The sequence below is a fragment of the Ovis canadensis genome, chromosome 15 (genome assembly GCF_042477335.2).
Source record: "Ovis canadensis isolate MfBH-ARS-UI-01 breed Bighorn chromosome 15, ARS-UI_OviCan_v2, whole genome shotgun sequence".
NCBI lineage: Eukaryota > Metazoa > Chordata > Mammalia > Artiodactyla > Bovidae > Ovis > Ovis canadensis.
Genome location: NC_091259.1, coordinates 65493845 through 65565933, shown reverse-complemented (window position 1 = coordinate 65565933; position 72089 = coordinate 65493845).

Here is a 72089-nt window from a genome sequence, read left to right as displayed (position 1 = left end):
ACTGGGTAGGTAGTCATTCCCTTCTCCAGGGGATCTTCCACACCCAGCTATCGAACCCAGGTCTCCTGCATTGCAGGCAGATTCTTTACCATCTGAGCCATCAGGGAAGCTCTCTAAGATCTTGGGTTGCCATTTCCTTCTCCAATGTATGAAAGTGGAAAGTGAAAGTGAAGTCGCTCAGTCGTGTCCGACTCCTAGAGACCCCATGGACTGCAGCCTACCAGGCTCCTCTGTCCAAGGGATTCTCCAGGCAAGAGTACTGGAGTGGGTTGCCATTGCCTTCTCCGTCTAAGATCTTAAAGGGTCCCAATTGATATGATGAGTATAAATCATCTACTGTGTGAAGTGGGGAGTGAGTTGGTTGATTGAGCTCTCGTATTACTTGGATTCTGGCTGCCTAAGACGAACCTGATGGGTCACACTCCGTAATTTTAATCTGAAGTAGAAGGAACAGCTAGGAACACAATTATTGCTGAACTCAAGTCACAGGCAGTGCCTCCTTTGAATGCCTGAGGATGACATTCAAAAATCCTGTCATTACTTGCGAAGTGACCTCTTACATAGCTGGGAACCTTGTTTCAATAAGCACAATTATATTAGCACAGTGCATTCCCCAAAGCACGTTACTTGAAACACTGGTTCTTTAGAATTTTAATAGATGTTGCATGAAAAACAATCTTATGTTCCATGTCTGGGAAATTTTGTATTAAACAAAAGTAAGCAGGTTCCATTAATCCGAGGACTTCACAGCACCTTTCACATGCTAATTCATGTTGTAAAGCCCCAAGAACATTCCTCAAACATCCTTGATCCCAAACCTGTCTTGTGGAGTTTATGGGACCTCCGGAAACACTAACTTGGTAGGATTTAGAATCAAACAGACATGGAAGAGTCAAGTTCCAGCACCATGTCTTGTTACCTGTCATAGTAATTTGTAAGGCAAATTAATTCATTTCTCTGAGTTTCTGTTCTCTCATCTATGAAATGAGGACGATATACATACCTCCTGATTTGTTACATGGATAAACTGTATTTGGGAAAGAAAAGTGACGTGTATATGCGGTATACGTATAGGATGAAGATAAAAATTAAAGTTGATATTTCTAGCCAGTGTACTCTGATGCACTGATTCTCCCAACTGTACACATCTGTGCTGTGCTAGGCTAGTAAAGTAATGCTCAAAATTCTCCAAGCCAGGATTCAGCAATACGTTAACTGTGAACTCCCTGATGTTCAAGCTGGTTTCAGAAAAGGCAGAAGAACCAGAGATCAAATTGCCAGCACTTGCTGGATCATCGAAAAAGCAAGACAGTTCCAGAAAAACATCTACTTCTGCTTTATTGACTATGCCAAAGCCTTTGACTGTATGGGTCACAATAAACTGTGGAAAATTCTGAAAGAGATGGGAATACCAGACCACCTGACCTGCCTCTTGAGAAACCTATATGCAGGTCTGGAAGCAACAGTTAGAACTGGACATGGAACAACAGACTGGTTCCACATAGGAAAAGGAGTACGTCAAGGCTGTATATTGTGACCTTGCTTATTTAACTTCCATGCAGAGTACATCATGAGAAACGCTGGGCTGGAAGAAGCACAAGCTGGAATCAAGATTGCCAGGAGAAATATTAATCACCTCAGATATGCAGATGACACCACCCTTATGGCAGAAAGTGAAGAGGAACTAAAAAGACTCTTGATGAAAGTGAAAGAGGAAAGTGAAAAATTTGGCTTAAAGCTCAACATTCAGAAAATTAAGATCATGGCATATGGTCCCATCACTTCATGGGAAATAGATGGGGAAATAGAGGAAACAGTGTCAGACTTTATTTTTCTGGGCTCTAAAATCACAGCAGATGGTGATTGCAGCCATGAAATTAAAAGACGCTTACTCCTTGGAAGGGAAGTTATGACCAACCTAGACAGCATATTAAAAAGCAGAGACATTACTTTGCCAACAAATGTCCATCTAGTCAAGGCTATGGTTTTTTCCAGTGGTCATGTATGGATGTGAGAGTTGAACTATAAAGAAAGCTGAGCACCAAAGAATTGATGCTTTTGAACTGTGGTGTTGGAGAAGACTCTTGAGAGTCCCTTGGACTACAAGGAGATCCAACCAGTCCATCCTAAGGAAATCAGTCCTGGGTGTTCATTGAAGGGACAGATGTTGAAGCTGAAACTCCAATATTTTGGCCACCTGATGAGAAGAGCTAACTCATTTGAAAAGACCCTGATGTTGGGAGGGATTAGGGGCAGGAGGAGAAGGGGATGACAGAGGATGAGATGGTTGGATGGCATCACCGACTCAATGGACATGAGTTTGGGTAAGCTCCGGGAGTTGGTGATGGACAGGGAGGTCTGGCGAGCTGCAGTTCACGGGGTCACAAAGAGTTGGACACGACTGAGCGACTGAACTGAACTGAACTGAGTCTAGCCACTACTTGTGGCTATTAAGCACCTGAAATGTCATTAATCTGTAAAGGAAAAACCTGCGCCAAATTCTTAAGATCCAGTACCAAAAAAGATAAAAGATTTCCATTTTTCCATTAATTACATGTTGAAGGGATATTTATATTTAATGAACTAAATAAAATCTATTATTAAATTTAATTTTACCTGTTTCATTTTACTTTTAAAAATCCTTTTTCTTTTTAAAATAAGTCCACTACTCTGCAATTTTAACTCATATAGTGGCTCATGCTTGCAGTTCATATCATAGTTCTTATGGTCCAGTGGTTGAAGGAATCTCAGAATCCTTCTACTCCCTAGCCTTGTTTGTACTGCTGGCCTCATTACTGACACCATGCAGAGCCTCTGATCACTTCCAGGCTGCCTGAGCAATTCTTTGAGGGCCTGGCAACCAGGCAGAGTTTCCAGGATGTGGACTTGGAAAGAGTTAATGAATTAGCTTAAGAAGATGAAGACATTATGCCTAATAGAGACAGATTTCAAAGTGGGGTTGGGAAAAAGCATTATTCGGTCTGAAGTCCATTATTTTGGTCTGGACTTTGATTTCATAACAACCCCACACTCTGTCAGCCTCTCACAGACAAACTCGCACTGCCAACTTAATCACCAATTAAGAGTGTCTGCCTCAACTGGGCACTTTTTCAGGCCCATTCCAGAGGTGAGTTAAACAGATCTTTGGCCTCAAGGGCTTCAAATAGGTATTTGCCTTGAGACAAAGAGTCCCAGGATCCAATAATGTCAACCTATCCAAGAGGGGCAGCCTTAAAGGTGTAATGAATACCTGAATATCTTTCCTGGGCAGTGAACATAGTGGGTGATATGGGAAGAGACCCTGGCTCTTCTATGTCTGTTCAAAGTCACGTCTTTACACAGACATGATGTTTCTATGTGAACATAACTGACTTCCCTTCAGGTACATTAGAATATAGCTCCATGTTTCCAATAAGGATACACATGTGATTTTTCTTTGTGTTACCATCTGATACAGAACCTTGAACTTGAATGCTCAATTACATGTGTAAGGAAGTAACAGAAAGAGGGAAGGCAGGCAAGAAAGAAGGAGGGAAGCAAAAAGAGAGAGGAAAGGAAGGAGGATCAAGAAGCACAGCCAGTTAGAAAAGTTTTCATCTGAGAGTTCTCACAGTGCCCCAGGCTCCCTTCACTCTTCAATAGGAATTAACCTGGTGGCTCAGACAGTAAAGCATCTGCCTGAAATGTGGGAGACCCCAGTTGAATCCCTGGCTTGGGAAGATACCCTGGAGAAGGAAATGGCAACCCACTTCAGTACTCTTGCCTGGAAAATTCCATGGACAGAGGAGCCTTGTAGGCTACAATCCATAGGGTCCCAAAGAGTCGGACACAACTGAGCGGCTTCAATTCACTTCACTTCTTCTTCAGGACTTAATCCTATAGTCAGGAATCTGGGTGTCTCCTCAGAGATGTCTAAGTTGGGTTTCATGGCATCAAAAATCCCTTTCTTACAGCTCCACTACACACCCTCTCCAGTTCCTCACCATCACATTACCCACTTATCGTTTCTGTTGTCACACAAATAACTGGAATTAAGTTTTTTTTGAGCCACCAGGGAAGCCCTTTTATATTTATAATTTAGCTCATTCCACAAAGATCTGAGTAAGTATACCACAGACAATGTTACCTATAATAACAGACCTATGAAAGCAGAATCAAATTTAGAGGAAGAAGGGACAGGGGAGCTTGGTGGGCTGCTGTCTCTGGGGTCGCACAGAGTCGGACACGACTGAAGTGACTTAGCAGCAGCAATAGCAGCAATGGAAAAGCAAGGCCAGGCAGAAATAAACCCAAATGCTGAATGGAGTGTCACCCTGGGTGCTGGAGGGAGGCCTTAGATTTGGATCTGAGCCCTGGAGGGCAGGTTCCAACTACAGAACTGTTTCTACGAGGCTTTTCCCTACCAGGCCTTGAGGCCTTTCAGCCTCCTCAAGCCACTTCCCTTCTGTCCCCAGGCCAGCCCCAGAGGACAGACTGGTCTCCCGTTGCTACACTGCAGTGGACCAGGAGAGGAGGAGGGGCAGGAGATGGAGCAGCAATTAAGAAATACCGATTACTGCCTTAATTGAGCTGAGGGGAAGCGGGGGACAGCCAGCAGTGCGGTTTGCGCCAACATCCTTCCAATAAGCAGTGTCTGTGTGGGGAGGAAGCCTGGGCCTTCCCCTCATCCATTCTCAGCATTCCCATCAGAAGTCCCGGAAGCACAGGCCCAGAGCTGCTGGCAGGGCCGGGCTTGTGTGAGTGAGATGGCCTTTCTCTGCTGCTCCTTCGTGCCAGGCCAGCCTCACCTTCCCCTACTGAGGCCCAGGCCCGAGCACGTCTACTCTTTCCTGTCAGGCTGGGGGGACTGGTTGGCAGTGCTCCCCAAGGACCCAGCTGCACCCCAGAGGAACCTAATTAAGACCTTCAAACACAGTGCCCTCGGAGGTGGGCACGGGTGACGGGTCACTCCCGACAGCTGACTGCAGCTGCCCCTCTGCATCCTATCATGTCTGCCCCAGCCTGGCCCTCCCGGCCCACATCCTGGTAAGAAGGATCTGACCCCCAGCCCACTGCCTGATTAGAGATGATGAGACTATTTTTTAAAACCATTCCTCCCTAATGAGCTGCCACATCCCTGTTTCCAGTCAGAGTCCACATGAGGTTGGAGCTGGGCAGGGCCTGTGTCCTTAGCAGCTGCCTCAGCCCAGAGGCCCTCTGCAGCCTCATTATCACAGTTCCCAGAACTGAGGCAGGCCTTTGTCTAGGAGCTTGTAACTTGTTAGTGGCTTGAGGCTGAGTCATTTCTCCTTTGCCTATAGAGGAATGGCCCCCAAACAAGTGTTCCTTTAGCCCTGTCTATATCAACCACTAGGTACCAGAGAAGCTACAAAGGATTTGTTTGCAAGGATCTCATAGTTGGGATGGGTAGCTGTTGTTCAGTTGCGAAGTAGTATCTGAACCTTTGCAACCCTGTAAAGTGCAGCATGCCAGGCTTCCCTGTCCTTAGATGTACGTATACCTCCAGCCATGATATAATTCATGCTCTGCTGGAAGTGCAACAATTCGCACACTCAGTCTAGAATAAGATATGTTGTTGTTATTGTTTAGCTGCTTGGTCATAACCGACTCTCTGCAGTTATATGCACTGTAGCCCATCCGGCTCCTCTGTCCATGGTATTTATTCTCCAGGCAAGAATATTAGACTGGGTTGCCATTTCCTCCTCTAGGGGATCTTCCTGACCCAGGGATCAAACCCGCATCTCCTACATCTCCTGTTTGGCAGGCAGATTCTTTACCACTGAGCCACCACAGAAGCCCATGCCTTGGTTGCTTATCTATAAAGCAAGACAGCACCTACCTCAATGGGTATGTGAGGACTGCAGAAGTTAATACAAAGAGCACTTGGACCAATGCCACTCATTTTGAAGGCTCAAGACTGGCATAATCTAGAGCAATCATGTTGAATCCTTGTCCCTGATGCAGATAAAATTGGTCCAAATCTTCCCATCCTGTTTCCCTGTAGGATTCCAAGGCCTTCCCTGGATTTCTGCAGATAGCTGCAGACTTATGTATCACTGTCACCCCTGGGTTCCTGTGTCCAGGCCCAGTGTCTCCGTTTATATAACATGGCCCTAGTGGCAACCCTGGCTCTCTTCCCGATGTCCACCCAGATGTAGACACTCTCACACCCTTCCTGGAGGCATTCCTGAGGGTGGTAGACTAAACTCAAGAGTCAGGGATCTGAGGGAGATGGAGAAACAACACAGGCTCTTCGTAGGGACCACCAGGCATCTTCTAGTCTCAAAATGCCAATGACCAGGGATATTCCCATGACCCATTTTTCCATCTCCTCTCTTCTTTGTGAAGCTCCAATCTTCCTGCCCCCTCTCGACCTTTGAGAAAACAGAACCCAAACCAAACCAAACACAAATTTTTCTTATTGTCCCCACAGAAAACCCTAAACATCTCATTCTACAAGGCCTCCTGTTATCCCTTATGATCCTAGCACTTTACAGCCCCCGTCCAAAAGCTTGTCAAGATATTTTCCCAGAGACAGATCCCTCCTTAAGATGAATTATATGCTCTTCAAACAGTACTATTTTTTCTTTTTTTGTATTTGTTAAAGTGCCACCATGTAAAGCAGGTTACTAGTCTAACTCTTCTAAAAGCACTAGAGCTCATTCATCTGACATTTTTCTGAGAATGAGTCTCCCAACCATGATAGAAGCTTTCCTTCAGATCCCAGCCTGAGGTGTCACAAGAACTTTTACTTGAGGTTGAGATTCAGACTTTTGTAGAATTGGAGTCCACCTGAGAAGTCATCTTGTATGGACACGAGAGTTGGACTGTGAAGAAAGCTGAGCACCGAAGAATTGATGCTTTTGAACTGTGGGGTTGGAGAAGACTCTTGAGAGTCCCTTGGACTGCAAGGAGATCCAACCAGTCCATTCTAAAAGAGATCAGTCCTGGGTGTTCTTTGGAAGGAATGATGCTAAAGCTGAAACTCCAGTACTTTGGCCAACTCATGCAAAGAGTTGACTCATTGGAAAAGACTCTGATGCTGGGAGGGATTGAGGGAAGGAGGAGAAGGGGACGACAGAGAATGAGATGGCTGGATGTCATCACCGATGCGGACGCGAGTCTGAGTGAACTCTGGGAGTTGGTGATGGACAGGGAGGCCTGGCGTGCTGCGATTCATGGGGTCGCAAAGAGTCGGACACGACTAAGCGACTGAACTGAACTGAGAAGTAATTCCCTAAAATCATGGCATCTGGTGCCAGCAATTCACGGCAAACAGGTGGGGGGAAAAGGGGACACAGTGAGAGACTTTATTTTCTTGGGCTCCAATATCACTGTAGATGGTGACTACTGCCATGAAATTATAAGACACTTGCTCCTTAGAAGGAAAGCTATGACAAACCTAGACAGCATATTAAAAAGCAGAGACATTACTTTGCTGACAAAGGCCCATCTAGTCTAAGCTATGGTTTTTCCAGTGTATGGATGGATGTGAGTTGGACCATAAAGAAAGCTGAGTGCTTAAGGATTGGTGCTTTCTAACTGCAATGTTGGAGAAGACCCTTGAGAGTCTCTTGGACTTCAAGGATATCCAACCAGTCCATCCTAAAGGAAATCAGTTCTGAATATTCATTAGAAGGACTGATGCTGAATCTGAAACTCCAATACTTTGGCCATCTGATGGGAAGAACTTACTCATTTGAAAAGACCCTGATCCTGGGAAAGATTGTAGGTAGGAGGAGAAGGGGATGACAGAGGATGAGATGGTTGGATGGTATCATTGACTCAATGGACATGAGTATGAGCAGACTCTGGGAGATAATGAATAACAGGGAAGCCTGTACTGCTGCTGTTCATGGGTTTGCAGAGAATCAGACATGACTTAGCAACTAAATAACAATTACCCCTCATTTAGTAACTGAAATTTCCCTGTAAAACACCCTTGAGAGTTGCCCATACTCCCTTATGGGATCCTCCAGGGTCAGGAAAATTATGGTTTTCTTATTGCTAGAAAGTTTTTCTTTTGGAGAAGGAAATGGCAACCCACTCCAGTGTTCTTGCCTGGAGAATCCCAGGGGCGGGGGAGCCTGGTGGGCTGACATCTATGGGGTTGCACAGAGTCAGACACAACTGAAGCGACTTAGCAGCAGCAGCAGCAGCATAGCCAACCTACTGCAACTTCTAACCATTGGTACCGACATCTGATGTAGCCAAATAAAATGCATTCTGTTCTACTTAACAACCTCATGTGAAGGACATCCCCAAGGTTAAGCTCTTTCAGAGCCTCATCTTCCTTCCATTCTTAGTAGTACTTGTCACAGTTTGCAATTATGTAATTCTTTAGGTACCAGTTGGGACAGAAATCCAGTACTGACTTAACCTGTGAAAGAGGATCTATTGTCCCACCTAATTGAAAAGGCATCTCTAGATCCAGCGAGCTTTTAGTGCTCTTTCTCTCTGTCTCCTAACTTTTCTACCTTATTCTTTGTTCCTTTCCCCTCTTTGCAAGCAGACTGATTTTTCCCCATGGGATGGCAACAAATGTCACTGTCTCTTCTGGTAGTATACTCCTGTACAGACCAAGATCCCTGAGAAAAGAACACAAATATCCTTGCCAGAGGCTTCCACAGCTCTGCGCATGATCACAGCCAGGCTCAAACCAACCGCTGAAGACAGGAGTCACTCAGCCAGCGCGAGGCCAGGTGCCCACTCTGGGTTCAATGGATGTACAAAGCCAGCACTTCAGGAAATGTTACGCTCCATTATGAAAAGGGTAACGGATCACGTCTCAGAAGCAGAGACCCTGGGCAAGCATTAAACACGGAGTTTTTGTGTTGACACCCAACTTCTCCCTTAATTGTATGTGCTGTCTTCGTAAGAGCTCCTCTCTGTTTTCTTCATCACTAGTCAGAGAATATAGCTCATGGTGGACACTCAAATAATTTATTGAATGAATGAATGATTGTTTCTTGTGTTTTCTCTTCTTCAGACTAAAGAACTGCCTGCCCTGTTCTTGGACTTTTCTTCAAATCAAAAGTTTTCAGCATTGCCAGAGATTACAAGCAAACTCTGGATCAGGACACATGGCTTCCAACCCAGCCCCTACAAAGAATGAGCTCTATGACTCTAGGCAAACTACACTGAGACAGTCTCCTCATGTCAAGTGGGAAAATAATCCTGACATCAGTTTTGGAGAAGATTCAATGAGATAGTAAAAGTGCTTAGTGGATTACTCCATACGAGATTTAAGGTAAAAATAGTGTAACTGCCAATATAGCTTCCCCTAGAAGTTTGTTTTCTGTTGATTCTCCAATGAATGCATGAAAATAGGTAGTTAAAGGTGTTTTACTTTGAGAGAAAATTCAGTATCTCTGGGAAGCTCCCACCTCCTCTCCCGGTTGTCGACACTGCATTTTTCAAGATCTCAGTGCTTTGGGGAATTCTCAACATTGACACAGACATCAGAAAGGAAGGGCAATGCTCACTTCTGGAAGACACAGCAGAGGAAAGGGGTAGCCCACAGAACAAAATACCATTGGCAGGAATATCATTGCATATTTACTGCTTCATTGTCTAATCTGTCACTTTAACCCTCACTCTACTGTAAATGATTCCTAATTCATATAATGAAAGAAGAAAGAGTCTACAAATCTTAAAAGTATCTGATTTCTTCTCTGACATTGAAGACAAGAACTCTGAATTACGAGAGACTCACCTTTCTATTTAAACATGCTATTGCCCTCAAAATAAAACCTAAGTGTCTAAACAACATAAAATCCTTCTTGACTTGATCCAAATATGTCATGTCACCCCTTCTCTTGTAGGATCTGGTTTCACCTTGGTGAAATACTTGTAGTTCTTCAAACTTGAACTTCTCTCTCGGTTCTTTCTGGGTTTTAATTATCTGTCTGCCAGCCCTTTACCCTCACAACTTCTTTTTCTCTAGCTCATTTCTTCCAGGAAGCAGTCCTTGGTCACCACCCCAAAGGACAGGCTAGATGCCATCCAATATACTGCCAGAGTGTCCTGTGCTTACTGTCTTATCAATGAGGGTAGAGACCTTATCTATCTTTTTCATTGCTCCATTTTCATTACAAGAAGTATATGGCACATAGTAGGTGTTCAGGTTTTTTGTTTTGTTTTAACATGAAAGAGTTCTCAACTCCTGATATTAAGAAGGCAGACATTCCATTAAGAAATAAAATTGGGAGCATAACCCATTGTCTTCTCCTCTATCAGCCTTGGTCTTTCCAATGAGGTCATTAAGAGCCATCATTTTCCACCCACATACATGGAATTTGGACAGTGGTCTGTGACATTTGGAAGGGATTTAGAGATCTTGGTGATTATTTAGGTGGATTTGTATCATGTTGCAGGCCCCACAGCATGTCAAGCCTTTGATCAATATAGAGAATGGATGTGGGCCAACAAATTATGATCTGTGCTAGCAAGGGACCCAGAGCATCCTTTCCTCAGGATTAAGACACTTGCAGCTTTCTCCGTGTTCCTTTTGATTGTACTCTTGAGGGCTCCCTTTCTCTATAACCAGGGCCATGACTTTTTCAGGGATGTTGACAAATGCAAACTCACTGAGGAAATTGTAATCATCCCTAATCTAGCTGGAGCTTTCTGGCCATGAGTCGTAACCTTAATAAGTATAAGTAGATGCCATCTGTCTATCCACCTCCGCACGGCTGCGCCAGCCCCTTCTTTATCTGCTCAGGCTGGGCGAGCTGCCAACTTCCTGCTAGGGGCCATTCTTAGAGCAACGAGAGGGCCTCGTGTTACTCATCTGGTCCAGGTCTTGTCCTTCAGATGAGTGAAAGAGCAGCAACATAACTCATTGATTTCAGGATACTGCCCAATCTATTCTACTCTTTGGCAAGTCAAAGATCTGTACTTTCAGAATCATCTCTTCAGATTAGCATATCATTCTCCTCAAAGGCCCTTGTCAATGTGCTTATCAAGTAGCATTTTTAAAAATTTAAAGTGATAGAAACCATAATTCAAATGTTAGATGTGGTTGTAAATAAGTTCTTGGAGGGTTGTTTTAGCTTGCAACAGAGTAAATGTTAATGTTGTGGAAATTGCAAATACATACATATGAAAAACGCAGTGATGGTGTTTAAGAAATGGCTTCTTTTGTGCTTGAGATAAAATATTCAGTGACCATATCATATAAGGATTCAATAAGTATTCTATTTTCCACAACTCATACAGAAATATAAATGATGTTTTCTGCAAATGAACTTTTGTAAGTCTTAAGTGATTCTGTGGCTCAAAAGTGTCTCCAGTGATAAAAATATTGACTTCAAAGATATTTTTTGAGTAAGTTTGCTTTGTTATAAATAAGAAAAAGAAATATACTTCTAAACTGATGTAGTATTTTATATGTGATTCACAATATTTAAATGTAATTAAATTAATAGATTAGATACAGTGAGTATATATTTGGATTATTCCATTTACATACCTAGAAGCTTATGTTTGTGCTGCAAGCAAGATTTTCTTGTTGATTTTCTTGCAGGAAGAACAGAAAATAACCCCATTTGTGAGACCTGCATGCAAATATGATAAATACAAGTAATTCCAAAAAAGTTCTGATTTTTGGCATTATGGCTATTTTAATTCTATTTTGAAATATCAAAAACAAAATATTTCAAAAGCTTTTGGGGGCACGTTTGTCTCTGACTTTGGTCTGTGTATGTGGGTAGTCTGCTTATTGGCTCCTTGGGTCTATGGTCCAAATATTATCCAATAGCTAAAACCTAGGAGGGATATCATCACGAGGTACAAGTTCAGCCACATAGAATTGCCCCTTTCAAGCCTGCAGAAGAGGCCATATCAAAATTCCATCATTCTCTCTAGGGATTAGGACCCCTTCATCCTGATTCCTGGCCTCCTGTCTACTCAGGGAGTGAGATTGTAGCAAAATCTCATTAACCCTCTGATTAGTTTCCAGGGGTAGCAGTAAAACATTATCAAACATTTGATGGCTTACAACAATAGAAATGCATTCTCTCAGAGTTCTGAAGTTCAGGAGTCTGAAATCAAGGTGTCAGGGCGCTGATTCCTTTCCAAGGCTCTGAGGGAGAATCCATCCCATGTCTCTTTCCTAGCTTCTGCAGGCAACCCTAGGCATCCCTTGGCTTGTATGTTGTATTACTCCAGTCTCTGCCGTTGTATGTATGTCCCTTGCATGTCTGTCTCAACTCCCCCTCTCTTTTCTCTTATAAGGACACCAGTCATTGGATATAGGTTCCACCCTACAGCCAAGATGATCTCATCTGAAGATCCTTTGATTAATTATATCTGTCAAGTTGCTTTTCTCTTTTTTTTCTTTTTTCTCACCTTGAGAACTAGTTTATTGATACTTAAATACTATCTGGGGATGCAGTGTTAAAGTGTCTGCTCTAGGGTTGAATGTTCTCTGCTTAATATTTTTTTTCTATTTAGTAGTTGACATTACATATTAAATAGTTATAAATATATACTTTAATTTTTAACAGCCAGTGGAAGTTGCTCTTACAGTCTAGAGTTTTTAATAATAACTTATAACTTTCTTTTTATAATTCCTTTTTGAGCCATAAAATGCAATTTCAAAGTTGCCTTTTTCAAATGACATCATCCTCACAGGTTCCAGGTCTTAGAATTTGGACATATCTTTGTGAGGGCAACCACTGTTCAGCCCACAACACTCCCTTATTTCCTAAATAGCAAGTATACTATTTATTTTTCAGTCACATGAGCTTTGAAAACAGTTGCATTTCTCTGGGGCTTGACTGCTAGGCAGTACCTTCTTAGCTCATCAATGAGGTCTGAGCAGTTTTCTGGGTAAGGCGGAGAAGGAACCAGCATGCATTTCACCCAGGTCTTCTGACACCATTCCTGGTCTGCTCTGGGGGCGTGGAAGTGAGGAGCTGAGAAAGTAGAGTCAACAGACTGGATTGGGTGACCCTTCTTTGTACTTTTCCTATAATTTATCTGTCTGTACTCTTCATGAGACCAAGGTCTGAGTGGATAGAGACCAGTTTATTCACTATTGTATCCCTAACGCAGATGAATACGGAGAAGGAATATTTGTTAATGAGAGAATGAATGCGTAAAAGAGAGGGAAGTCTTCAGCACGCCGAGCCATATATCTGAGAGCTGGCTCTCACTGGGGTCTTGTCTGCCCACCCACACTCCCTCTCCCTGGGACTTCCAGATCCTCAGGGTGTGGGCACTCCCCAAAGAACTGGTTAAAGCCCCAGTCTGTCTTGACTTCTCCTTCAGTTTTTTCCTAAGGATGCCATCCAGAAAGCACAGATTTAAATGAGGCCAAGTCAAAAAGGCTGCCAGTTGATGAAGGCCTGGCCTCCCCAAAATAGATACAAATGAGAGAATCCAACAAAAAGTGCCTTTGTAAAACTTCTAACAGAAATAAACTTATGGGGCTTCCTCGGTAGCTCAGTAGTAAAGAATCCACCCACCAATGCAAGAGTCGTGAGTTTGATGCTTGCCTAGGAAGATCCACATGCCAGGACCACCAAGTCCATGTGCTGCAACTACTGAGCCCACGTGCTATGATTACTGAAGCCCTTGTGCCCCAGGGCCCGGGCTCCACAACAAGAGAAGCTGCCACAAACAGAAGCCCCTGCGCTGCAACAAAGGGTATACTCTGCTCACTGCAACTAGAGAAATAGCCCTCTGGCCCAACAAAGACGCAGCACAGTCAATTTTTTTTAATTATGAAAAGAAATAAACGTGTAATTAAGGATGTGCTGGTGTGTGTAAGTAGGTTATGTTCCTGTATACCATCAAAACTGGGAGGCTACAGAAGAGACGATGCATTTCCTAGAAAATCAAACTGGAAGTTCAGGCCTCAGACGACAGAAATCCTATTGTTAGCATGGACTCCTACAGGGCAGTAGCATGTGTACTGGAAAAGTGAAGTCTTGACCACCTCCCTCTCCCTTCCCTGACCCTCCCATCTCCTTGGCCTCCCCCCTCTTCTGTGATCTGTTCTTATAGGGCCCTGATCTGATATTGCTAATTAATGACTTCTTCAGTGTGACCTTTGCTAGGTGTACTGGACAGGCTGATGACAGTCCAGAAGAACCAGGGCCAGGGTCAGGGTGGAGAGAGGGGAGGAAATGTTGGTTCCACACACCTGCACCATAGCTACTCTGCCAACTTGTAGGGCCAGCACGGAGAAGCAATTCTCTCTCTCTCTTTCTCGCATCTTCTCTCATCTTCTACGTCTAGGCCAACAGGCACTAGTTTCTACTATATATCTTCATGACATTTTTTCTATAAATACTTCCTCCCTAGCTCCAAAATGATGAGACAAATCATACATGACTTGCCTTTCTGCTTCATTCTATTTGGACTCATTCCAGACTGCTGACAGCAATTAAAATATGGCACGTAGCTTTGATCTGTCTTCTTCCCTAGCACCCAGTACAGTTTTGTCTTAATATGTTGTGGGGAAAAAAAAAAAAAACTACTGGATTGGGTGTCTCTAAGATAAGGGACCTGATGAATTTAAATAAATTGTAATTAACGTAGGAAGGAAAGAGTATAGTAATTTGAAGCAAGACGGTTCTGGGTTCAATTCAAAAGCAGAAACTATTCTGTGACTTTGGAAAATTACATAAACTGAGGATCAATTTCCTTATCCGTGAAATGCGGTTCTTAACAAGGAACTCACAGTGTTGTGGCAGGTCTTATATCAAAAATCACATGGAAAAGGTCTAGCCTAAAACAGCTCTTCAATATGTGTAAGTTCTCTTCCCTCTCAGCCCTATAAATGCTCTGAGGTTGACTGAGATTTCTTTTCATACTAAACGTTGTCTCTAGACGCATCTGTTCCAAATTTCAATACAAACTATATTCACACCCAGACTTGTTTCAAATATTTCAGCAGGAGCACATATGACTTTATATATAGGCTTGTGTTGTAAACATGAGACGGGCATTTGACTGTATGCAAATTATATCTCAATGAAAAAACATCTACTCTCTTTCCTTCCCAAAATGTGAGATTGTGTTTTCACTCTCTGTAAGCCTCGCTGACATCCTATCCTGGCTTCCAGCTGCAGATGTGCCCCAGCTGGAAAAGGTAAAGACAAGCTAACTGGTGATGCTATCTAACCATCTCATCCTCTGCTGCCCGCTTCTCCTTTTGCCTTCAATCTTTCCCAGCATCAGGGTCTTTTCCAATGAGTCGGCTCTTTGCATCAGGCAGCCAAAGTATTAGAGCATCAGCTTCTGCATCAGTCCTTCCAATGAAAGTTCCAGGTTGATTTCCTTTAGGATTGCTTGGTTTGATCTCTTTGTAGTCCAAGGGACTCTCAAGAGTCTTCTCCAGCACCACAATTGGAAAGCATTAATTCTTCAGCACTCAGTCTTCTTTATGGTTTGACACTCATATCCATACATGACTACTGGAAAAACCATAGCTTTGACTATACAGACCTTTGTCATCAAAGTGATGTCTCTGCTTTTTAATATGCTACCTAGGTTTGTTATAGCTTTTCTTCTAAGGAGCACACTATATATGTATCCCACTGTGGGTTGGGGACAAGCACAGCAGGATGCAGAGGAGCCTTCCTAAGCTGGAAGAATCCACTCTGAGCATGTGCTTTCTCTCTGCTCCCTCTCCCACCTCTTCTCACTGCTCCAGCATGCCCTTAGTGGGGAACAGTGATCCCATGAGGTGATAAGGGAAATAAAAGCCACAGGACAAGCCTCTGGGAAACCTGCCCCAATCTTTTTGCATTGGCTACAGCACTGAGATCATCCATATAAGGACTTGATGCAAATCAAGAAATGCACCCCTTCTTCCCTCAGCTGCAGCCCCACTCCAGGGCACTATCATGAGGAACAAAGCCTGGACTGAATTCTCCCCTCTGGCCCTCTTGGTTGGCACCTTTCTACAGGTCAGGGCCAAGCTCTAGAGTGATCCCGCTGATTGATGGATACCCAGATGATTCTATTGCCAACCCCCATCCCTGCTCCTCAAGGAGAGAGCCCCCAGGCCTAGGATCAGAACTGGAGGCAGGCCCCGCCCACACTAGAAGCCCCAGCGACACTCAGAGACAGTGCTCAGCTTCACTGCTGCCTGGGCTCCTGCCAGAGCTGGAGCCCAGGCTCAGAGGGGCAGGCTTTATTTTTAGCAGGTAATCAGCCTTCATTTTCTTCTTCTCAGGGAAGCCCCGCCCTTGTCTAAAAGGCCCATGTAATTAGCACCTCACCAGCTCTAATTCCCTCCCTAACTGCCTGTAATTATCATCCAGCTGACCTTTGTTCCCTTAATTGCTGTTTGACTCCTGATCCCTGCCATACCACTCTGCCTTCTCTCTCTCTTCCCTCCCTCTGCCCTAGGAACTATTGTGTTCCGTACAGTATTTGGTTCTTCTAATCCCAGGGAGTCTTGGAATGCCCGTATCTTCTGGAAAACAACTCTCATTTGCAAAGTGCTATTTCACACTACTTTCTGCTGCTTCTCTTTGCTGGCTCCTTAGGAATCAACTTTCGAGTCCTAACAATGGGTATTACTAGCCTCCTCTGACAAAAGAGAAAATGAGATAAATAAAATCCTCCAGGGACTTGGTTGGGCTTCCCTGGTGGCTCAGATGGTAAAGAATCCACCCACGTTGTGGAAGACCTGGGTTCGATCCCTGGGTTGGGAAGATTCCCTGGAGAAGGGAACTGCTACCCACTCCAGTATTCTGGCCTGGAGAATTCCAGGGACAGGGAACCTAGGAGGCTACAGTCCACGGGGTCATGAAGAGTCAGACACAACTGAGCGACTTTTACACAGGGACTTGATTATGCAGCCAGTCACTGATGGAGAGAGACCACACCCAAGTATTTGACACAGAGGCTTTCCTGCTTCCCCAGCTGAAGAACTCAGGCCGCTTCAAGGATCCCAATTTCTGACCCATATTCTCGCATCACTAGGTATGGCCACTTACTTACACTTTATATATAGTTTTTATAGAATAATTGTATTCATTCATTTATCTCGGCTGTACTGAGCTTTGCGTGGTTGCTATGCTTGGGCTTTCCTCTAGCTGCGTGTGCAGGAGGCGCTTTTAGTTGTGGTGCGTGCACTTTGACCTCTCTTGTTGCAGAGCATGGGCTCTAGTGCTCTCAGCTTCACTAGTTATGATTTGTGGGCTCGGTAGTTGCGACTTCTGGGGTCTAGAGCACCGACTCCATAGTTATGGCACACAGGCTTAGTTTCTCCTTGGCATGTGGGATCTTCCCAGACCAGATATCAAACCTGTGTCTCCTGCATTGGCAGGTGGATTCTTTACCACCGCCAGGAAAGCCCCTACACTTGCTTTTAATCTCAACCTCAAGTTTGGCTGATGACCTCTGAATTTTCCCACTCTCTCTGCCTAGCTCAGTCTTCCATCAGATGTCTGTATGGTTTGCCCTCTTGCTTCATTCAGAGCATTGTTCAAATATTCCCGTATTTGAGCCTTCTTTGATGTTATATGAGGACTTCTTTGACCACTGTGATGGACAGACTCTAAAGGTGGCCTTCATGATGCCCACCCTCCGATGTTCGTGTCTCTGTGCAATCCCCCTTCTTGAATGTGGGCAGGACCTATAACAGGTTTCAACTACGTAGAATATGACAGACTGATGAGATGTCATTCCTGGGATTATGCTACATTTTATAAGATGCCATCTTGCTGTCAGACTCACTCTGGAGACTTACACCCTTGCAGTCTTTGAAGACATGAACATCTATGTTAGGAGGCCCAGTGTCAAGGAACAGAGAGCACCTTCTATGAGTTGACCTCCAATCAATATCCAAAAAGAAACTAGTACCCTCAGTTCTAGAACAGCAAGGAAATTTATTCTACCAACAACAACCAGTGTGAGTTTAAAGATGAATTAATCCTCAGTTGAGCCTCCAAATGAGAACACAGCTCAGCCAACACCTTGATTGCAGTTTTATAAGATCCTGAGCAAAGGACTCGGCTAAGCAATGACTAGACCCTTACCCTAGAATACTTACTAAAATGTAAGATCAAAAAAGATTCACAACTGAATTCGCAACTTCCTCCAAAAGATTTCTGGTCCATAACAAAAAGTTAACAAATATTTTTATGTGAGTGTGTTCCCATTTTAGCAATAGTTACATTTTTTATGTATACCACAACCCAATGGTACACATATAACAAAGAACCAGGTTATTTTTTTTCTTATACATCAGACCAATTCTTTTGTAAAGTGCAAATAAAGTGAGTTGCTAGAAAAATAAAATTTAAAAGCCAATTTAAAAATATTATTAGATTCAAAAGACAAAATTACTCTGTCAGATGGCTATAAATTTTTCTAAATGCATTCTTTCAATATCTTACTTATCCACTGCAGACCTGTAACAATCTTAAAACAGGTAACAGTTCTAAAAAGCAGGAAAACATTTTGAGTGTTCCAGCTGAGCAAGTAGTCAGTGCCTTGCTGGGTTTCCTCAAGTTCTTTTTCCCATTTCTCTTTGTTCTTGCTCCTGACTTTGGTGTGGAAGCTCACTCAGTGACTTCCGAGGTGTACTACCCTCAGGCTGTTGGAGCCCAGCTCCCGTACATAATGCAGAATTTTAAAATGAAGCATAATCCAGAATTTTCCTAGGGAACTGAACTGAAGCTACCTTTGAAACTTTACCTGAAATTATACTTTGCTTGATTCCCCATTTGCTGCAAAGGAGTCTGGAAAGGAAAGGAGTGGGGTAGAAGCTGATGCTGTTCTTGTTGTTCTTGCTGTGGTTCAGTTGCAAAGTCCAACTCTTTGTGAGGACTATAAACTAAAAACTTAGAGCATTTATCACTCCTGTGAGGTTATATGAGACTCTTCTTTTCTTTCCTCCACTTTTCTTTAGCTTCCACATTTGCTGTGATAAATATATATTACTATAGGTTTGAGATGAGCTTCCCCGGTGGCTCAGACAGTAAAGAAATACAGGCAGAGTTCGATCCCTGGGTCGGGGAAATAGCAACCCACTTCAGTGTTCTTGCCTGCAGAATTCTATGGACAGAGGAACCTGCCGGGCTACAGTCCATGGGGTCACAAACAGTTGGACACAACTGAGCGACTTTCACTTTCAGAGGTTTGAAATAGAAAAATATGTCACTTAGAAAAAAATTGGTGGCCATGTATATAATTGGTAGCACATTGAATGGAACTGTACTCCATTTCCTATTTTTATCTCACACCTTTTCCATCCTGACCTCCCTCATTATGCCTCTTGCTTTTTTATTGCTTTCAAGTTATTTTCTTTTTAAGGCTGGCTCTAATCTTTCCAGCATTTAACACATAGTAGGTATTTAATGAGTTATCATTGGAAGAGTAAGTGAATGTGTTAATTTAAAAATAAAATTAATTTCCACAAAGGTACAAAGTGAACAGTTGAGAATATCCCTGCTTGAGAATCTTGGACCCGGGACTCCATATCTTGTAACTTCCCATAGCTAACTCTTTCCAGAGTAGATTGGAAGAAAGCTTTTGGAAGAAAGTTTGGTTTTCTGAGGTCCCAAGTGTGATTTCCCTCAAATGACCTCCACTGGTTGCTGTCTAGCACTTGCCCCAGATGGTAATCACTCATCCAACCACCATGGAGAGACATTGGTGATACTGAGATGAAATTCTACTGAGCGGGATGCACTCATCCCCATCAGCTGTCTGCTCTGGAGAACTTGGGAGGGTCTAGCCTGAATGTTGGCAATGAGAGCCCACCCTGAGGCCCACCCAGGGAGTCCCTGCTTGAGCTTTGCTCCCAGAAATGATGAGGTCACCCTGATTGTTTTAAGAGCTTAGCTTTATTTACCCAAACTCATCCCTAGAATGAAGAGTTTCTAATCATTGAAGGAACCCTCATTGACCTTTACTTTCCCCAATACAGATTCCTGATAGCAATTACTCTGAAAATTGCTACAAGATGGACTTAATTGAAAGGCAATTTGCCCAGGGTTCACTTTTTGTTTTCAGGTCCTAACTATGTTTAGCCTCAGACCTGTCTCAGATGCAATACGCGAGGGGGAAGAGGTACAAGCAGTAAGATTACATGGATCAGACTGCACTGGTCCAGACTCTGGCTACTCTTAGCTTATTTTCAAACACATCACTGAGTGGGAATGAAACCAGGAGGAAGGGAGCGAAAGGGAGAACTGACACCTACCCTATGCCAGGCATTTTCCCTGAATAATTATACTCATTCCCATTGATTGGGCATCTGTTATGTGCTAGGTACTTTCACAAATTTCTACCCCTTAACCCTCACAGATACTAATGAAGCAGATCATATTAGCCCCATTTATTCATTTTTTAAAAATGAAGGATCAAAGAGGTTAATTACTAATTTTGGCTAAGATTGCTCACTGTTGCCCAGTATCTGTCTTCCTCTTCTCTCTTAGTGAAAAAAACCCCCACATATGAGCTGGGCAAGTGGTTGCCCAGAATTAAGACTACATTTCCCAGCTCTCCCCACCCCTTACAGGTATGTATGTACATGACTAAACTCTAACCAATGGAATATAAACAGAATTGGTGTGTTCAGCTGTTGAAAGATGTTCTTAAATGACCGTAGACAAGTTTCTCTCCTTCATTGTTTGGGATGTCAGATGTGATGGCTGGAGCTAGACCAGGCTCTTTGAGCCATGAGATGGAAATCCTCTATTGAAGATGGTAGAGCAACAAGATAGAATCAATGTCACTGATGAGTATGGACTTACTGTGTCAGAGCTGGGTGGTCTATCTTTACATAAAAGATAAATACATTTAATTTCTTAAAGCCACGGTTATTTAGGTTCTTTGCTAAATCACAAGCCTGAGATGCCACAGCTAGCATGTCATAGAGCCATATGACCCAACCTGGATGTGATTCCAGACTTCTCAAATTCTCTAGTCTATTCTACAACTTCTGGGAACTCTAGGAGTTTGGTAGTGATAGAAATATGGATTAACTGGGTACTGTGAGTATAACTTCCCCTGGAGACCAAGCCATGCTTGGCCTTCCTTCATGCTGGCTAGAGGCAGAGGCCAACAACCAGCCAACTGATAATATAACAGAAACCATATCTGCAAATCCAGTGCTCTCCCCACATTGCCAGCCTAATGTACAGTCATTAGTCCAAAGGACTTATGAGGGACACAGCCTGATCAGAGAGTTGGTTTCCTGATTTCCAGTCCCACACTCTTTCCCTCATACAGGCTGCTTCCATGCATCTGGGCCAAATCTGAGAATATAAGATCTCCTTCCAACTTCTCCAAGAACCACGCAAAAAGGTAACCAACAGATTGGAAAGAAAGTAGAAAGATAAAGATCACTGCCTGATCCCTCAAGGGCAAGGACTGCATTTTATTTGTCTGGCCATCCCCAAGGCCTCATGGCATATACCATGTATTTAAAACATTATTCTTGGAAGGAAGAAAAAAAAGGTTTAAAAGCTGAAATCAATGATCCAAATGGGCTTGAGTCTATTGTCTACCACAGCACACAGGTGGCAGCAATAGCTCTGATGAGGCTCTAAGCAATATACTTTATTGGGCAAGAAGCCAAGGCTGGGTTTTAATAAAATGTCCACATTGACATATTGATTTCTCTTGACCAGGCCCCTTGCTTTCAGGCTGTTCTCTCAGGCAAGGCAATCCACAGCAGGCACAGTCTCTATCTCACTCTTCTCTCTTAGTGACTAGATGGAATATTAGCAATAGAGCCCAAGATTAAGGTTAATCTCTGCTGGGTCAAACACGTTATATACAGACAGTGTGGCCCACTGACAGGGACGAAAAAGAAACTTTTTCATCTTCAACATGTTTTGCTGTCTCTTGCCTGAGCCATTTCACAATGATTTGGTCAAAGTACTTACTCCATTGGGCTCTGTTTGGTTCATCTGTTGAATGGGAGCTTAATAGCATTTGCCTCATAGAGTTGTTCAGAGAAGATAATGGCAACCCACTCCAGTACTCTTGCCTGGAAAATCCCATGGATGGAGGAGCCTGGTAGGCTGCAGTCCATGGGGTTGCTAAGAGTCAGACAGGACTGAGCAACTTCACTTTCACTTTTCACTTTCATGCATTGGAGAAGGAAATGGCAACCCACTCCAGTGTTCTTGCCTGGAGAATCCCAGGGGTGGTGGAGCCTGGTGGGCTGCCATCTGTGGAGTCGCACAGAGTTGGACACGACTGAAGCAACTTAGCAGCAGCAGCACAGAGTTGTTAAGGTCTAATGGGTTAATATGTGTGAACCACTTAGGACAGTGTCTATGTATAAAAAGTGCTCCATAAGCATTAGCTGCCATTGTGGTCAACATCACCATCATCATGAAGTCTATTGAGTTTTCTTTTTTCAACAAAGAACAGATCACTTTCAAAGAGCCTTTCCCTGTAAGTGCTCATCCTCCTTTACCTATAAGCTCACAATTGAAATACCGTGTATTAAATGCCCAGATCCTTGGAATGATGCAGGATTGTACCCATTTAAAAAATCTCGTATATCTTACCGAAGTTTCAAAACTCCCAATATTTTTATTTTAGACTACAATTTAAAAATGTCCTCTTCCGTCCAACTTACAAGTCCTTTAATTGTCAAGATAAGTTTTATTTCTTCTGCCTGTTCATACATTGTGCCTTTCCTATTTCTCTAAAGATGCTACCTGGCACTTCCCTGGTGGTGGTTTAGACTCCATGCTTCCAGTGCAGGGGGCACAGGTTGGATCCCTGGTCAGGACCTAAAATCCTGCATGCCACATGGTGCAGCCAGAAAGTTTAAAAAAAAAAAAATGCTACCAGACCCTGCAGAATTTGCTGCCATGTTCCCTCACACTGTTCTTTCATTGACTTCTTCAGTCTCTGAAGAAGGGGCTGCCTTCCAGCCCCTCCCTCACTACTTTTCTGGAGTGAAGTCATCCTTCAGGAGTCAGCTCAAGCAGCACTTTTAGGAAGTCTTTTCTCTTCAAACCTGAGTTAAGGTAGCTGACACTGTAAGCTGCCCCACTGCCCGCCTGCCTCCAGCCAACATTCCCAACCTGCCTTCTCTTCCCACTGTAAAGACTGAGAAAGGCAGCTTCTTGCTTCCCTGGCCTTTCTGTCAGCTGGAGTGATCAGGTAACCTAACTCTGGCATATGAACGATACAGGAAAATCTGCTCAGGATACATCATGAAAAGACTTTACCTCTCTTATCAGAGCAGAAAGCATTGCAAGGAGAACGATCTTCTTCTGCTCTTGCCACCCCATATCCTGACTTTGAAAATGATTGTGTGAGGATACCTGGGCCTGCAACAGTCATCTTTTGACCTTGGAGAGAAGCCCTAAACAAGAGCTGAGACACAGACCCAGAGACCCAGAGACCATGCAACTGCTGCGTCAATCTGGGATTCACCTACTTTCACACATCCTCCTGAATAAACAGTAAATGTCCTGTGCTTTAAGCCACATTTAATTGGCTTTCTATTCCTTGCAGCGGAACATAACCTAATTGATAAGCCACCCACATGATAGCATTGCCTCATTTGTGGTCAAAGGAACCAGGTCAAAACATTTGATATTTTCAAGACCAAGCTGTGTTTAAGCCACGTGCCCTGAGTTGGATTGCATCTGCCTGGAAGAGGGGGTCTTTTTTCTTATTCTCATAAAAGGACCATATATGGAGATACAGTAGGCTTTCTTCCCTAGTGTTCTTATAACACCACCCTGCATTTCTCATCATAGTGCCTATCTTACACTAATTTCTAATTCCTTTTTTTTTTTAATTCCCTGAAGGACTGAGTTTCTTGAGGACAAGAAACATTTCTGACTTTATCCTATATTCTCAAAACCTAGCCAAGTCCTTGCTATGTAACAAATACTTTAAAACTAGTTTGAATTAAAATGACAAATTAATCTTTGGTTGGATTTTGTCCCCATTTTAAATTTAGGAAATGTGATCCCCTCAAAGTTAAGGGGCCCAGGGATGGACTAGGTTGGGCTCATCATGTAAGTCTGTGCTGATGCCCGAAGAGTACATCTTGGTGGTGGCTGGAGCCTGTGCTTCAAGAAAAAGCTTGACTTTAGGCCCCGCTCATAAAACACCATTCTGCTTTCATCTATTCAACAATTTTCTGAGTATCTACTATATTTCAGGTCCATCCCTTCCCTTCCCAATTTTAGACCTCCCACCCTATCCCTGGAGAAAAATTGCTGTTTTCAACTTCAATGTTGAATCTATTCTATCAGCCTTTTACTTATGTGATTCCCCTCCCAAACGTATTTCCATTTTCAAAGAAACCTAAGGAAAAGGACAGTAGTAACTCAGAGCAGAGGATCTCGAGTTTAAATGTCTACAGAGGCCAGACCTGAAATGCCAACAAGTATAAGGCAATGAGGAGTGAAGGAAACTAGTTAAATGGAGACCCCTCATGCCCAAAACCAGCCAAGGATGAATGGATAGGAGGAGGCCCAGTGTGGTCCAATCTTCTGATTTTTGAAGAAAAGTCAAAACTCTAAAGTTTTCTGTGAAGCCCCTTCCCCTGCCAATGTTAGGTGCTGGCAACTAACTCAAACTTAAAGAAAAAAAAATCCTATTGGCCAGACAGAACACATCTGTAGACCAGATCCAATCTGTGGGACACCATTTTGAAATCTCTGACTTGAATGAATGGAGGCCTTCCTTGTGGTTCTATAGTCCCAGTTGGAGAAGGTTTGGGATAGAGCATGCGGTAGGGCAGAAAGGGACAAAAACAAAAAACAAAAAAACAGACAAATATTTTTTGGGGGAGTGGAAGGCTCTTACTGAATCCGGAGCTGCTGTACTGCTCCCTCACATACATGACCTCACTTTAATCTCCACATCTCCCTCCAGGTGAGTCTGACGTCTCCATCTGACGAATGTGTCAGTAGAGAAGTAGGACTGGGGCTCAGGTCTCCTGACTTCTGGTTTAATCTTCTTCTAATTCATACCATGGACCCAACAATCCATCTCCAGATTAAACCCTTCCCATCTTTGCTTCCATCCCTCCTTTTCTTTTCCCCCTCATTTGATCTCCTTTAACCCTGTGTGAAGCAGCCCATCTCCCTGGTTTTGTTTTGGCCACACCACACAGCTGGCATGATTTTAGTCCTAACCACTGGACCACCAGGAAATTCCCTGCATGGGTTTTAATTTGAGCTGCCACGGTTCTCTCATCCATGAAGTGGGCATAATAGTAACCACTGCCTCATACGGTTGTACCTAGAACATGGTTTGCCTTCAGTAAACATTGACTTTTCCTCCTTTATTATTTCATTTCCTATTCTTCTCTCACATGATCTTTTTTTTTTTTTTTGAGAAAGAGATCTTTTTTAATTACTGCTATCTGTCCCTTGTTCCACTCCTGGAAAAGTGTGTGTACTTTCTGGGTCTTACCTGCATGAAAATGATTTACTAGTAATGGATCCAAGATTTCCAAAAGAAAGGGAGGAAAGAAAGAAGAAAGGAAGAGAGAAAGAGAGAGAAATGGAGAGACAGAGAGAAGAAAAGAGGGAGGGAAAAAGGGAACAAGAAAAAAGAGAGAAAGAAAATGTCTATTCTCAGGACAGAGTGTAGCTTCCAGGAGAATGTGAAGTTCCCGTGTTCACACCTTTCCTTTAGAGCCTGGAATTTTATGCTCCAGCCCAGAAGTGACCCTGGCAAGTCCATGGAAGCTATGGAGAGCTAGGTTTTAAAACTCTGGTAGATGGCCCACTAAGAGAGCCCATGCTCCCGCAATAAGACCCAACCTGGAGGAATAGTATCCACAAATGATGCATTTTGCTTGGGAAAGAATTCCACTACATGATTATTTTAAAATTCACCACGGGGTCCCCCTAGTGTATTCGAAATACAATTTTATTTGTAAAATTTAATTAAAAATCCATGATTCTAGAGCCAGGATAAATTGCTGAGATAAAGTTCTTCGCTTTATGGATGAGGGGAAATGAGACTCAGAAAGAAATGACCAGACTCTGTGGAGCAGCTCCAGTTGCAGCAAAGTCAGAAATTGATTTGCTGTTGTCACTGTTGTTATAAAGAAATCAAGCTAAAGCACTATACCATTGGGATGGGAAGAAACCTTGCCTATCAGCTAATAATAAATGCAATAGTATTAGCTTTTAGTGAACCCTCTCCCAGGCACTGCATTCAGGGAGCTGGAGACACAGCCAGGAACAACGCCACCATTCTGCCTTCCCTCATGGAATTTACAGCCTGATTTCATTTCACAGATGAGCAAACCCAGCAGGATGGAGGGTTTGCTCCCGCAGCCCATTTTTAGGGGATACCAGAACTAGTACCCAGGGTTTTGACTTTGCAGTCTTCAGTTTTTCCCACTACATCATGTTATGTCCTAGGAGTCTAGGATGCTCCAGTTGATTTAAGGAAGAAACAGAGGGATCTCCTGTATCCTCTCCAATTCTATTAGAAATCAAAATATACAGCATTAAAAAAAATCACCCTCATTGGGTCTGAACATTTTGAGATGAGGATGCTGGTTAAGTAAATACTATTGTTCCTAGGTCACCACCTTAGAAATGATCCCTGACAATTCAGTGGACACCTTCTCTGACCACCCTGGACAAATTGCTCCTCCTCCCTACTCATTGTACATCACTTTGCCTTATTCTTTTCTTAGTACTTACCACTGTAGATATTGACATAGACATTGACCGATTTATGTACTTATTTTGTGTCATGACTGCAATGCAGGAGACCCAGGTTCAATCCCTGGGTTGAGAAGATGCCCTGGAGAAGAAAATGGTAACCCACTCCAGTATTCTTGCCTGGAAACCCCATGGACGGAGGAGCCTGGTGGACTAGAGTCCACAGGACCACCAATAGGACAGGACAGGATGACTAACATCTCTGTGTACTGTGGAAATGCCTGTAGGCAGAGCTCACTCTGTCTTCCTGTTTCTTGTTATAGTCAGCAGGTAAAATGCCTGGATCATAGTAGCTGGTACATAGTAGGTGCTTAGTTAATATTTGTGGGTCGAATGGGTGAATGTGGGTCTTGACTTCAGTCACTGGATTTTTAACTCCAGCTGCTATGACAGTCACCCTATGGCTCAAGCACAGTATCCCTTAGCAGCACCCCCCAGTGGGGAAACAGTATCAAACCCAGAGGTGAAAAGAGTTTAGTGGGTATGTTTTCTTAACAGAAACGTTCGCTGCCTGTCAACCTTCCCGCTGAATCCGGCAATCTGTTTCCATCTCAATACGGTTGTGCCTTTTTTTACTTTTTTTGAGACTACATCTGTAGCACTGAGAAGTGTTAGAGCAATTTCCATAATAGCAAGTTTCTTACCCAACTCTCGCCAGTTTACATGAAATGACAGTGTTTATTGTGTAGGATACGTACATTATGGCTCCAGCATCATTTTCTTGGATGTCACCCACCCTGCGTTGTTTCTGCTTGTTACTCCAGCAGAATGATTCTCTCAGGAGAAAAACTGAGATTTTTTTTTTTAATAAAAGCACAATACTGCAAAATGGTTTCTAAGGGAAAGTCATTTTTTTATGAGCTCTGCTAACTGCCAGACAGCTGAAAACATCCCCTTTCTTTCTCAATACTTTGTGCCTTCCTGGGGTGACTGCCTTATGGGGACTATGCTATATTTCCCTTTGGACCCTACAGCTTAAGTGTAGTCCAAGCGGCTAGGGGGGGCTTGCAGAACATGAGAAAACAAACGTATCTACCTATGTTACTCCTGGAAAAGGCGACAGCTGCCCTAACCTAATCAGGCTTAGCAAAGATTATTCATTGTGCCAGCACCATGGAAATCAACTGCCTTGGCAAAACTCTCCCTTTCCATATCCTATTAATTCAGGCTTCCCAGGTGGTGCAGGTAAAGAATCCGCCTGCCAATGTAAGAGGCGCAATAGACATGGGTTTGATCCCTGGGTCAGGAAGATCCCCTGGAGTAGGAAATGGCAAACCGCTCCAGTATTCTTACCTGGAAAATTCCATGGACAGAGGAGCCTGGTGGGCGATAGTCCATAGGGTCAAAAAGAGTCTGCCTTGACTGAGCTACTGTGCAGAGAGCAGACCCCATTAATTCATGACATTGTTTCAAACTCCGTGTATGGTCAGACCACTTGGGATGGCTGCTCTCTTGCTCTCTGTACACTACCTGACCAGCCTGCTTTGCTTACACCCTACTCACATGACTAACATTCCTACATACTTGTCTCAGGTCCCAGCTGGTGATCTTCCTATCAAAGGGGTGGGTGAGGGGTGGGTCTCTCAACTGGTTTCCTGGTAACTAAAAAGCCCACCAGATATTAATTCCCCCATAATTGGTAATCACCCTTCCCCTTTTGGAGTGAAGACTGCCCCCCATTACCGTGTGAGGCACACAGTGGGCTGTCACTCCAAGACCTTTTGCTGCAGACAGGTGAGCAAAAGGCTCCCCTTCCATTAGACTGTTGACATCTCTACTGCTAACTCCAGACTTTTTCTTTGGTCTTAAAACTAGGCAAGTGGGATGCCTAGACCCTATAAATCTTATAGACCTGTGGGATGCAGCCCAATGCTCTTACTATATGCAAAATTTTGTAAAAGATCTAAACTTTGGGGTGATATAGAAATCATGGTTTATACAAATAGTTTTTATTCAAAGCAGTCCAGGCCCCAGGGTAATGTTTTAGGGAATCGTGGGGATCATTCTGGTTGTACAGAGAGTGCAATACTGGTGTTTATTAGATGAGGATCAAAGATGCTAGACACACTGAAATGTGTGGGACTGACCTGACCAATGAAAAACCCTTCATGTCCCATGTGACTTTCTAATGTCCCTTCCATTATTCATATAGGTGACAAATCTCTGTGTGTGTATACATGTACATACACAACTAGATACATACATCTGAGCCTAAAAATCTCACTACATTTGGCATGTACACAAACTTTTTATTTGTAAACTTTTTCAGTTCAGTTCAGTCACTCAGTCGTGTCTCTTTGTGACCCCATGGACTGCAGCACGCCAGGCTTCCCTGTCCATCACCAACTCCCAGAGCTTACTCAAACTCATGTCCATCAAGTCGGTGATGCCATCCAACCACCTTATCCTCTGTCGTCCCTTTCTCCTCCTGCCTTCAGTCTTTCCCAGCATCAAGGTCTTTTCCAATGAGTCAGTTCTTCGCATCAGGTGGCCAAAGTATTGGAGTTTCAGCTTTAGCATCAGTCCTTCCAATGAATATTCAGGACCAATTTCCTTTAGGATGGACTGGTTGGATCTCCGTGCAGTCCAAGGGACTCTCAAGAGTCTTCTCCAACACCACAGTTCAAAAGCATCAATTCTTCGGCACTCAGCCTTTCTTTATAGTCCAACTCTAACATGCATACATGACTACTGGAAAATCCATAGCTTTGACTAGATGGACCTTTGTTCGTAAATTAATGTCTCTGCTTTTTAATATGTCATCTAGGTTGGTCATAGTTTTTCTTCCAAGGAGCAAGCGGCTTTTAATTTCATGACTGCAGTCATAAACTCTTTAAAGTACACTAAATGTTTTAAAATATTTATTTATTTATTTAATTTTGGCTGGGCTGGGTCTTAGTTGTGGTATGTGGAGTGTTTTTAGTTGTGGCTTGTGGCATCTCATTTCCTGACCAGGGATCAAACTCAGGTCCCTGGTAGCTGCAATGGGAGCACAAAATCCTAGCCACTGGACCACCGCTAAAACACACTGAATTTTTTAGGAATCAATTTCCCTGTAAATCAAGAGTAAATTGTAATTTTTAAAAGTATTTCCGCTAAGAGTGGTTCACCATTTTAAAAAAGCTGACGGCAATCACAGCATTTGAGACCAACACCTGTATCCACTTATGTGTGTTCACGTTCCTGGAGATTTTACATAAGCATCTGGGGACTTCCCAGGTGGTGCTATTGGTAAAGAACCTGCCTGCCAATGCAGGAAACACAAGGGACACAAGTTCAATCCCTAGGTTGGAAGGATCCTAGAAAAGGGCATAGCAGCCCACTCCAGTATCTTTGCCTGGAGAATCTCATGAACAGAGGAGCCTGGTGGGCTACAGTCCATAGCGTTGCAAAGAGTCAGACACAACTGAAGTGACTTAGCATGCACACACATAAGTATCCGACTCCTGCCTAATGTCTTCTGGAGTGCTTGGGCTCAAGCAAGTATGTACTGAAGTATATAACATTTTATTATTATTTACTTTTCTTTCAATTATCCCTTGTCTCATGCTTACAACATTACAATTGAATTTTATTTTGTAACTATGAGTACAGATTATGTTACCTGTGAATTCATTTCAGGGTGGGAAAATGTGTTCTACAAAGTATTTATTATAAGAAGGGTGCGTTGGGCTTCATTGGTTGAGAATAACTACCTTATAGGAGTCCCTTCTATATATCAGTGTGTGTGTGCTCAGACTCTTCAGTCATGTCCCACTCTTTGTGACCCTATGAACTGTGGCCCCCAGACCCCTCCATCCATGGGATTCTCCAGGCAAGAATACTGGAGTGGGTTGTCATGCCCTCCTCCAGGGGATCTTTCCGACCCAAGATCGGACCTGGGTCTCCTGGGCCTCCTGTATTACAGGCAGATTCCTTACTACTTACTCATCAGTAAAGCCCTCCTATATATATATGAGACCCTCTGCTAAAAGTTGGAGATACAAGGAAGCACAATTCAAACAAAGTCTGTCTCTGCTCAGTTTACAGTCTAGTGGGAAAGCTAGTTATCAGCATGTAATTGTTCCCGTGATTATTTGATTTCATCTGTGGTACAGAAAGGAAGGCGCAGGTGCAGTGAAAGAGGTTCTAGAGGAACCTGGTCTGATGTGTAAACACAGAAGTCTCTCGGAGGGAGTGATGGTTTCAGCTGAGTCCTCAAAGATGAGTAAGGGATACTCAGATGCATAGAGGATGGAGTGGAGCTCTCCAGGCTGATGGGACAGCATCTGTGAAAACACTGAGATAGTCGAGAAAGCAGGAGAAAGCTGGTGTGACTGAAACATAGCATTATCTCATTTTATCCTGGTCTTAGTTCAGGCTGCTATATCAAAGTGCCATAGATTGGGTGCCTTAATAAACAACAGAAGTTCAAGACTAAGGTGCTGGCAAATTCAGTGTCTGGGGACACTCTACTTCCTGGTTCATGACAACTATCTTTTTGCTGTGTTCTCATGTGGAGGAAGGTTCTAGAGAGCTTTCTGTGGCCTCTTTAATAAGGACACTAATTCCACTAATGAGGGCTCTGCCCTCATGACCTGCTCACCATCCAAAGACCCTACCTCCAAATACCACCACATTGGGTATTAGGTTTCAACTCACGAAACATGGGGGATGAAAACATTCAGTCCCTAACAGCATGTGAGATGATAAAATGCATGTATTGGGATAAGAGAGAGAAGTTTTGAAAATATTTTAAAGATTGCAGCAAGCAGAAACCCTAGAAGGTTTGGAAGGTCAATGACCTGCTCAACTTTGTATTTTAGATTGATCATTGACTATTGCATGCAGGATGGTCAGAGGTAGGCAAGAGAGCAGTTAATAGACTCTTAGAATACATCACATGAGCAGTGACAGTGTCTTAAAAATGGTACTGGAGTATGATGGAAAGTGATAGCTGGTTTTGAAAAACATTTAGGAGGCAGAATCAATGCAGTTTTGAGACTGATTGGGTGTGGAAGTAGGGGAAGAGGTGAAAGTGAAAGAGTTAGTCGCTCAGTCATGTCCAACTCTTTGAGACCCTATGAACTAACCCAGCAGGCTCCTCTGTCCATGGAATTCTCCAGGCAAGAATATTGGAGTGGGTATCCATTCCCTTCTCCAAGGGATCTTTCCAACCCAGGAACTGAACCCAAGTCTCCTGCATTGCAGGCAGAGTCTTTACAGTCTGAGCCGCCAGGAAAGCCTTATCATGTCCTTATCATGGTCTACAGGGCTCCATAAGACCTGGTGCCCTGCCATGTCTCAAATCTTAATTCCTACTCCCTCTCACTCCTAGTCCAGCCTCATGGGCCTTCTAATTCTCCAAGACCCCAAGCATACTTCTGTTTCAGAGCCATCCCCTTACCCTTTCTTCTGCCTTGAATAATTCTTCTGTTGAATGTCTACATGGTTTTTCTCAGGTCCATCTTATGGAAGAAATTTGTCTTCTCTGATGCCCTCTATCAGAGGTATCACAAACTCAATGGATGTGAGTCTGAGTGAACTCCGGGAGATGGTGATGGACAGGGAGGCCTGGCGTGCTGTGATTCATGGGGTCACAAAGAGTCAGACACGACTGAGCGACTGAACTGAGCTGAACTGATGCCTCTAAAGTAGTACCCCACTATATGCTTCCTATTTCTTCAAAGCATGTGTTGTTCCCTAATAATTCAAGCATCCTTTTTTTTTCCTATTTTTTTCTGGGATATATATTCCATGAAAGCTGAGATTTTCCCCATTTTGTTCAGCATTTAGAACAAGGCCAAATACATAGTTACTACTCAGTAAATGTTCTTAACATGAATTCACCCATGAAATGCATTTTGCACAATTTCTAACATACAGCAGGTGGCTGTATCCTTGGTGGCTGAGCTGGTAAAGAATCCACCCGCAATGCAGGAAACCTGGGTAAGATCCCTGGGTTAGGAAGATCCCCTGGAAAAGGGAATAGCTACCCACTCCAGTATTCTGGCCTGGAAGGCAGGAAGAGAAGGGGATAACAGAGAATGACACAGTTGGATGGCATCACCAACTCGATGGACATGAGTTTGAGTAAGCTCCAGGAGTTGCTGATGGACTGGAAGTTGGAAGCCTGGCATGCTGCAGTCCATGGGGTCTCAAAGAGTCGGACACGACTGAGCGACTGAACTGAACTGAACATACAGTAAATACTTAACACATTTAATTCTTATCATTATTCATAAGCCTATTCTTTTGACATGTGGCTACATCAGATTTTTTTTATATGAGGACACACTGATTTATGTGTCCTTTGTATAAAGGATATATTATTTTCTCTGACTTGCTTTTGTCTAATGGGGGTTTCTCTTCTAGCTTCAGCTTACTTTACACGTTGCTAACACAAATTTTCAAAAGCAGAACTGGTCAAACACTTTCAAAGAATCCTCATTGCTTATAAAAAAAGTCTAAATAAGGAGCATTGCAAGGTTCTTCATAATCTGGGCCCAAATTATCTCTGCAGTTTCATTTCCTCTATTTTCCCCTGTTCATCATATACTCCAGAGTTACTAATTTACTTATCAGTCTCCAGTATACCAGGCTTTTTACATGTATCTCTGTCTTATACATGTTGCTGGTCTCAAGAACGCTCTCCTTCCTTTTTTTAAATTAATACAGTGAATAAGGACTATGTCCAAATCATCTTATTACCAGTAACAGGCAAACCAGAAAGGTTTCCTAACCGAATGATCACTGTGTCTTTGGTTACTCAGTGGTAATTAGAACAGCAGCATTACGTTTCGGTGATCGTGCTGCCACTCCTTACTTTTAGACCTGTGGCAGGCATCACTAGTTGATCAAGACATTCTTTCCACCTGAGCCTATTCCTGGCCTTAAAATCCTCTTTAGCAAAATGTCCCAGGCAGCTACTTCTAATGGCTCAAGAATTGGCACTAAAAGTGATTTTGCCATCTCTCTGAGACCCTAGAACTTGGCAAGTCCTCAATAAATGTTTGTTGAACAGATGCTAAGTTTAGAGCTATTTATGACAAGCAGCAAACATCTTTTTTTTTTTTGTTTAAAGTGTAGATTAGCCTTTTGGTATCACTTCAACCAAAACACTGCTGAGAGTCAAGTATGTCCTAAATCATCCATTCTTTTTTTTTTTTGTCCTGACTGTGTCCTTCACGGCAGCATCACCCCTGATCTATTGCCTCCCTGGACCCATTAAGCGTCCTGTTACCTGCTTCCTGTTGGAACGTCCTCCTATTCCTTTTGAATGTGCTTCTGAAGAAATCACCTCCATTTCATAGTTTAAATATTTGTTCCTGCTTCTTCTTTAGAGTCCTATCCATTCTCTCTCTCCAGTTTATGTTCTCGGTGACTCATTTAAAATTTTGCCTAAATGGATAAATGAACATTTATGCTTCTGAGAAAATGGTGTAGGATGGTGAGTGCATTTGCTCATTAGAGAATTTCTATCTATACAGATCCATTTTGCTAAATCTATTGGCAATAACATCTAAAACTGCCCCTTTTTTCAACTGTTTACATGATTTTGACATCTACCATTTCATGTAGAGGAGCATAAAAAATGACCTCAAAGGATAAGGAAAAGGATAGAATGTCTAGTTAATTTGTTAGTCTGGTTATCTTGGGGGAAATTCCAAACACATTTTTGCCTTTAAAAACTTTAAACTTTTAACAAAAATATACCTTTCTACCTTAATGATAACACATCGTTGCCCTAATGGAGTCTTAGAAGCCCAAATGATGGAGCAATTTTCAGACCCCAAGTGATCACTTAGAGTGTCAATGCCCCTGGCCCAAAGAGGCAGCAGTTTAGGAGATGAGCTAAGTATGTGCTGGTCCTGGAACTCAGCTTATAAATGTCTTCCATTGTCAGTTGGCAGTGTTTCTCACTAACTCCCTGATGTCTGCCTAATTCTTTGCCCCCTGTCAGACGAAAAAAGCTCCCTCAACTTGAAATTTCTAGAATCTACTTTATTTTCATGTGCATAACTGTATTCTTGTTTTAAGGAATTTTATGTTAGAGCTGCTGCATATCAGTCCAGGGAATCTCACCTACTCTTGTCCTAAACATCACAGTTGGTGTTCTTACCATCTACCTTCTGCCCTTCCAATGATGCTGCAGGTCCAGGTCGGCACCTGTCGTTCTTGTTACAGACAGAGACATTTCTATGTGCATGCTGCCTACAAGGGCATCCTGCTACAAAAAAGGGAAGATGACCTGGAATCATTTAATGTGAATTCTAGTGGATTTAGCATAGCTAATAATGAAAGCAATAGCCTCACTGCTATTCTTCAGCTAAGCTAATGGAGCAAAAGATCTAGACACATAGTCAGATCCAAGCCTTGCCGTGAACCAGGGGTGTGATCTTGGGCAAATCATCTTGTTTCTCTTTGAGTCACTGCTCACATTTGTAGAGTGAGGGGAGTTGGATTAGATGACTTTTAAGGTCCTTTCTTGCTAGCAGATTCTAAATCTGAACTGCCTTAGCCCTAATTTGGGGAACAATTTCTCACTGCTTCTTCAATTCTAGCACCATCTTCCAAGGCATCCTATATAAAGACTGATAGTATTCCACTGTTATTTTTTCCTTGCCTTGGGGCTATTAAGTGGGGTGACTCACAGGGCTGGGTTCCAGCTGGGGGCTCAGAAGCTATTCATTTCTGAGCGGGAAGCTCTGAGACACCGAAGGAGACAGAGAAACAAGAAGCACCACTTTGCCACTCCCAACTTGTCACCTCCTCTACTGATTCCAATGAAACATCTTCCAAACCCAGGGATTGAATTGGCATCTCTTAAGTTTCCTGCATTGACAAGTGGGTTCTTTACCACTAGCACCACCAGGAAAGCCCCTCAATGAAGCACACAACCAGGCAAAGAGAAAAGAAAAACCCTATAAGCTAACAGAACACAATGCTGAGGTCCGGAACTTTCTGATAAAAAAGGACTGTCATCCTGTTGAGTGGCACAGAGAAAAAAAGATTTGGAGCAATATCCAAATAGAGTTTTCATGTTGTTTGCTATGGAGTTCATGTTGTAAATCCTCTCTTCTTTGTACTCTACTAATGAATTTGTGTCATTTTTACCCTGGAGAAGTGCTTTTGCAATGCTTATCTCCTAATCTTTATTTGTAATAGGGTTTTTTTTTTCCTGATTATAATAAGAATACATATTTGTGTTGAAAACCGAGAAAGGTTTAAAACTAATTTTAGAAGATTGTCCAAAGTTTCACCACAAAGCTTTCAGTGTATTTCGTTGTAGGTTTTTTTTTTTTTCAAGATTCATAATTGTAACCCTGGCATCAGCTATTCCCTCTTCCTCTTACCGAGCTAGCAACAGGTTACACAAAAGCTTTATATCCATTTGTGAGAACCCTTTCCAGTAACAGAAAACTCAGCTCAGACTGGCTTAGGCAGAAAAATGAATTTATTGGATCATAAAAAATTTCAGGGTAGCCACATAATGTCCTTTCGAAGAGGAAGGGATGAATAAACCATGGTGTAACCATCCAATAAAATAACATGCAGCAGAGAAAATGAGTGAACTGAAACTGTACATTGGAACACAGACAATTTCTACACATAAGTTGAATGATACAAAGCAAGTTGAAAAAGAATGCATATACTATGATACCATTTCTTTATATGATTGTTTAGGGATACAAACAAAATAGCTCAAGAATACATGTATATCTAAAAAGAGAAAAAGAGGGATTGGAAGAAAGCAACCCCAAGTTCAAGAGGGTGAGAGATGGCTGTGATCAAGGAGTTAAAAGAATGCTTTCTTTATAGTGGTCCTGTTTTATATAAAGTATCTGGGCTCTTATTTTACAAATTCTATACATGTTGGTAAATCTGAAACATTTCGTAGGTATTTTTAAGAAACACATACACGCACACGCATACAACAAGTCCAGTGATAACTCAGGCATCTGAAGAGCAGTACCCAGCTTCAGTCTGTCTCTCAGCTCTGTCTTCCTCTAGTTTAGCTCTATGCATGGACAGGCTCTCCCCTGGTGATGGCAAGAGGGACAACAAAAGCTTGAGGTTGGTATCCTCACAGTTATGGCTGGAAACTCACACTTTCCCTTCCAAAACTGAGAGAGAGAGAGAGAGAGCATTCCACTCTCCTAATAGTCCAGAGGAGAAATCCCCAGTTCCATGCCACAGGATCCCAGTCCAAGCCTGAATCTATTGCATGGGGAAGAAAGGATGGGGGGTGCTGTCCCCACCCCTCGATTTGGGGAGTGGGTGAGTGAGTCAATAACATCCACACCACACAGACTGGGTGGGAGGGAAGGGTGGTTCCCCAAAGGAAAACCAAGGTGTTGTTAGCAGAAGATGAAATAGATTCTGGATAGATATAAACAACAGATGTCCACTCTAATTAGTGAAAAATTGTTAATTTACTGAAGATACCTTAAGGGACAAGGAAAAGCAGATGTACAACAAAAAGCCTACAGCAGACAAGCTAACGATACCACTTACAATGCATCTTGCCAGAGCGCCCTACCATGCTGCCCCACCCCCAACTCAGATCTTTCTCTTTCTCCTTCCCCCTTTCCCACACAATACCCTGACTTCCTAACTGCCCTCTCTCACTTTTGCAAAGCAACACTGTTAGGTAATCAAGGTGAAACATCTATGGCTCAATAGGATGCATTTCTTCAGAATGCAGGAAAGTTTGGGGATTATCCTTTATTACTTGAATATACCCTGGAGGGTTCTTATACCCATGCAAGCAATTTATTAAAGCACAATTTCCGAAAGTTTGCAAATGTTTAACACAGAGAAATTTTAATACCAGCTGCTATGATGATGATGATGTATTTTCTCCCTTTTACCAACTATATGCTTGTTTACAGAATGCTCATTTTATGATTTTATACTTTGCTTTTATATTTTCTCAAGTCATTCATTATTCCTCTAAAAATCTTATTTTTGTAACAGTTATCTAATAGAACATTATGTGAATGTATCAACTTTTTTAGCAATCATCTATTGTCAGACATTTAGGATGTTTCCATTTGTTATAAGTAATGTTGACGTTAACATATGTTCATAACTGTTACGTTAGCCAATGGGGTGTGAATATTTTTATGACTCTTGATACAGTTTGCCAAATAGCTCTTCAGAAAAACTAAAAGCAGGTACCTCGCCTAGCATCATATGAGTAGAGGATAAAGTCATTCTTTAATCCTTAGCTTGTCCTCCTGTGCCCTTTTGATGCAGTAACTATTGAGCTCTGAGTAAACCAGAGAGTCCAATCGTAAGGTAAGGATGCTGACACAGTGGTCTCCCACTGTACCAAGTGTTAAACCCTGCCAGGAAAAAGCAAAATATAGACATACTAATTATATCCTCCCATGCTTTATGCTTTGCCTTTCTTTCCATCCAGTTTCTCAACCCCAGAACTTTTAAATCATTCTTGATTCTTCCCTTTTCCTCCCTATTCACCATCTTTAATCTTGAATCAACTCCAATCCCTTCTACTTCCAACATATAACCGGAACCTGTAGGCTTCTCTTCATCCCTTTGGCCACTGTGTTGGGTTAAGCCACCATCAACTCGAGCCTGGACTGTTAACATAGCTTCCCGAGTGCTTTCTAAACTATCCTCACATTACAAAGGGATCTTTTCAAAATGTAAAGCTATAAAGGCACCTTCCTGCTTAAAACTCGAGCTCTCTTACCCACCCTGATTCACTGGCGTCACCTCTCTTTCACTGTCTGAGGTTCCAGCCACACTGGCTCCTTTCTGCACCAGAAGCGCTGGAAGCAGACCCCACCTTAAGGTCTCTCCTTCCCCAGCTTTGCATATGGCTGGTTCCCTCAGGTGAGTCAGATTTCGGGTCAGATGTTCCCTCCACAGTGATTCTTCCTTGGCTAGCCAGTCTAGTCTCCTCCCATCCCTCTCATCTCTTCCATATCCTACTGCCAAAAGTGTTGTTCAAAACTACACCTGAACTTGACGCCTTATGGCTCATTAAAGAAAGTACAGATAGATACCTTAGTGTGATTTCTCAAGTCTCTCTACGGTCTAATCCAACCTAACTTTCCAGGCTTTTTCCAGTCTAATTCCCATCCCCTACCAACATACACACACACAGACACACACACCTGCCAGATTACTCATCATTCCCATTTCTTCCACCCTCCTGGTCTCCATGAATTTGCTCATCTTGTTCCCCTAGGATGAGTATTTCCTACTCTCTAAAGCCTGTTCTCCAATACAGCCTCTTTTAAGACAAGTTCAGTGCTTCCTCAAGCCAAAATGAATAGTTTCCCTGTAACACAGAGATGACAAGAGTTTCCAGTTTAATTGGTGATCACTTTCTAAGGAGAATTTGAGAAGAATTCTGAGATAGTATTCAGGCTATCAGAGAAAGAGATCGAGAAGGAGTCGTGAGATACATATGTATAGTATTATAAAATATAATACTCTATCATGGGCATGTTTTTGCATGCTTTATATAATGTTTACTGATTCATACTCTTTCTTTTTCTTGAATTGTCAGAAACTTGAGTTTAGTCTGTTAAGACCTAGCTAAGACACACAGTATGTGTCACGTGATGCATACTCAATATATTCTGATTCAACATTTTTAGTCTTTTTTAGAAGGACCTTCCAATATAGACCACTAAGGAGACAATGAAGCTGGAAAACAAATGACGAACGAGGAGTGGTAGGGAATTGACTAAAAGTTGAAGCTATTCCCGACTCTTGGCTGAGAAGATGATGCTGACATGGAAGTGTGGTTTTCTAGAAAGAGTCTAGAATCAGATGAGTCTCAGTCTAATTACTAGCTTTGTCACTTCTTAGCTGCTTAAACTTTGGCAAGGTCCTTCATCTCTCTGAACCTTAGTTTCCTTAACTGTGAGACGCTGCCTATAGTACCTATCTCATAGGATGATTAATGAGAAAAATTTTAAAAATCTAGGAAGATTGTGTGTAGTGCTTTACTGGCGCCTAGTCGATCCTAGTCCCTCCGTCTCATTGGCCAGATGGGCATTTGATGGCTCTCTCACTTAATGTGGAGATGCCTGCCCTACTTCAGATGACAGAGAAAGGAAACAACCTTTCCTAATAGAAAGGAAGCCCAACATAAACCCAAATGACAATTCAGAGCCTAGACTTCCTGAGTCTGATTTGGCAATAAGGAATTCAGTTTTTCTGAGGTCACTTTCCATCTCATCAGTCTTGGCTTTGTTTTGGCCCTTCCACCTCCATTTTCATGTAGCAAACAGACTATTAAGCCACACCACATTCAACACCTCAAGAAAATGCCCCACCTGTCCTTGAGCAAGGCTCACCTGAGGCTCTGGCCAGCGAGGAAAGAAAGAAGACAGTAAAAATAGCACCTATGCTGATCCATTTCCTGAAAGCTCACCTCTGGAGCTTACGTTACCTGTGAATTAATTATAACAATGTGATACTTAATCTTCTGATCAAAGAATAAAGCCATTTCCATTTCTCATCTCTCTGTTAGACTTCCCATTTAAATACATACAAACACACTTTTCCCCCCAAATGTGGGCTCTTGAATTAGAATACTCTTATGTCTCTCATACCTCAAATATAAACCCTTCCCAGCCCCCACAACCTGTGTGGTTTGCTCAAGAAAGAAGCTAAGAGATTAGGAAGCTCTTAGCACTGAGCACTGTGTGTATCTAACTAATTCTCCAAATCTCATTCCCAGTGGCTTGCTGGTTTACTAAAAACTAAAGGCATAAAATATAGTCACAGAAGGACCCTGATGTGCCCCCATTTTACAGATGGGACAACTGAGGCCTGAGAATAGAAAGATTTTCTCAAGGTGAGACATCTAGGTAACAGCAGAACCACTTTCTAGTCCATTGCTTTTCTATTACACAATATTCAAAATCACATGGGCCTGAACATATTTCCCATTTTCTGATTACACTACTTGGGAGACGATTTGTTAATTACCAATGGCCAACATTTACTGAGCGTTAGCTGGGTATGACCTGATTTATATCTATTATTTTATTTGGTCCTCACCGGAACCCCAAGTGGCTCAGTTAATATCTTCATTTTATAAATGAGAGCACTGAAGATTAGAAAAGGGTCGATAACTTTCCCAGGGTTCTGTAGCGATGAGTGAAGTAGTATTTGAACCCAGGAGTTTTGACCTCGGAGGATGAATGCTAAACCACTACCTGATCCTGTTTCCTTACTCTGAGACCCTTCCTGGTAGTGATCCCTTTAGGACCATTAGATATCTAACAGAAACCAAGATGCACAGTGCCAGAGGTCAAGGCCAGTGACTGCTCGAAGCCCACGCAGCTAGTGCACTGCCAAGGGGGGCAGGGTGGTGAGGGGCCCACCTAGGCTCTGTGCAGCTGGCATTGGGAGTGTGGAAAGCTCAGGCCTCTAGCATTGCCCTGGACTTGTTCTGTCATCTGATCTACAAGAACAGACAGCTAACTACCAACAGCAGGGTCCAGTCAGTTCCCAGCTTCCTCGGTTGTCAAGGGTAGCTGCCATGGCTGTGCCCAGGGCTATGGAAACTGCATAGCCCAAGAAGTGGAGGCATCCGTGTCATGGTTTCTATATATGCTCCCTAAGGAGAGAAGTATTTATCCAACCTATCCTCTCCCCACTCTGCTAATGGACCCCTTCAGTGCTTCTGGGTCAGTGCAGGGAGCAGGAATCCTGCTCTGGTCTGGAGAGTACAGCCCAGTTTTGCTGATTTAGCTGGTTTAGGCACCAGCAGAGAACCTGTCATCTAGTTTCAGTCCTGTCATTTGCTCCTCTCTCTGGACTATGACTTTTTTGTCTCTGGGTCTCCCTTTTCCCATTTGTTTAAAGGTAAGTGTGAACTCTAGTGAAGCTGCATCTAAGATAAATGTGTCTAGCTGGCATGTTCTACATCCGTCATGCTCTGGGTTTTGATGGTTGAATGGGAGCTGAAGTCCCCAGACAGAGGCAGGGACCCAGGCACTGTGCTGGTAATAAAGCAAGGACCAGTGAGAGGGAAGTGAAGAAGACAGCAGCAGCAGCCCAGGAAAGATGTTCAAGAGGAGAAGGGTCACTGAGGTTCCTAGGAACACAGAAGGGCCACCTCCTCACACCTTTGTCATAAGAGAGTCTCTCTTTGCAGAGCTTCAGGGAAGGTACAGACAAGCTTTCAGGGCTTGGAATCTTTTTTTGCTTTTAATGGTGCTTCAGTAAGAATAATGGACTTCCCTGGTAGCACCCATTGCCTAGCATCTTCAGTTCAGTTCAGTTCAGTTCAGTTCAGTTCAGTTGCTCAGTCGTGTCCGACTCTTTGCGACACCATGAATCGCAGCACGCCAGGCCTCCCTGTCTATCACCATCTCCTGGAGTTCACCCAGACTCACGTCCATCGAGTCCATAATGCCATCCAGCCATCTCATCCTCGGTCGTCCCCTTCTCCTCCTGCCCTCAATCCCTCCCAGCATCAGAGTCTTTTCCAATGAGTCAACTCTTCGCATGAGGTGGCCAAAGTACTGGAGCCTCAGCTTCAGCATCATTCCTTCCAAAGAAATCCCAGGGTTAATCTCCTTCAGAATGGACTGGTTGGATCTCCTTGCAGTCCAAGGGACTCTCAAGAGTCTTCCCCAACACCAAAGTTCAAAAGCATCAATTCTTTGGCGCTCAGCCTTCTTCACAGTCCAACTCTCACATCCATACATGATCACAGGAAAAACCATAGCCTTGACTAGACGGACCTTAGTCGGCAAAGTAATGTCTCTGCTTTTGAATATCTTACATCCCAGTTTTATTCTGATCCATTCTCAGAACCACCAAGAAGAACACTTCTTCATCCACAATCTTGAGAAAAATAAGCAGTGAATTTCAAAGCCTCCTTAGAAATAAGCAGTTTTGAATTTTGAAACAGACAGATTTGTTTTTAATGGTGCTTCAGTAAGAATAATGGACTTCCCTGGTAGCTCAGATGGTAAAGAATATGCCTACAGTGCGGGAGACATCAGTTCAGTCTCTGGGTTGGGAAGAGGCCCTGGAAAGGAGAATGGCTACTTGTTGGAGAATTCTATGGACAGAGGAGCCTAGTGGGCTACAGTCCAAGGGGTCACAAAGAATCAGATATGACTGAGCGACTAACACTTTCACTTTCAACTAGAATAATACTTACTAGCTCCATAGTCTAAGATGGCCTCTAGAAAACTCTCCGGAGAAACTGAGATAGCAGTTTCTATCATCCAGATATGGAGGCATGTTTGCTCACCAAACGAGGATTCAAAATGACCTAGACTAGCTAGAACACGTGGCAGGAATAAAAGGTAGCAGAGAAAAACATCAAGGCCAGGATTTGGGTCAAAAAATTAAATTTCTCACCAACCAGAGTCCTTGCAACAGGTCCTGAGGAACAGGCTCCAGTGGGTACAATAGCCAGCAGGGCTGCACATCAACTTGGTCTGAGTTGATGAAAGAAGATTGCTTGTGTTTGTGAATCGCGGTGGCTTAAAAGTGTTCTGGAGTAGAGCCTTCATCTGCTATACAGGAGATTCACATACGCCATCACTCAGATGTGCCTTCATACCTACTATCCAAAGGTAGCCCAGAGTATATGCAAAGGACTTAGGCAGGTCTAGGTTCAAAGCCAGATTCAGCTTACTGTCTTGGAGAACTTGGGCAAGTTATAGTGGAGCCACTGTTTCTTTAGCTGTCCCAAAATATGCTTCCCTTGACTGGTTGTTGTAAGTAATAAAGATAATGTATGGTTACACTTCTCAGATTAGGCTGGCAAATTCCTAGGAGTATTTGGCAGTATGCTTGGGAGTATGGGAGGCCATGGCATAAATACAAGGCGTGTTCCCAGTGTTTCTCTTTTACTCAATGGCAAATCGTTTACAACCTATTTTTATAGTAAGCCAAAGAGGGATCTGCTATTGAGTAGAAAGAAAAATCTGCTGCCATGTTTAAAGCTTGAAGTGGGAAGGAATTTTCAAGACACAGACAGCTGCTGCATGGCCTACACCCTTAGCTCCTTAGGGGTGCACACTCCCTTTCTCTGTCTTCAGCCTGCTTCGGCAGGAAATTTGACTTGCTTCGGGGCACATGAAATACTTTGGCACATGGTAAATGGTCAATAATTATTAAATGTTGTTATCTGAAATTTCTGGAATGAGGTCATCCTATTAGTCCCTGCATATGTATATAATAAGGTCCAGTGAGGACTATCCCTTTTTAAGAGGGACGCAATCAAACAAGAATGTGTCTAGATTAAAGAATGATGGCCTCGTGGCCAAGTTGGTAAGAGGTACAAAATCCTATTACATGAGAAATTGTTCTAGTCACGGGGACTCTTTACCCCTCAGAAGTGAAAAAAGGACAAGGGAGATTCTTCCAATATCTGAGGATGTGAGAGGAAAAAGACAGAGCAAAGATAATGAATTAGCAGATGAGGACCAACCAAGGGAAGTAAATAGGAAGCAGACTGAAAGTCACTCAGTCGTGTCCAACTCTTTTTGACCCCATGAACTATACAGTCTTTGGAATTCTTTAGGCAAAAATACTGGAGTGGGTAGCCTTTCTCTTCTGCAGGGGATCTTTCCAACCTAGGGATTGAACCCAGGTCTCCTGCATTGCAGGCAGATTCTTTATCAGCTGAGCCACAAGGGAAGCCCAAGAATACTGATGTGGGTAGCCTATCCCTTCTCCAGTGGATCTTCCCAACCCAGGAATTGAACCAGGGTCTCCTGTATTGCAGGCGGATTCTCTACCAACTGAGCTATCAGGGAAGCTCAAGAAGCAGATTAAACCTCTATATAAAAAAAAGAGGCCCTTTTTGAGTTGTCTGGCAGAGGGAAGCAGAATATAATGGTTAAGAACTCAGGTTCTAGAATCAGAATAATGGAGTTCAAATCATAGCTTTGATTTGTAATAGTTTTGTGAATTTGGGACAAGTTTGTTAACTCTTCGGTTTGCTTTCCTCATTTTTAAAATGGTGATAAATAAATAGTGCTCATAGGATTCCCATGAAGACTAACAAAAATATGTAAAGCACCGAGATACATAGTAAATGCTCAATACACTACTTTATACAGAAGCTGGCTGCGAGTGCACATTTGGGAGTGTTATGGACTGAATGTTTGCGTTCCCCCAGAATTCATGTCAAAACCCTGGCTTTTAGTGGTATTGATGACGGTATTAGGAGATCTTTGGGAGGTGATTAGGATTAGATGAGGTTATGAGGGTAGAGCCCTCATGAATGGGATTAATGCCACTAGGAGAGTCACAGAGAGCTTGCTTTCTGTCTCTTCTTTCCTGCCATGTGAGAACACAGTGAGAAGGTAACCATCTTTAAAACAGAATGCAAATCCTCATTAGACAGTAAATATGCGGGTGCCTTGGTCTTGGCCTTCCTAGCTTCTCGAACTATGAGAAAGAAATGTCTGCTGTTTAAGCCACCCAGTTTATGGTATTTTTGTTACAGCAGCCAAAATATGCTAAGACAGAAAGACACAAGGGTACAGGGAATAGTTAAAGTCAAGGATGTCATAAGACTGTTTTTCTAAAAGAGAAAATATACAGAGAAAAGAGAACCAAACAAACCAAAGCTCTGCAGTTCCAGGATTGCAGTATTAGAGTGCAAATAGCCAAAAATCCAAATAACAGTGGCTTAACTTACTAATAATTTTACATATTAAGAATCATGGAGGTGGGCAGTCCTGATATTAGTCTGAGTTTAGTAATGTTATCAAGGACCCAGGCTGTTTCTTTTCTCTGCCCTGCCATTTTCTACATATTGACTTTCCATATTCACACTTGTGACCTCATGGGCTCAAGGTGGCTTCCAAAGCCTAAATTCCAAGACTTCACTTAACTACATTCAAGGCAGAAATATGAAGGAGGGACAAAAGATTTCACTTCATGAAATTCTGTCTTTCATATGGAAAAACAGTTCTTAGAAGTCCTCCAGCAGTTTTGTCCCTATGCACCATTGACTGAGATTAAAATTTTCATATTCAAGTAACCATAATGTATGCTCCAGATCTGAGGTGGGAGCCTGCTGCTGCTGCTGCTAAGTCGCTTCAGTTGTGTCCGACTCTGTGGGACCCCAGAGACGGCAGCCCACCAGGGTCCCCCGTCCCTGGGATTCTCCAGGCAAGAACACTGGAGTGGGTTGCCATTTCTTTCTCCAACGCATGAAAGTGAAAAGTGAAAAAGTGAAGTCGCTCAGTCATGCCTGACTCTTAGCAACCCCATGGACTGCAGCCTACCAGGCTCCTCCATCCATGGGATTTTCCAGGCAAGAGTACTGGAGTGGGATGCCATTGCCTTCTCCGAGGTGGGAGCCTACCTTCCCTAAAAATCAGTAAATCTCTGCCTAAGAGTTAAACGAAATGTAGGGGCAATGACTGCTGAGTAGCTGTCATTTGTCACATTTGGGCAGCACCAATATTTAAAGGGTTAGGAGAAGGAAAGAGGACAGTGAAGGATATTGAAAAGGAAATGCCATATAATTTGGAGGAAAACGAGGGGGAGTGTCAAGGAAATGAAAAAGTAAGGAAGCTTCAAAGAGCAGAGAGAGATCCATCACAGTCAAATGTTTCCATCTTGGGTCAAAAAGAACTGAAGGGTCCACTGCCCTGGTGATTTATAAACTGGACAAGAGGCATTTCAGAGGCAGATGGGAGTAGGAGCCAGAGGGAAAGATACAAGAAGCTAAATGAAGTGAGGGAATGAAGCGGGGAATGGAGACGACTCTTTCTAGTAGCTTAGCTGTAATGACAAAGACAGGGATAACATGAAGAGGAGAAGACACGGTCGGGGCAGGGGTGGAGGGTTGGATTTTTTAAGGAGAATCTTGCAGTGCACTTATTTAGGGGGATAAAGCCAAAGTAAAGGGGTATGTTAAATATTTAGGAAAGGGAGGAAGAAAGAGGATGAAGATTGTGTAGGAAAAGACAAGGTCAATGCCATGTGCAGAGGCCAACCCTAGATGAGAAGAATGATATCTTTTCCTCTGAGATGTCATGGTAGGAGGTAGTTGGAGAGTTGGGGGGAGGAAGAAGGAAGTAAGGACCAGTATGGACACAGATAAAAACTGAGTTTGAGGTTCATAGCAAGGTCCTCACAGGGATCTGCAATACCAAGCGCATGGGAAAGGAAGAGGGGTGGGGGTATAGCCGAAAAGAACTTCCCATAAACTGTTAACCTCAGAAAATCTGGTTGTTTCCAGCTGTGGACATAGAGGAAAGACGGGAAAGAACATATTTACCCCTCTTTCTCAGGAGAGTTTAATATCAGTCCCCTTGTTCTTAGTCACTCAGTCATGTCTGATTCTTTGCGACCCCATGGACAGTAGCCCACCAGGCTCCTCTGTTAGTGGGGATCCTCCAGGCAAGAATATGGGAGTGGGTTGCCATCCCCTCCTCCAGGGGATCTTCCCAACCCAGGGATTGAACACAGGTCTCCCACATTGCAGGCCTGCTCTTTATCATCCAAGTCACCAGTTTCAATGAAAAGAGGCACCATAGGACCAGCGAGCCATATGGCTGAATCCTTTCTCCAGAAAAGGCCTCCATGCCCAATAAAGTATTTCCTCACACCCAGCTTCAAGGGTAGAGAACAACACTCCTTCTCCGCCCTTGGTACTCATCTATGGGGAGCTTTTAGAGCCAATACCACTGACATGTGTCCTAAACAATGGATTTATTGTTTCCTGCGGTTCAGGTATCATGAGTCTTCAATTAAGAGAAAGTTTTATTTTCATTCCCAGATATATTTTAGGGGGAAAAAAATCAATCCATTGGAGACAATACTGGCTCATCTTCATCAGGAAAGATGTCTTCAACCCAGTGTTCCTATAAAACAGCCATAACTCAGACAAAATATTCCATCAGGGACACAAAACAATCATTGACAGACTGCAATCAAAATGTAGTTGAAAACCAATTTTGTTCAAAATTATCCCATTTTTGCACTTTGGCTTGGATGTCATTTAGGATTGATGGGGAATGTTAGGCTCTAATTTTTTTATCCCTTTGAAATACAGCTTTTAAAATGAATTAAAATGCAAGAGAATTTTTGAGGGATGATAACAAATTAAGATACATTTTATTACATCTAGAAGATAGGTAGTTACTGCCTTCTTTTCAAAGATAAGCACATGAAGAAAAATAAAAAGATTCTCCCCAAGTCACAGAGCTGAGTATCAGAGTGTGGAGATGAACCCAGGTGTTCCTACTGATTTCTACTAGCCCAGGTTTCCATGTCTTTAAAAAAGGGAGTGATAGACCTCACAAATGCATATTAAATAAGATGAAACATTTAAAATCATCCTCTTCCGTGGATTGTGGTTAGAGAAAAGGTTGGAACAGGTCAAACAAAAAGCTGTTGAGAAATTCCAGCAGGGATGCAGTCAGCTTCAGTGTGGGAGGCCATGGGTCAAGAATTTTGATCGTAAAGGATTAAAACTGACTAGCTAAGTGAAAGCAATGAAATTTGTTGGTTGGGTTTTGAGTGACTTCTAGGCTCAGCTGAAAGTCTGGGGAGCCTGGTTTGAGCAAGGGGCTAGAGGTAGAGAGGCTGAGTGGCCACGCTCATAGCTATGGGCGCATCTCAGAGACAGTCTGCTTAGCCACTGGACACAGCCTCTGCCCTACAGCTGCTGCCATCACTGGACCCTTGATGCCATACTTCAATCACCCAAGTAAATTCAAAATGAGCCAGCTGATTAGATGTAAATCTGGTTACAGTATCTCATCGCCCCCATGTTCTATGCAACAGCTTCCAGAGATGAAGAGAGCAAAAATCTAGCCTCTTTCACTTCTGTGCACTTATAGAGGCAATCCCCCAAAATATGGAAAGGAGTTTCAGATTCTAGACCTCAAACAAATGGCAAATGTTCATTACAGATGGTGTACTTAAATAATACTCTGCTTTTTAAATATTTGTTTATTTATTTTTATTTGGCTGAACCAGGTCTTCGTTGCAGCATGTGGGATCTAGTTCCATGACCAGGGATCAAACCAGGGACCCCCTGCATTGGGAGTGCAGAGTCCTAGGTACTGGACCACCAGGGAAGTCCCAGATCATAGTTTTCTTAATCTGACTTCCATCTTCCTGTGATTCTCATCTCCTGGGACTTCCTCATCTATAACTCCTCAGACTGGTGGGCTCCTCACATTCTCATGTCTTGACAGAGCATCCCCATTCCCAAGTCCATGCTCCTTTTCTTCTCCCTTTTTCTGAAAAATCTCTCAGATTTGACCCATGATTTCCTAACTCTCCAAATCCTACTTATTGAAGACTAAGGGCCGGGCATGCTTACTGAACACTGATGCCTATAGTTCTATCATCTTCTAAGAACCTTCCCCTAATGAAAGAAGTCCTTGTTTATATCCTAGATCTCACTGTCCCCCTCTCTTGGAAGCATATCCAGTCTCATTCACAGGATTAATGACTTGACCGTGTATATCACTGCTTCATTAATCAATTGATGGACATGGTAATATGGAGAGCAGATCAGGAATCAGAGTCTTGGGTACCACCAACTTGCTACACTTCCATGGGCAAGTCACTATCATCTTAAGCTGCGGCTTTGGAAAGAATAGGTGAAATCATGGCTTCCAACTTGGGTCTTCATTAGAATCACCTGGGAAAGGGAGGTGGTGGGGGTAGGCATGGGAACTCAAATATAATTTTCCAAGATCCAACACAAACCCTCTGAATCTTCCAGAGTGAATCCAGGAATCTACAAGGACTTTCTCGTATTTTTTTTTCTCTTCCTTCCTTCCTTCCTTTCTTTTTCCTCCTTTCTTCTTTCCTTCCTTTCCTTCTTTCTTTTGCTCCCATCTCTCAGGTCTGACTTTGGCTCTGAAACTTCCCAGCTCCAGAACGTGACCAAGTAACTCAACACCTCCAAGCATGTTTCCTCATTTCAGAAATGAGAATGATAAACATACCTACCCTATGAAATTTTTGCAAGGATTCAGTGAGATAAGGCTTGCTGCTCTGAGCCCATGCCTGGCCTGTGAACAGCACTCAGGAATGCTTGCTGGATTATTGTGATGACGAGGGGAGGAGAGCTAAGCCACCCGGCTATGTTGGGGGAGGCTGGAAGAAAGCTGGTGGAAACATGACTTTCTTTTTTCTGTTTTTGTGCTTGATTTAACTGTGTAAAAATATAACTGATGAACTTAAAATGTTCAGGATGTTGGCGTTTTTCCCCCTTTTTTCTGGCTGCAGCTTCTCAGAAGATGCGTTCCCAAAGAGGAACATCTCAGCCCCACCAACCAGTATGTGACTCGCTCCTGCGTCTTGGCTCAGGCCTGAATGTGGTCCATAGTAAGCGGCTTTGCCTTAGTGACTCAGCATAGTAGGCCCTTTTTCATTTCTCTCTCATTCCCCAGCCAAGAAACGCTTCCCACTTCTCTCTGCCGTCTGCTACTGAGATCGCATTCTGTATCATCTACTGGGAGATAACACAGTTAAATCGATGCTGGGAACCTTATAAGGCTATAAACACTGCTTTGCAGGATGGACGTCATAATAGCAAATTGAGGGCGAGTGCCAGTAATAGATTTCTTGGGTTTCTTTTTTGCTTTTGCACATTCTTCAGGGTTCTCCGAGGGGGGACTGAAATGATATGGCAACCCCAAAATAGTCCAGGGAATCAGACTGAAGAAGGAGTCTTGAGCAGGCAGGCAAACCAAATACAGCCCACGCCTTCTCAGCCCCAAATCTGCCTCCCCTAAAAAAGTGAAAGGGCCTCTTTGGTGGCCCCAGATTAGAGCAATGGGAAGATGGCTTTGGTATTGGACAGCTCTGGGTCTTGTTCCCTCTGCCTCCTACCAGCTGCTTGACCCTGGGTCTACTTCCTAATTATCCTGTTCCTGGGCCTTGTAATGAATAAGTGTCTGCTGATAAAATGAGATGGCAAAGTAAGCCTGCCTGCCACACAGTAGGGGCTCAGAATGCGTTCACTCAATTTGCATTCTTTCTTTCCAAAAATAGCCCCACTTTGGCAGGATCAGTCCATTTTAAATGTGCAACTTCCACCACAGAGTGATTCTAGATTGTTCTAGCAGGAGAGAATTCAGTTCCCCAAGAGATCCTTTGAACCTGCTATATGATGTAGTAAAAAAGACACTAAACTCAAACACTAGTCCTGTTTTTTAAATCTTTTTTTTAGTATTTATTCATTTGGCTGTGCCAGGTCTTAGCTGTGGTATGTGGGATCTAATTCCCAGACCAGGGATGGAAACTAAGCCCCCAGCATTGGAAGCACAGAGTCTTAGCAACTAGAACACCAGGGAAGTTCCCCACTTGTCCTGTTTTGTGACTTACCATCTTTGTGTCCTTGCAAATGTTATAAAGAGTTTCTACAATTGCCAAGGGCTTCTTAGGCGCAAAGCACTACGTGTGCATGCTAAGTTGCTTCAGTCCTGTCTGACTCTTTGCAACCAACCCTATGGACTATAGCCCACCAGGCTCCTCTGTCCATGGTATTTTTCAGATCAGAATGCTGGAGTGGGTTGCCATTTTCTCCTCCAGGAGATTTTGCCAGGCACTTACTGAATGCTTAATATGCTTTATTTTACTTCATCTCATAACAACCCCTACACAGTAAAAATTACTGTCCTCTCATTATAAAGGACAGAGAAAATAACTTACCCAAGTGCACATCACTATAAAGGGTGAAGCTTGAATTTAAACCCAGTTTTGTCTGGCTCTAGAGTCCCTGTTTCTCATTACCATATACCTGGCTCCTGCTTTCTGTTCCTGACTTCACTTTCTCTATCTGTGAAAAAGGGGATGATAATCAAAGCCTACCCCCCAGGGCTTTCTAGAGATGAATACAGAAAATCATGGACTGAGGGGGCTTTATGCACTAATAGGACAGTTTATTTAAAGAACCACAGTTATTATCACATAGTTATAATATTCTCTTTGGTCTTTAGAAAACAATCCCTGTCTCAAGAAAATCAGAACTTTAAGGATGACGGCTCTTGCCTGCACTGAGGACAAGGTGGCTTTGCAGCTTCATGATTGTATATTGAGTAGGGTAGAGTACACACTAAATCTGTATTTATACTTGGGAAACCACGCTGTGCTTAAATTAGCGCTTGAAGAATAGACACTTCTCTAAAGCTGCCCTTCTTAAGTAACACAGACTAACATTTCTGTAACTACAGACAACAGTATTTTGAAAGCAATAGCAAGATGCCTTGAGTTCATCCTTAATCCTTACCCACCCCTCTCCAATCACACCTTCCAACTTCACCTCACCCCCCAGCAACCAGCATCTATCTTAAACCAAAGCTCTTTTTCAACATTTGTGGTTCAAGCAAGGTCTGAATAATAAAAGACTGCCAAAGATTTCTCCAAGATCCTGGTTTGTTCAACAGTATGTTACTCAGGAGTCACAATATTCATCACAAAGGGGCTCAGAAATACTTGATTGATCAGAGATGCCCCAGGCATCATCACAGTAAGAAAGGTATCAATTTTCCAAATTTATGAAAACCATAGAAATGGCATCCAAGCTTTGTCCTGAGATTTGCTCTAATTTACTAGGGTCACTGTACCTATTGCCTGGTAACCCCCAAATTCAGCCTGGCTGCCTCCCTGGGCTTTGCTCTGGGGAGTCTATCCTTACTGAGGCCTTTTTGCCCAGACATAAATTAGTGGCTCAGTCATGTCCAACTCTTTGTGACCCCATGAACTATAGCCCTCCAGGCTTCTCCATCCATGGAATTTTCCAGGCAAAAATACCAGAGTGGGTTGCCGTCTCCTTCTCCAGGGGATCTTCCTGACCCAGGGATTGAACCTAGGCCTCCAGCATTGCAGGCAAACTTCATCTGAGCCACCAGGGAAGCCCAATATGTACCCAGACATATATATGGTATACCAAATACACACAAATTAGGAATTAACCTGGTGGCTCAGACAGTGAAGCATCTTCCTGTAATGCAGGAGACCTGGGTTTAATCCTTGGCTTGGGAAGATCCCGTGGAGAAGGAAATGGCAACCCACTCCAGTATTCTTGCCTGGAAAATCCCATGGACAGAGAAGCCTTGTAGGCTACAGTCCATGTGATCTCAAAGAGTTGGACATGACTGAGAGGCTTCACTTCATATACACGCTGTGTGCCTGCATACACACGCCATGCACATCCCCAATTCCCAAGGAAATGAGGTGGAAAACTTGAAAAACAGAAGAAACTGCAAAAGAGCTCTCTGACCCTGTTGCCAGATTCTCCCTAGACCTATAGCTCTGAGACCCCTCTGAGATTTCTGTAGGGTTGTGAGCATTCCTTATCATTTAATTTAGAAATGAAGAGTGATGTCTTTAAGTTGAGAATAAATAACCACGTAATTGAGCTTCACAATGAATAACCAAAAGAGATGCTAATTTTAAAGCAATCACCCAGCCAGTAGAGCAGACAGAAGCCGACTTTTGATCTGAAAGTCACCTTTGCCCAATGAAATATTATAGGTGTGGGAAGCAAGGAGAGAGAGGAAAAATATGAATATTAAATATTTTCCTCATTCTCTGAATAGCTGTAAATAGGGGAGTGAGTAAGTACATTAAATTATGATACATCTCTACAATGGAAAATTGTACAGCCAATAAAAAATGAGAATTTCAGGTACTAACAGGGAAAGATGTCTGTTATATTGTTATGAAAAATAGAATTGCAGTGTTATTATATTAATCCATTAAGGCAAAAGCAATCATATGAAAAAAAAGAATGCCTTTTCTTGTATCTGTGGAGTAAGATTTTGGAGAATTATTATTTTCTAAGCCATTCATTTCTATAAATTTTGTTTTTAAAGATTAAGAATCCACTATGCTGATAACCAGAAAAGGTGATGAGGCTGAGCTAAATTATCTTCTCTTCTCTATGGAAACCAATAACCTTGAGACCTTGAGATCTAGGGGGCCCCTGCAATGATATCTACAATAGCATGCCCTGGGTCCTTCATTTCCCTGTATAAGCAGATGTATTTGGAAACCCAGACGTGCCACATTCTAGCCAAATCTCTTCTCTTCTATTTTTGAAAAACTAGAAAAACCACAGTGACTTATGTTCATCATTTCTGGTCCAGCGGTGGCCAAGTGGGTGGGTGGCAGAGTTCCAGGTTCTGATGGATGACAAGACTTCAGTGGCCAAAATGTTAAAGACCTTTCCTTCTTCTTCTCTTTTTGTGGGTTGTTTTTTTTTTTTTTTCCTCTTCAGCACTGGCAAAACACATTTACAAAGTTGTTATAATGACAAGTCATCAGTCATCAGTCTGTAACATTGCCAAGGGCCAGTCTTCCTGCTCAGCATGGACTCTGATCACTTGTCAAAGGAGAATGGCATCTGGAAAGTATGAAATTTTTTCTTTCCCACTTTTTTTGGCTGCACAGTGCAGCATGTGGGATCTTAGTTCCCCGACCAGGGATTGAACTTGCATGCCTTGGAGGAGAAGCATGGAGACTTAACCGCTGGACTGCCAGGAGAGTCCCTGTTTGAAATATTTTGACTGAGAAGAATCATGAGAGGGGACACTTGGTCTAAGGTTTCCTTTCATCTAATTTCTTGGCAGAACTTCTGATTAGAGAATTGGAGACCCCCACCTTGGATAGCCAAGAAGAAATCATACATTTAATATGTGACTACATGTCCATTTACAGAGGAATGAATAAAGAGGATGTGGTACGTATATGCAATGGATTATTACTCAGCCATAAAAAAGAACAAAATAAAGCCTTTTGCAGCAACAAGGATGAACTTAGATTGTCACACTAAGTGAAATAAACCAGAGAAAACCAAATGTCATATGATATTGTTTATATGTGAAATCTTTAAAAATGATAAAAAATGAACTTATTTTTTACAAACTTTGTAAATTTTGTAAATTTGTTTTTACAAAACAGAAATAGAGTCACAGAAAACAGACTTATGGTTAAACCGGAGAAAAAAAGTGGGGATGGGGATTGGGAGATTGAGGTTAACATGTACACACTACCGTAAATAAAATGGATAACTAATGAGGACCTACTGTATGACACAGGGAACTCTACTCAGTACTCTGTGCGTTCGTTGCTCAGTCATGTCTGATTCTTTGTGACTCCATGGACTGTAGCCCACCAGGCTCCTCTTCCATCTACTCTCCAGGTAAGCATACTGGAGTGGGTTGTCATTTCCTACTCCAGGGGATCATCCCAATCCAGGGATTGACCCCCTGGTCTCCTGCATTGCAGACAGAATCTTTACTATTTCACTTTGATGAGGACTGCAATGGCACCCCACTCCAGTACTCTTGCCTGGAAAATCCCATGGACAGAGGAGCCTGGTGGGCTGTAGTCCATGAGGTTGCTAAGAGTCAGATACGACTAAGCGACTTCACTTTGACTTTTCACTTTCATGCATTGGAGAAGGAAATGGCAACCCACTCCAATATTCTTGCCTGGAGAATGCCAGGGATGGTGGAGTCTGGTGGGCTGCCGTCTATGGTGTCCCACAGAGTCGGACACGACTGAAGCGACTTAGTAGTAGTAGTAGTAGTAGTAGTATATGGGAAAAGAATCTAAAAAAGAGTGGATACATATATATGTATAACTGATTCACTTTGCTGTACAGCAGAAACTAACACAACATTGTAAATCAACTATACTCCAATAATAATTTTTAAAACTAAATAAATAATAAAATGGAATATGACTACAAGAAGCCAAACTGAGTGTTAAACACTTTTGTTATAAACACTTGTTGGTGATCTTCAGAAACCACACGAACCCATTTTTTCCAAGGACCACAGTTATCTACGTGCTTTTTTTACGTAAGTTTCCCAGAGCCTCTCAATCCCAGTTTCATCCAAGATGAGCACCTGACCCACCGGGACCAATCAAATTTTTCTGGCAATCTGTGATTACAAATCAGATTCATCCATTTCCTTTTTTATTATTTTTTATTTTATTTTACTTTACAATACTGTATTGGTTTTGCCATACATTGACATGAATCCACCATGGATGTACATGAGTTCCCAATCCTGAACCCCCCTCCCACCTCTCTCCCCATATCATCTCTCTGGGTCATCTCAGTGCACCAGCCCCAAGCATCCTGTATCCTGTATTGAACCTAGATTGGTGATTCATTTCTTACATGATAGTATGCATGTTTCAATGCCATTCTCCCAAATCATCCCACCCTCTCCCTCTCCCACAGAGTCCAAAAGTCTGTTCTATACATCTGTGGCTCTTTTGCTGTCTTGCATACAGGGTTATCATTACCATCTTTCTAAATTACATATATATGTGTTAGTATACTGTATTGGTGTTTTTCTTTCTGGCTTACTTCACTCTGTATAATCGGCTCCAGTTTCATCCGCCTCATTAGAACGGATTCAAATGTATTCTTTCTAATGGCTGAGTAATACTCCATTCTGTATATGTACCACAACTTTATCCATTCGTCTGCTGATGGACATCTAGGTTGTTTCCATGTCCTGGCTATTATAAACAGTGCTGCGATGAACATTGGGGTACACGTGTCTCTTTCAATTCTGGTTTCCTCGGTGTGTATGCCCAGCAGTAGGATTTCTAGGTTATAAGACAGTTCAATTTCCAGTTTTTTAAGGAATCACCACACTGTTCTCCATAGTGGCTGTACTAGTTTGCATCCATTTCCTTTTTGAGGCTAGAGATGATTATCCTCCCAAACCGGGAGCTATGGCACTGGTACAAGTCAAGAGAATGTGCCAGTGGTTTGACCATTGTTTAAAACAGTTTAGTTACTCAAAAAAATAAACATAGATTTATTATATGATCCAGAAATTCTCCTTCTGAGTCTATACCCAAAAGAATTCAAAGCAGGGACTTGAGCAGATACTTGTATACCAACATTCATAGCAGCACTATTCATAATAACCAAAAGGTGGAAGCAAACCAAATGTCCATCAACAGATGAATGGATAAACAAGATGTGTGTGTGTATGTGTATACATATATATATTTAATATTAGTCTTAAAAAGGAGTGAAATTCTGACACATGTTACAACATGGCTAAACCTTGAAGCTATTACTCAAAAATGAAATAAATCAGACATAAAAAGATAAATATCAAATGATTCCACATATATAAGGGATCTAGAATAAATTCATACAGACATGAAATAGAATGGTGATTGTCAGAAAATAGAAGGGGGTAGGGTGAAATGGGGAGTTGTGAAATGGGTTTCAGTTTGGAAAGATAAAACATTTCTGGAAATGAATGTGACTATATTTAGTACCACTAAATGGTATTCCTAAAACTGGTTGTGATAATTAATTTTAATTTTATATGATGTATGCTAAGTTGCTCCAGTCATGTCCAACTCTTTGTAACCCCATGAACTGTAGTCTGCCAGGCTCCTCTGTCCATGGGATTCTCTAGACAAGAGTACTGGAGTGGGTTGCCACACCCTCCTCCAGAGGATCTTCGCGATGCAGGGATGAAATCCACATCTCTTTTGCCTCATGTTTCCTGCATTGACAGGCAGATTCATTACCACTAGTGCCACAATTAAAAACAAGGAAAAACGCACCAGAAGCTCTGGGCAATATTGGAGTTAGAGTTCAAGAAATATGAAGCCAGGACAGCAGCTTTGAACAAAATGCATTCAATTCAACTGCACAGATATTTCCTGAGTACCTATTATGTGGTGTGCCAACTGAGAGATTATTCAGAGGATTTAGAGATTAATGAGACCTTGTCTAAGCATCAGGAAGCTCACCTTCTAGGGGAGATTTCAGAAAGTACACAAATGCAAAGCAAAAGGTAACAAAACTACAAATAAAAAACAAAACACACATACACCTTGGAGGATTGAGAATTCAAGGAAGACTTCATTGTAATCCACATCTGAGATGTGCCAGGATGTATTGGTAGCTGCTATAGACTGAATAGTTCACCCTCAAAATTCACATTGAAATCTAATCCAAAAAGTGATAGTATTTCTAGGTGAGGCCTTTGGGAGGTGATGAAGTCAAGGGTGGAGCCCTCAAGGATGGGGTTAGTGCCCTTATAAAAGAGCCCCAGAGAGATTTCTTCTTTATTTTATCAAGCAGAGACACAGCAAGAAGACAGTTGTCTGAACCAGGAAGCAGTCCCTCATTGGAAACCACATCTCCTGGCACCTCAATCTGAATTTCCAGGCTGTAAAAGTGAGGAATAAATTTCTGTTGTTATAAACCACCCAGCCTATGGTACTCTATCATAACAGCCAGAACAGAGTGAGACAGTAGTTCTTCACCAGGAAGGGGACATTCTAAACACAGAGAATATGGATTAAAGCTGTGAGCCAACTTGGAGAATAGTAAGCAGAGGATGGGATAAAAATAAGAGCGGAGAAAGTGACAGCGAGCTTATTCTCTTCCAGAAAGCATGCACAGTGATTTTCACGTATCTCATTTAAGCTGCACAGCAGTCTTGTACCCAGGTCTTGTAGAAGACCTTCCTGGTCACCTCTCCAGCAGCCATTTCTCCCTTCCCATTCCTTGTCTCCAGGTCTGATTTGTTATTGTTGTTATTCTGTCACTAATTTGTGTCCAACTCTGCAATTCCATAGACTGCTGCATGCCAGACTTCCCTGTCCTTCACTATCTCCCAGAGTTTGCTCAAACTCATATCCATTGAATCCATGATACCATCCAACCTTCTTATCCTCTCTCACCCCTTCTCCTCCTGCCTTCAATTTTTCCTAGCATCACAGTCTTTTTCAATGAGTTGGCCCTTTGCATCAGATGGCCAAAGTATTGGAGCTTCAGCATCAGTCCTTCCAAGGAATATTCAGGATTTATTTCCTTTAGGACTGACTGGTTGGATCTCCTTGCACTCCAAGGGACTCTCAAGAGTCTTCTCCAACACCACAGTTCAAAAGCATCAATTCTTTGGCGCTAAGCCTTCTTTGTGGTCCAACTCTCACATCTGCGCATGACTACTAGAAAAACCAAGCAGGGAAAGAAAGAAAGTGAAGTCGCTCAGTCATGTCCGACTCTTTGTGACCCCATGGACTGTAGCCTACCAGGCTTTTCCGTCCATGGGATTTTCTAGGCAAGTGTACTGGAGTGGGTTGCCATTTCCTTCTTCAGGGGATCTTCTTGACCTAGGGATCAAACACGGGTCTCCCTCATTGTAGGCAGATGCTTTTACTGTCTGAGTCACCAGGGAAGTCGGAAAAATCATAGCTTTGACCCTATGGACATTTTTCGGCCAAGTGATGTGTCTACTTTGCAATATGCTGTCTAAGTTTGTCATAATTTTGCTTCCAAGGAGCAAGGGTCTTTTAATTTCATGGTGCAGTCACCATCTGCAGTGATTTTAGAGCCTAAAAAAATAAACTCTGCCACTGTTTCCAGTTTTCCCCATCTATATGCCATGATCTTAGTTTTTTGAATGTTGAGTATTAAGCTGGCTCTCAAGAGACTCCTTAGTTCCTCTTCACTTTCTGCCATCTGCATATCGGGGGTTATTGATATTTCTCCCAGCAATCTTTATTCCAGCTTGTGCTTCATCCAGCCTGGCATTTCACATGATGTACTCTGCATAGAAGTTAAATAAACAGGGTGACAATATACAACCTTGACATATTCCTTTCCCAATTTTGAACCAGTCAGTTGTTCCATGTATGGTTCTGTTGCTTCTTGTCCTGCATACAGCTTTCTCGGGAGACTGGCAAAGTGGTCTGGTATTCCATGTCTTTAAGAATTTTCCATAGTTTATCGTGATCCACACAATGAAAGGTTTTCACGTTGTCAAAGAAGCAGAAGTAGATGTATTTCTGGAATTCCCTTGCTTTCCCTATGATCCAATGGATGTTGGCAATTTGATCTCTGGTTCCTCTGCCTTTTCTAAATCCATCTTATACATCTGGAAGTTCTCTGTTCATGTACAGCTGAAGTCCAGATTGAAGGATTTTGAATATTATCTTGCTAGCATGTGAAATGAGTGCAAATGTGCAATAGTTTGAACATTCTTTGGCACTGTCTTTCTTTGGAATTTGAATGAAAACTGACCTTTTCCAATCTTGTGGCCCCTGCTGAATTTTCCAAATGTGCCACATACTGATGCATCACTTTAGCAGCATCTTTCAGGATCTGAAGTGGCTCAGCCGGAATTCCATCATCTCCATAGCTTTGTTCGTAGTAATGCTTCCTAAGGCCCATTTGTCTTCACACTGCAGGATGTCTGGCTCTAGGTGAATGACCACACCATCATGGTTATCTGGTCATTAAGACCTTTTTTGTATAGCTGTGTGTATTCTTACCACGTCTTCTTAATCGCTTCTTCTTCTGTTAGGTCCTTGCCATTTCTGTCCTCTACCGTGCCCATCCTTGCATGAAATGTTCCCTTGATGTCTCCAATTTTCTTGAAGAGATATCTAGTCTTTCTCATTCTATTGTTTTCCTCTACTTCTTTGCACTATTCATTGAAGAAAGCCTTCTTATCTCTCCTTGCTCTTCTCTGGAACTCTGCACTCAGTTGGATATATCTTTCTCATTCTCCCTTGCTTATTACTTCTCTTGTTTCCTCAACTATGTGCAAACCCTCTTTAGACAACCACTTTGCCTTGTATTTCTTTTTCTTAGGGATGGTTTTGGTCACTGCTCCTGTACAATATTATGAACCTCTGTCCATAGTTCTTCAGGCACTCTGTCTACCAGATCTAACCCCTTGAATCTATTCATCACCTCCACGGTATAATCATAAGGGGTTTGATTTCGGTCATACCTAGTTAAATGGCCTAGTTTTCCCTACTTTCTTCAATTTACATCTGAATTTTGCAATAAGGTCTCATGATCTGAGCCACAGTCAGTTCCACGTCTTGTTTAAGCTGTGTCAGTTCAGTTCAGTCACTCTGTCATGTCTGACTCTTTGTGACCCCATGGACTGCAGCACGCCAGGCTTCCCAGTCCATCACCAACTCCTGGAGCTTGCTCAAACTCAACATCTCTATCTTCAGCTGCAAAGAATACAATCAATCTGATTTCAGTATTGACCATCTGGAGATGTCCATGTGTAGAGTCATCTCTTGTGTTGTTGGAGGAGGGTGTTTGCTATGACCAGTGTGTTCTCTTGGCAAAACTCTATTAGCCTTTGCCCTGTTTCATTTTATACTCCAAGGCCAAACTTGCCTGATTTAGTTTGGGGGTATTCCTCCTGGACAGAGTTGTCTTGCTGAGCTTCAGGGAATGAGTCTTTATTATTAGCCTAAGTGGGTGGTAGTAATCCCATTCCTGTTGACTCCTTTGACCAAAAGGCAAGATGCAATTTGACCAGAAAGGAAAGGAGGCAAAAGTGTCTATCAGAGGACTTGTGAAAAGTCTTTTTTCTCTGATTTAAAAAAATGAAAGCAAAACCTGCTTTTGGGTGCATCTGTTTAAGAACGAAAGCTTGGAATTGGCTATATCTCAATACAAAATATTTTTGCTGTTTAAAAATAAAAATGAATGTAAAGCCTGGGACTGTGGTACTCCTCTTGTGACCATCATCCTATGACTTTAAAGATAAAGCTTACCCTCTAAAAATGACAGATGAGAAAGATAGAGGGAAGCTAGTGACTTTGAGCCCCTTAGTTAACCAACCCTGTGACCACATGCCTCCCTCTCTCTTTACTTAACACTTTTTTTTTTTTTTACATTTAAGCCACTTTAAGTTGGGTCCTCTATTAATTGCAGATGAAATGTTACATGAGTCTGCAAAATAAAAATAGTTCCCTGTAAGTTAAAGATCAAGGTGTATGACTCCAGGTGGGATGAAATTAAAACAGTAGTCTGTGACCTCAAACATGTGGGTGGGCAAATCAGAGGGCAGGAGGGACGACCCTCCTCTGAATGTGTGAGTAGCTCAGGAATGTGAAGCATTATTTTAGAGTCCCACCTCCCTGCCTGTGACCTGGAGGAGGGATAAGGGGTGGTGTTTCCGTGGTGACTCAGCCCTTCCCCTTGAAAACTCAAGAGAACGTCAAGCGTGTCCTTGCAGGCAACGTTTCCTCTGTCAGGGCTGTGTTTATACAGGGGAGTGCCTGGAAACTCTCGATCCTCCTTTACGCTTGACTTGTCCCGTGTCTCCCACCTCCTCAACTCTCACGGGGTTGGGGGGCCCAGCGGCACTCCAACCCCCTCTCTCTGCCTCCCACACATTTCCAGGCCTTCCTTGGAGGCAACTGCCAAGGGGTGGAATGACCTTCCCCACCAGTATTTTTACTGTTGGGATGGAGAAGATTGTTTTCTTTAGCTTATTATAAGATATTGAATATAATTCCCTGTGCTATACAGTAAATCCTTGTTGCATATCTATTTTATGTATAGTAGTTTGGATCTGTTAATCCCACTGTTGTTCATTGTTCAGCCGCTAAATCGTGTCTGACTCTTTGAGACCCCATGGAATGCAGCACGTCGGGCTTCCCTGTCCTTCACCATCTCCCAGACTTTGCTCAAACTCATGTCCATTGAATAGGTGATGCCATCCAACCGTCTCATCCTGTCTCCTAATTTATGCCTCCCCCTCCCCTTTTGATAATCTTGTTTTTGATGTTTGTGAGTCTATTTTTATTTTGAATATAGACTCACTTGTATTATTTTTTAGATCCCACATGTAAAGAATAGCATATAGTATTTGTCAACTATACTTCAATTTTAAAAAAGAGAAAAAGACCTTTCTATAAAAATATAACTCATCTTTCTGGGAGAGGTTAGAGGAAGGTTTTCACCAGAGGTGACCAGAGGCTGCCAGATGGAGCCGTGAATGTGAGTCAGATAAATCTGGATTTGTATTCCAGCTTGGACACCATGAGCTACATGATCCTGGGCAAGTCACTTCATTTCCCTGACACTTGGGTTTATGATCTGAAGAACGGGAGTCATGTCACCTGCTCTGCTTACTTCAGGGTTCATTTTTGTCTGCCAAAAAGATGATAAAAAACACTCACCACCACCATGCCAACTTCAGGATTGTATCTTGAGGTGCTGGGACTCCCAAAGAGATTTACATTTCAGACGGAGGAAAAAAGTTCAGAAACAAGAACTTAGTATACCCAAACTGTCTAGGCAAGTCCTTAAAGGAATCCGGGAAAAGAGAAGGGTATATATTCACTACTGCAGGAGAAGGGAGATCCAACTGGCTCAATCTCTTCTGTGAAGCCTGACTGCGGATCTGGGGCTGTGCATACATTTTCTCACTTACCCTCCTGGCAGCCTCATGAGATGGGCACCTTCATATTCATTCTATAAATAAAAAAAAAGCCACGTCAAGAAATCAAAGTTACCAGCTGAAGGCAGATTCTGGTCTTCTCATAACACAGGTTATGAGGGACTTTTTAATGAAAGGCTTTACGGCTTTTTAGAGTCCTTTTTGCTTCTAAGGATGGATGAGAGGGAGCAAAACCATGGAAAAGAATCTTGCAGCATTATGAGAATTCTCATGCCCATGGTTACAGTCCTCTCCTGGGCTGAGGGTCCTAGGGGGTCCAATAGAAATAGCACTGAAGGTGACTGAAAGGTAGCAGTTGTTCCACAAACTGTGCCGAACAATGAATTAAACCCCCCACATTTTAGTCTAAACAACTTTCTAACTATATAGCCTTGAACAACCGATTGGATCAGGCTTCAGATTTTTTCTTTACGATTTTCTTTGATGTGAACTATTTTTCAAGTCTTTATTGAATTTCTTACTGTATTATTTCTGTTTTATGTTTTGGTTTGTTGACCCCAAGGAATGTGGGATCTTAACTCCCTTATCAAGGATCAAATCTGTACCCCCCCTGCATTGGAAGGCAAAGTTTAACCACTGGACCGCCAGGGAAGTGCCCAATCAGGCTTAACCTATAACAGAAGAATGGGCTTATGCCTCTATTTCTGTCTGTCCAACCAGGTGTGGGTGGATACCATAGGATAAGGGCAATCAAGTTTGACAGGGGAGGGGAGGGGGCTGAGTTGGACAGCAGAGCAAACACTGCTGTCTGAGTCCTCCTTCTCATTTGTAAAATGGAAGGTTATGCTAGATCTCTGGTTTTCAAGTTTTCAACCTTTTTTTTTTTTTCCTTTTTAATCGACAACTGAAAGCTTTTACTATCTGAAATCTGACAGGGAGCCCCAGACTATTAGGTGAGTAAATGTCCTGAACAGATGGAAACAGCACAGAGATGCAGAAACCATCCCCTACCCTGTCATCCCCGAATTACTTTTTCTTCCCTACTACCAAAGCCACTTTGCAAGATGGGGGCGTTTGGGGGCTACAATCCCTGTGGGATTTCCCAAGCTTGACTTCCAATGGACTGTTTCAAATGCTTTTATTATTATGATTTTAGCCTCAAAAATCCTACAGTATAGGTATCAATAGTAACCCCTTTCACAGATGAAAAAACAAGCACAAAAAGCTCAGTTAACATGGCCCCGGAATTAGATTTAAGATACTTAATGGAGAGTGCCTCCTTCCACAGTGGGAAGGGGTATCAAACTGAAAATATAATCTTGATGTGGCTGGAAACACCAGATGAAATTTTATTTTCCAGGGCAGTTTTTCCACAGTAGTTCTTTTTGAGAGCCCAGCAGAGTTGGTGATTTGGGCTTGGTATCCAGGCAGTGGAGGAAGATATCCAGAAAAATCCCTGATGTCACAGGTTCCAAAAGCACCAGATGTGTCAGAACTCTGCCTCGTGAGCTGACCCAGTGGATCTAAGTATGTAAACAAAGCCGCTCTTTAGACATCTGGGAGGAAATGACTTTTCTGATGGCTCTGATGAGTGTGGACATGTCAGAAGCCCAGACTCTACCCTCTTCTTAATGTGTGAGCTTGTGCAAATAAGTGTCTGTGTGCCTCCAAGAAGTGGTGAGAAATGATATAAAACAATTGTGACTCAAACAACAGTCCAAGTTTCTGGTAACATGATGGAATAGACACTTAAAAAAAAAAAAAAAGAACTATTCCAAGCATAAAGACCCTGTTCTCAGGAAGAAGCCCAGTGTCTTCCCATTACACTCGGCAGATCTCATTTGTGTGGCAGGAAAGGTGACTGCTTGCCTGACGTCATTCTTTGTCTGCCTACTACGGGCCAAGCATTTATCCAAATCTTCATTTGACATTCACTGAGGCTCTTGGTAATGCTTTCCTAATCACTATGATAGAGGAGAGTCCTTCGGTTCTTTCTTGTTTTACCCAGCCAAAGAATATTCCTTGAGTTCTTCTTGTGGATCCATTATCCAAATTCTTTTTCCATACAGATTTGTTAGTCATCTGTGCTGTGCTCACTCAGTTGTGTCCAACTCGTTGCGACCCAATGGACTCTAGACCTCCAGGCACCTCTGTCCATGGGATTCTCCAGGCAAGAATACTGGAGTGGGCTGCCATTTCCTCCTCCAGGGGATCTTCCCAACCCAGGGATCAAACTCTTGTGTCTCCTGCATTGGCAGGAGTGTTCTTTACCACTAGTGCCAGCTGGGAAGCCCAATTCTTTGTCTAGTGTGTGCTAGATGTTGAGTATAGGTCTACGGATATGTGTGATTCAGTGTCCCTTTCCTCTGACATCTTCTAGCACAGCGGCTTTATTTTCTATAAGTCCACTTGTCACATGCCATTTTGCCCTTAGAGTCTGGGCCAATAGCAACAGCCTACAAGCAAAAGTCTTGGATCCTTGGAAAATCCTCCAGGCATGTGCAAATGCATATATGTAAAGATACCAGTTTTAAGTGGAGCTTAGTACAGCACTGGTCTTACCTTCATTAGAGATTTAATATCCATCCCATAGACATTTGCCTCCATATTAGAAAAAAAAACAAAAATAAGGGAACAGATTGATGTTGATATGAAAACCCCAAACAGAGAAAACAATAAGGAGGAATTGGAAAAGCCAGTAATCTCCCCACCAATATTCCTGGTTATATGACCAGATTGCCATAACACAGTTTCAGGATTTTGCTGTTTGGTGTTTTGTGTTCAGGACATGCAGTTCCAAGAACAGCTGTGACTCGACTCCAGCAGCATATATATTTATATATTTCCATCTTCATCATCTCTATCACCATCAAATGTCAGCTCTCTCCCATGAAGGCAGTGAGGCCCACGCGATTTGCTGAGCCCACAATCATTCATGCTTCCTGGTGCCCAAGCCGGGCTTTTGCCAATCTATATCCAAGTGACCCCAGCCCCTGTTTCTGAGGTGGAAGATGGGGATCATTAGGATCAGGTGGGTGAGTGTCTCTGCGTTGAAGCTGCCAGACTGAAAGGATGTCTGCTTCCCTTTTGGAGGGGTCCATGGATATCAAGACCCACCATTCATCACTGTCAATTGTGGAAAATTGACATTTATTTTAGAAAATACCAAATGTGTTTTCCTTGCATATCTGTTACCACATTAGTGATCTGTCCTTAGATCTCTCTGGAAAAAAAAAAAAAAAAAAAGAAAGAAGCAAGCAAGCAGATCTTTCTGCCTCTTTCTTATTGGGTGATCTTTGGTAAATTACTTAACTGTCTGAGCTTTAATAAACTTAACAATGGAAGCATTAATACCCACTGAATAGAATAATGGTGAAGATTAAATATAGCACCTGCTACACAGTAGGTAACAATACTACGGTAAATACTATTATTAATACTATTTACTAAATACTTACAATGTGACATTTGATAATGTTAATTCTTCCTGAAGTTGTCTGAACTATGTTACCTCTCTAAAATTTACCTTTGAAAAATCTGTACAGTAGGCTTAATATTATTTTATGCATTTGTTTTAAGGTAGTGGTTCTCAAACTTGAGTATGCTGAAGAATTCCTACTGAGCGTCTTAAAGCATTGTTAGGTGGGCCCAACGGCCAGTGTTTCTGATGTAGTAGGTCCGGGTTAGAAACTGAGAATTTGCAGTACTAACAATTTCCTAGTAGAGGCTGATGCTAATGGTCTGGGGCCACACTTTGAAGAAGTGTCCTCTAAGGATTAAATTCATTGAACATTTTTTTTAACATGCATTTATTGAATTCCTACTGTGTGCAGAGGGCTGTTTTAGCTGTAGAAGGAGAAGCCATGAACAAGAAAAAGCCCCTGTCCACGTGAAGATTACATTCTAGCAGGGGAGGTAAACAATAAGTGAAGCTACAGGGGAACACCAACCTTCAGCCCTTTGAAGTGAAAGACAGAAGGTTAGGAGGGCAGTGAATGATTGGGTTACACTGGGAAAGATATTTCAAGTACAGTAGTCAGGGAAGGCATCTCTGAAGATCTGGTTTAAAAAAAAAAAATGATAGGGAAAAGAAGAAAGCATTTGGGAGAAGAGCACTCCAGAAAAAGAGCACACAGCAAGTGCAAACATCCCAAGGAGGCAAAAGATTTGAAGACATCCAGGGGCAGAAATGGCCAGCATGGCCTGAGCAGAGTGAGTGAGCTGAGAGAGAATGAGGCGATGCCGTCAGAGAAATAGGCAGGGAGGCCCGTCATGCAGAACCTCGTAGGTCGTTGTAGGCAGGTTGCATCTTATTTGCAGTGTGATAGACAGTTCCTGCAGTGTTTTAAGTAGGCGAGTGACGTGAAGGGAAGCCCCTGTGTTCTAGAACAGTCCCAAAGAGCACACTGGCTGCTGGGTAGGATAGGAGAGAAGAGTTAGAACACAGAGAGTAGAGAGAAGAGTACAGAGTTAGAGGCTGTTGAGACCCTCCGGGGTGAGGGACGAGGAGGGTGTGGCCCCAGGTGGTGGCAGAGGAATGGCTAAGCAGCGATCTGATGCGCATTTTACTCTGTGCATCAAGCTGAGGACCTGCTATGGAGGTGGGGTTAAGGAGAGGGAAAGGGCGCACTTGGGAATGACTCCTGAGATTTTTGACTGAATTTAATAAAATAAGATCATCTGTGAGAAAGTATCTGGCACATAATAAGGGTTCGCTACTCATCTATGTATTCTGGAATCAGGACATTTCAGTTTGGAAATGCTAATCCTACCAAAACCACCATGTACCCCTGTGCACTGCACAGCCTCCGTAGACTGGGCTGTGAACAGAGCTGTGCAAAGCTATTGTGCTGAGAAAGCTCTGATTTGCAGGACTGTGGCTCTTTATCAATGCTCTTCCTTAGGTTTTTTGACCTTTCTGCAACCATATATAACTCCAGGACATTGAGAGGAGTGTCCAGTGTGAAGGCCACTGTACTGGGGGCTGAGCCTGTGTCACTCTGGAATATTCTAGGACTCAGGGACTTACCTCTGGAGTATGAGCTTGTAGCAAGGAAAAAGTTATCATGTCATCAGTAATCAATATTGATGGGGAAGCCTTCTTTCTCGGCATTTCCCCCCAGATCTTGCTTACGGACTATGGGCCAGCTGCCCTTCTTGATTATGAGGGTGGTTTAGAGTGCTTGTACCATGTGACTTACTCGAGGACAGCCACCCTGGAGGCCCACCTCCTCCCTGAGTGGAGCTGGCAAGCTTGCTGCCACACGAGCAGAGATGAAGCATATGCATTCTGGGGGAGCCATCATGTTTGAACTCTGGACCTCTCCAAATATCTTCAGGAAAGAAATATGACTCATTGGAATTCAGTTGTATTTTTTAAGACATGTGTTGTTGTTTATAACTTAGGAGATTCAGTTTGTGTTCATGTACCAAAATTGTGAAGAAGTCAGTTTGTCTCCTCAATTTCTGAAGCATATGTAGCATCTATTTCCTGAGTGCCAAGGTCACCACGAACATGTATGCACTTCCCCATTCCCGTCCTCCCTGGTCTTACCCAGGTGCCCGTGCTGCACACCTGAATTCACCAATATCCATTAACACACATGCATTTAGAAAGTATTTCATACATCCCACTACACATGTGTCACAAAGCACCCGTTCTGAGTACTGCTCTTGTTTATCCAGTATTTTTTGAGTGTCTGTTATTTGTCGGGCACTGAGTCAAGTGCTTTTAACAGATTATCTCATTTAATCCTCACAGCAGTCTGATGATTTTGGTACTACAATTTTATTAACTCCCATACAAATAAGTATTTATACCTGTGAAAAGGTGAAATGATGCCTGGGATTAGTCAGGAAGCATATAGCAGGGCAAGATTCAAACCCAAATCATTCTGATTCACAGTCCATGCTCTTAACCACCACCATCTTGCCCTTCAAGGCAGAAGAAAACTAGCATTTATGGAGCACCCATTGTGCAGCATACCCTTTACAAATGTCATCTCATTTGATCCTCACAGCAACTCTTCAGCATAGATGTTATTGTCAGCTAAGAGGAAACAAGGGTCTTGGAAAGGTTAACAATCTTATGCAAGGCCTGGAAAAGTGACTGAGCCAGGACACAAAATCGAATTTCCTAAATGCCCATGTTCATGCGCTTTCCATAGCACCACACAGCCCAGCTTTGCAGCTTCATTGAGGAGCTGTGGTATCTGAGGGGTTCTTTGAAGGTTGCACGGCAGATGGAGGAATGGCCTCTGGATGTAAAGAACAGCTCAGTGTGCACACAGGTACCATTTATGCTCTAATTTTCCTGGGGTGGAAAGCCAAGGGGGAAAACATATCCTCAGTTTTTACATTTCTATATATTTTGTCTCCCCTTCTCCTTTGTTTGAAATCCTTCAGTGAGTCGCTGTTATGCAATGACTTGCATGATCTGGCCCCTGCCTGCTTCCTTTTCTTTTGGGGTTTACCCACTCTGCTGCAGCCTCACTGGCCTCTCTTCTAATCATCAGATAGAAGGTGAATGTGATAACCACTGCGTGATGTGAAAGCCTACTAATCCTCCAATGGATCCATCATTTTGCACCTTAGAGATTCCTGTATTTACTCTGTGCCTTGCCAGTAACTTGTTTTTACCTCATCCTCCTACAGCAAAGATCAGTACAAACGTCACCTCCTCAAAGGCCTTCCTTGTCCCCATAGTTACTCTCATTATGACATTCTGCTTAAGTGTTTCTGAAATAAATAAGCTATGCATCCTTGAATGTTTGCAATTCAAGAGAAAAAAAAAAAAAAAGAAGCAGTGTTTGTTATCAACCTTTTACAAAATTGGTTTGTTTGCAGGTTGATCAGTCCTGCCCTAAATCAGCATTCAGCTGAATCTTCAGATATTTTCAAAGCAGCTTCCTGACATAAGAAGTTTTAAACTGACTGCAACGGTGATGAAAACCAAAAATCAAGTGACAAACCCCATTAGGAGAAGGTGATTGTGAGAGTGCAGGCTTTAAAAACTTGTCTTGATGGATGAGAAAGACAAAATAACTCTTTGCCCTTTAACCTAAAATTGATTTGTGCTGCTGCCCTGAAATCACAGCTGATAATCCCAATAGTCTGGAACAGCCCCCAGGGCTCCTATAAGAACAGATTTCACAGATTAGTGTGCTAGGAGACAGAAGGGCCTCTTTCCTGTATGTGGTTTACATTGCAACACAGGCTAACATTCCCTGGCTTCTTTCGTTTATTCCAAGTCTTCTCCTCATTTTTGAATTACAGTAGGAGAAAGAAGAGATTTTTTTTTCCTGCCCATAAAACATAAAGGTTACTACTGGCCAGTAGAGCATCCCACAACTTCTCAAAGCAATATTATATGTGTATGAAATGAAACACAGTATCAGTCCTTCTAATTAATATTCAGGGTTGAGTTCCTTTAGGATTGACTGGTATGATCTCCTTGCAGTCCAAGGGACTCTCAAGAGTCTTCTCCAACACCACAGTTCAAAAGCATCAATTATTCAGTGTTCAGCCTTCTTTATGGTCCAACTCTCAGATCCATACATGACTACTGGAAACACCATAGATTTGACTAGACTGATTTTTGTTAGCAAAACTTTTGTTAGCAAAGTAATATCTCTGCTTTTTAATACACTATCTAGGTTTGTCATAGCTTTTCTTCCAAGGAGCAAGTGTTTTTTAATTTCATGGCTGCAGTCACCATCTGCAGTGATTTTGGAGCCCAAGAAAATAAAATTTGTCACTGTTTCCCCATCTACTGGCCTTGAAGTAATGGGACTGGATGCCATGATCTTAGTTTTTTGAAAGTTTGAGTTTGAATCCGACTTGTTCACTCTCCTCTTTCACCTTCATAAAGAGGCTCTTTAGTTCCTCTTCGCTTTCTGCCATAAGGGTGGTGTCATCTGCATATCTGAGGTTATTGATATTTGTCCCGGCAATCTGGATTCCAGTTTGTGAGTCATCCAGCCAGGCATTTCACATGATGTACTCTGCACAGAAATTAAATAAGCAGGGTGACAATATATAGCCTTGGCGTACTCCTTTCCCAATCTTGAACCAGTTCCTTGGTTCCATGTCTGGTTCTAACTGTCGCTTCTTGACCTACAAACAGGTTTCTCAGGAGGCAGGTAAAGTGGTCTGGTATTCCCATCTCTTTAAGAATTTTCCACAGTTTGTTATGATCCACATAGTCAAAGGCTTTAGCATAGTCAATGAAGCAGATGGTTTTCTGGAATTCTCTTGCTTTTTCTAGTTCCGATGGATGTTGGCAATTTGATCTCCGGTTCCTCTGCCTTTTCTAAATCTGGCTTTAACATCTGTAAGTTCTCAGTTCATATACTGTTGAAGCCTGGCTTGGAGAATTTTGAGCATTACTTTGTTAGCATGTGAAATGAGTGCAATTGTGTGGCAGTTTGAACATTCTTTGGCATTGCCCTTCTTTGGGACTGGAATGAAAACTGATCTTTTCCATTCCTGTGGCCACTGCTGAGCTTTCCATATTTGCTGGCATATTGAGTACAGTACTTTAACAGTATCATCTTTTAGGATTTGAAATAGCTCAGCTGAAATTCTATCACCTCCACTAACTTTGTTCATAGTGGTGCTTCCTAAGCCCCACTTGATTTTACACTCCAAGATGTTTGGCTCTAGGTGAGGTGAGTGATCACACCATCATGGTTATCTTGGTCATTAAGATCTTTTTTTGTATAGTTCTTCTGTGTATTCTTGCCACCTCTTCCTAATATCTTCTGCTTCTGTTAGGTCCATACAATTTCTGTCCTTTATTGAGCACATCTTTGCATGAAATGTTCCCTTGGTATCTCTAATTTTCTCGAAGAGATCTCTAGTCTTTCCCATTCTATTGTTTTCCTCTATTTCTTTGCATTGTTCACTTAGGAAGCCTTTATTCTCTCTCCTTGCTATTCTTTAGAACTCTTCATTCAGATGGGTGTATCTTTCCTTTTCTTCTTTGCCTTTCACTTCTCTTCTCAGCTATTTGTAAGGCCTCCTCAGACAGCCATTTTGCCTTTGCATTTCTTGAAGATGGTTTCGATCACTGCCTCCTGTACAATGCCATGAACCTCCATCCACAGTTCTTCAGGCACTCTGTTTATCAGATCTAATCCCTCAAATCTATTTGTCACTGTCACTTCCACTGTATAAGGGATTTGATATAGGTCATACCTCAATGGTCTAGGGGTTCTCCCTACTTTCTTCAATTTAAGTCTGAATTTTGCAATAAGGAGTTCATGATCCGAGCCGCAGTCAGCTC